Genomic DNA, 71,153 nt, shown 5'->3' with positions numbered 1-71,153 from the left:
TCGAGCGAGGGCGAAAATAAAACCTGAAATATTTGGGGGTCGCGGGGTCGCGGGGCCGCGGGGGTCAATGGCCAGGTACAGGGGAGATTTCTGATCCGCGTTCGCCAAGTACACGAGCTCCGAATTTTCGTTCAACAGATGGCTCACCAAGTCAACGTCACGTATAAGCACGGCCTCGTGCAAAGCGGTGTTTCCATGATTGTTCTTCATCCTCAGGATCCAGTTCTTGTCATCCACGTCGGGGAGGTCTCTTGCATGGCGAATCAGCATAGCGACGACTCCAAATGCCTTGGCCTTAATGGCGATGTGGAGAGGGGTATTCCCCCAATCATCTTGGGCGGCTATGAGGTAGGCATCGACACGCTCGAGCAGGAGCCTCAGGATGTTGCTCTTGCCGGTGGTTGCTGCAATGTGGAGTAGCGAACCCCTCGACAGCCTCCGGAAATTGAAAACGGCAGACGAATCAGCTTGACAGGCAAGTGTTTCGATCGCGGAAATGATATCTTCGACATTGGCGCCTTTGATGACATCGGCCAGATTTTTAGCAGCTGCATACACTTTTGCTGGATCTTGTTGCTCCTCTCCTATAGATACCTTTACGTCCATCGAGCCTAAGCTTTGCAAGTAATGTAGTTATTGCAAGGTGACAAGGGTTGTGTAAGGAGACAATATATTAATTTAAATATGAAGTAAAGCATTTAAACTTTATAAAAATTATTATGGTCCTACAAAATTTTATGTGGATCTGAACGTTAAATTTTTCTAGTTTAAAAATTGTTTCACAAGATCGCTTCGCATGAATAACTACAAATTATTTGTTATAATAATTTTAGTGCAAGAAATTAATAAGACGCCACGGGTTTGCTTGGTGGTTCGGCCCGAGGTACCTCCTCTTAAAAAAGAGATCGATAAAGGTGTTTCGCTTTAAACAAGCTAAAGACTATGAGTGCTCGCACAAAGAATCCTAAAAAAAAGTAATTCAAAGCATAAATTAGAGGTACGCCCTCAAAAAAGTCACTTCATGAAAGAGAGGAGCCACTCGGCCAATGCTGGTGGTACTGGTAACTGGTGTTTGCCACCACCACTAGACGCGTGTTTAGCAGGTCCTTCGTTTCATCCTGTTCCGTTGGGTCGGAGATTGACCTAGGAGTCAACTTTTCGGCCGGAGGATGTATGTATGTGTATCGCCGCACATACATCCTCCAGTGGTGAGGTGTGGAGGTGTGGAGGCAAAGTGCAAACTAAATTTGCGTATTTACCAAAACTTTGCACGATGTCGTGCAAAGTGCATACTAAATTTAGCACGGTCAACTTGTGGTGTGGTGTGGAGGCAAAAAGGAGTGACAAGAAAGGACACTTGAGCTAACTTGAGAAAGAATGGTAGTGCTCATGCAGTTAGGAAGCAAGAATATTTTATTGATATACTATTAACATCATTGAAAAGAATGAACCCAATTAAGAAATAAAATAAATGAAAAAGTGTGTGATCGAGCTTCAAGATTGAAGACAATTAGAATTAACAAAGGAAAAATTAGACAATTAACAAAAGAAAAATGAAAGGATATATTAATCATTTTGAAAAGGACATACCTCCCTATACCGAAACGTTCTTCTCCAAGATCTAGAGGTGATATTGAAGGCAGACAACTTGCACATCCCACGAAAGACAGACCAAAGCAACCATTTTATATTACATAAAGGGCTAAACTTGTTGTAGAATAAATCCACGTAAATAGTTTCTTTATTTGCTTTGAGTCCCTTTAATTGATCCTATTTTTTTGCTTTAACCTGTCCCTCAAAGGATCACGGTTGCCTACCATACAAGCAAAGAGGCTTAGAGAATCAGCTAGTCCTTTTAAAGCTAGATTTGGTAAATAGGAAGCTGCGAATTTGGTAACTTATCAGTTGCTCCACCGCCATCATACTGTTCAACTTTGATGGCCGCCGCTAAGATTTTACATATTCCATTGGCTTTTCAATTGTTACTAGGATCATCCTTCATACTGCTTATTACCACATATCAAGGTTCAGTAATCATTGATAAATCGGTTTGTAATTTACTTTACGTATCACCAGAATTCCACTTAGCAACCTCGAAAGCTTGATATCGTGTATCGAAAGACCAGTTTTTGCAAGTCTGTAGGTCCCAATCATGAGAAAATATGTCATGCCAACCACATAACCACGTGGCTAGCCAATTAATCACATTGCTTGCATAATACGAATTTCATAGCTCATGACTCACGTACACGAAGGCGACAGGCACCTTTGAGCTTATGAACTTTTTCAAATGGCTTGTGCTTTTTGGAACATTGAGAAGGAAATTTTGAATACTTCAGGAATAGTAAGAATAATCCATTGTGTAGATATCATCACTCTGTCATGAAAAACCTTATATTTCGAAAGAAGATTGTATCCATTTTGAAATCCGAGAGAGGGATTAACATCAAGAAGTATTTGAAGTTTTTTAAAGTTGAAGAATCTGTTTTTATTCAGGGAACAAATTTAGTTTCTTCATTGATGATTTGATAAATATTTGGAATCTATGTCGAATTCATAGATAATATCATTTCACTTAATTTCATTAGAAGAGAGTAGACTTTCTTTATTTTCTCCGATATAAGATCTCATTTAAAGGCGAAAATAATGACGATTCATGTTACTTACTTCCGCAGCGTATACTCCCTTCTGATGCGATATTGAGCAATGTCAAGAGCAGTCAAGCATTCATGCTTAAGAACGAAGAGGTTGATTCTTTTATCCAGCACAAGAGGAATCAAAGCCACGGGTTGTGAATGCATCATGGCCAAGTGCAAAGCTGTATTTCCAGCATAATATCTATCGTTTATCAGCATTCGCAGTTCCAGATGTCTCAGTATATATTTCACTGCCAAAGCTTGTCCATATTTTGCTGCGGCATGAAGAACAGTTCGTCCTCGTCTGTTTGGGAACTCTTATATAGGATATAGCTTCTCGATCTGTTCAACATAACCCATCTTGCTCGCAATATAAATGGAAGATCCCCATTCATATCCTGTGCCCAGGCCAAACAGTAAGTAAAAGGAAAAACAAAAATAAAAAAATAAAACTTCTCAAAAATATTTAAAAAATTATAAATTTTGTCAACATTAGTACCAATTGTGCCATGTAGGACCGCAAGCGTTCACATAAGCAATTTCAAGCTTAAATTGATTGGATAGACGCAATTAGTATCAATATGAAAATGTTTATAAATTGATCAAATTAAAATACTTATGACTAAATTGGTGCCGATATAGTATGTTTATGACTTTTTAGTTCTTTTCCCTAATTTTATGTCAACTTTCAACGCCTACATAGTTCATGAATCTTTGTACTTTCACACTGTTGTTCTTTTAAATTTGATATTATATGTGACAATCTCATTCTCAACAATCAAATACACATATAATGTTCATATTTACGTACAGGTACGTGCAATAAGTACAAATTCAATGGAAATAACGATTCACTATTAACATTTAAGATTTATTTACTTGGGAAGTAATAAGATTTTATGTGGGGATTTAGTGTGCATGAGGACCTTCTGTATTTTTGTTTGGGATTTCTAGTGCATTGAAAAACTATATAATATATCAATCTGAGTAATCTAAAAATGTATAACTATTATTTTTAGGTGAAATTATGTATGTACGCATATGTTCATTTGTGGATTAATTGATAATTCGAATGGACATAGGCATTGTCGCCCTGAGGTGCCTTGCCCCAAACCGAGCAAATTTACCAGGACCAGGCAAAAGATACAGAGCAGGGATACATGCAAGCCCGGTCTGCGAATTTTCCAAAACGTATATTAACTATAAGTAATGCATTAGAATGTAAATTATCATGAGATATAACTAAAGATATTTAAATTATTCAGTTAATCTACAAATTCATGATTAAAATTGAAACACGCATAAATTATCACATGGATGAATTTTCATTTAACATCACATTGATTCACTAGTACGCTGACATAATTATTGACATCTAAATTTTGACGTTCAATCATTCATTAATTACATAAATAATGAGGATTAATTTTTAACCTATAGAAAAAATAATTTCCATCAAATCGTATCACATATAGACATTAGGATTATTTGCACCACTAGTGTCAATTATTAAAATTTTTAAAAAACAAAAAGAAATTTTATATATATATATTGAATCGAATAGGGCCGGACCATGGCTGGGCCCGCCCGGCCCTCTTTTTGTCCTTATTTCCCCGGATCGGGCCGGCCAACTTTCTCTCTTCCCCAGCACGGCCCCCTTTTCTTTTTTTCCTCTCCTCTTTTATTTCCGCCTGGGCCCCAGGCCCGGCCTCTTTCTCTTTCTCCCTTACGAAGCCAGCCCATTTCCTCCCAGCTGGCCCGCGCACCAGCTCCCCTCTTCCTCCTTTCTCTCTGCGTGCTTGGCCTCTTCCTCCACGAAAAAACAGAGACGGGCGCGACGCTCGGCGAGAACGATCAGCAGGCTGGCAACACAGCTAGAGAGAGAGAGAGAGAGAGAGAGAGAGAGAGAGAGAGAGAGAGAGGAGGTAAAATCCAAGGAGAGAGAGAGCTAGAGGAGGGGGGCTCTATTTTATGTTCGGCCTAGAGAGGGTGAACAGAGAGAGAGAGCTCGTGAGAGTGAGAGGGTGAGCCAGCGAGAGGGAGTGAGATCGAAAGAGTGTTTCCCCGTTTCCTGAGGTCCGTCTGTTGCTCGCCATCCATCGTGGTGCCTTCGCCGAGCCAAGTAGGTCTTCCCCAAGTCCTAGTGCTCCGTTTTTGGGTGGTGTTGGGCCGGAGCTCGCGGCCGGGCAGTTTGCGTGAGCGTCGGTCCCGTTGGTCCTTCGTTGATGCCGTTGTGTGCTCTGGCATGCTTGGTTAGGAACCTAGGCCTATGTTTGAGTCTCAATCGAGCTAGAAAATAGTTTAGCGGTCGCCGGAGTAGGTGGCCGGCGCTTGTCGTTATGGACAGCCAGCGGGTGGTGAAGGTTTCGCGGCAGTGCAGGCACCGGCAGCAAAGGATAGCTACTTCGGTTGAGGGACGTTCAGCGAGTAGTAGTTTCGGGCGTGAGGCGGCAAGGTTTGGGGAAGAAGACGACCAAAGAAAATAAAATAAAATAAAATAAAAACAACTAAAAAATTAATAATAAAAGATGGATTTCAAAAATAGGTTTAGTTTGAATTAGGTTGGATTCGGGTTGTCGGATCGGGTTAGCGGGTTGGATGGGGGTTACCCCATTTTCGGAATATAATAATATTACAAAAATTAAAAAGTCTTAACAATTAAAAAGAAAATTAAAAAGAATATAAAAATTATAATTATAAAAATACTAAAAATCATAGAATAAGTTTAAATATGGCTTTATGGGACATGTCTAGAAAAACAGTTGTTTGAAATGAAAAAAAAAAAAAAACATGAATGCGAAGGAAGTCTATTATTATTTTACATCTATCATATATATTTACCGATCAATCAATTATATTGCATTCTATGATTTTGAATAAAATTGTTTTACATCTATCATATGGTGTGTCGCGACCCCTTTTTCTTGGCACCCACGATCAGGTACGAGCGTCTAAGGAGGCTAATGGCTCGGCTGAAATTATTAAGCCCGGACTCTCCCAAGTCCACCAATTCACGACTTAATGGTTCAAGTTTTTAACCCGTAAGTTAATTTTAAAATGGAGTCACCACTAATCGGTTTGGGGTGGGTCGATTAGAAACCCAAGCGAAGTATCGGGAGAAATATTTGCTCTGCGCAACCAAAGAAATTAGGATTGGGGACTTGATTACACTAGTTAATAACTAATGCCTTTTCGGTACCTAATATTGTTTAAACTTTGAGGTTTTTTGGATGTTCGAGGATTTTTCATGCATTTTGGGAGGAAAAACATTTTTGAGTCTTTTTCTAATTTTTAGGACATAAAAGGGATTTTTGGGTTTTTGGGTATTTTTGGAAAAATACAAGTCTTTTTGGCTTTTTCATGAATTTTTGGCATTTTTTGGATTTTTGGCTTTTTTGGAAAATGTGGAATATTTTTAATATTTTTGATTTTTTTGGAAAATAAATTATTTTTCAATATTTTTGGAAAATAAATTATTTTTGATTTTTCTCGATTTTTGGAAAATCAACATTTTTTAAATAATTTTTGAAAATAAAACATTTTTGATTTTTTTAAATGAATTATTTATTTATTATTTAATAGAATGTTATTTTATATTAAAATAATAAAACAAAATAAAACCGACCCGGGTCGATCCGGGTTGGGTCGACCTAGGCCAGCTGAAACGCAAACGGGCCCGCTTAGCGGCCCGACTGTTTTTTTTTTTTTTTTAATAAAACATCGCCGTGGTTAGGCATTTAGAGACGCTTGGCTCGGCCCGACAACCCGGCTCCGAGACCCGACTCCCTACGAAACCCTACCCGGGTTCGACCCGACCTCACGACCCGGCTTCCCATCGCCCCGAAATTACGGAAAACCTACCCAACCCAGCCCCGGATCCGGGTCCGCTTCGTGACCTGAAAAATCGCAAACCCTAGGGTTTGCGAATCCGCGGCGCCGAGGGGGGAGAAGCTGAGGCTTTACGGCGACGACGATGGCGATGATGAACGGCGAAGGCGACGGCGACGGCCCTTTTACCTTTCCTCAAACAGGGACGACAAACGGTGATGGCAGGGATTGATTGACAACGGCGACGGCAACAGCGAGCAACGACGAAGCTGGGGGCTTGATCTGCGACGATGGGGAAACGACGAGCAACGACGGCGACGGCGAGACCTGGGCTCGGTCAAATCTGGCCAGAACACTCTCTCTCTCCCTTGGGTTCGCTCGTCAAGCTCCTCGAAGTCTCTCGGGGACCCCTCCGAGCTCACCACACCACGGCTTGCCTTGCACTCGAACTCCCCGAAGTCTCTCAGGGGACCTCAAGCTTCGGCCGGCCTCCCTCTCTCTCTATGATCTCTCGGTTCTCTGCTTCCCTCTCTGTGGCCTCCCCCTCTCGTCGATGGTGGCCCCCCTCTATTTATAGGCGAGGGGGTGGCCGATCGGCGAGGCTCGACCCGCTGGTTGGACCGCCATCCCATCCACCATCATCTCCTCCCCTGGTCACGTCCCGTCGATGCCAACTGCTCCTCTGCTCCACGAGCGTTGCCGTCCGTCCATCCTTCTCCGGCGTCGCGCCTGCCCGTGCATGCGTTGCGGTGGCACAAGGAGGAAGAAGACTCGGCTGGGCTGGGCTGAGGCGAAGATGGGCCGAAGGCACATGCGGAGGTTTTTTTTTTTGTTTTTTCTGTTTTTCTTTTTTTTTTTTTTTTCTGTTTTTTCGTTCATTTTTGTTATTTGTTTATTTATTATCCGAAAAGATAAAAAATAAAGTGAAATAAAGTAAAACCTAATTAATTAAAAGTAAATTTTATGCGTCAACATGGTGTTATGAGAATAGTCAAGTATGACCTTTAAAGGATAAATATACTTAGACTAATGTAATAAAATATGTCTAGGTTACTATGAGACATCATTTCTTTATTTCTTTTTGGGGTTGTAACAATTATGTCATCTCTAACAAATGCATAATTTGAGCTCCCAAATATAGATGTACTCACTAGTCGCACGACTTTCTTGCCAATATGAATTGTTTTTAAAGTAGATGAGTATTGAATGCCTTATATTCTTGATAAAACACTATCGAACCCATTGTATCCGAGTGAGAAATGTTACATTTTGTTGATACGTCCATGATGAGGTATGATTAAGACGCGTCGGTTCATTTTGATGTGACACAATGGAAAGACACCTTTTGAAAAAGTGTGAGGGAAGTTATATAAATAACTTATGGAGATAATTGTCATGATGGTGGTATAAAGGAAGTTCTATAAAATCATTCTCTCTTCTTCTCCTCTCTCCATCAATGGACAAAGGCCATTCCATTTCTATCTTTCTCTCTTCTTCTCCTCTCTCCATCAATGAACAAAAGCAATTCCATTTCTATTTCGAGAAGACAATCGGCATTAACGTTGTGGAACGTGAATACTTTCCTCGTGATTGTATTCGGACCATCATAAAGTCCTCTCGTCCATCATTTGCTCATGATTCAACATACAATCCCGAGTAATTCGTTTATTGCGCATTGAAGAGGTTAGTTGTTTCCTCTTCCGACTTACTTTCTAAAATTTTCATTACCCATGACACTTGTTGAGTGAGCATCCAGGTTGTCATGACTTCGTGTGACATCTCGATTTTCCAATTCTGGTTTCAATTAAATAAGTCGGGCATTTCATCTTCGCGTCTATAGCTTTCTTCTCTGAGCTGATACTCATGAGATAAGTAGTCTATCAGGTGAAGCCATTAAGGAATCTAAACGCAATAGACTTGAGAATTCGACCAGGAAACGACTGCTTGACCGTACTAATCTGCAAGGGTCATTACGGCACGGATCGATTAGAGAGGAGATAGGTCGATTCAACGAGAACCATGTAATTCAGTATGGGTGATTCCACCTAATTGCACAATTCTTGTTGATCGACACTAGACCGATTTCTCTATCATTTTGGTACCCTGTGTCCGTATTTGAAATCTCGAGATTTCTATGACAATCAAGAGTCGCCAATGTGTCGAAGATGCACTTTGTGGCTTGAAAATAATCAACCACAGGTCAATTGCACAGAAAATTCCTAAAAGCTACCCGGTAGATTAGGACGTGCTAAAGTCGCGCCAGATTGAATTTAAAATTGAAATTGAACCCGATTACAGAAATTGAAAGTTTTGTCAAGTCACAATTCATTTTAGGAATGTCGACTCATCTCCAGAAGATTTTTCTACAAACCGAGATTTTTGGCGGAAAAGCAAAGTAATGCCGTTTTTGTTCGGGATTGTCAGAGGGCCTTTTTAATCGAATCTTCGAGATGCAAGTTGGATCATTTGACGGGGAAAAGTCATGAGACGGACGAGGATACCTTGATGGATTTAATTGGGCTTCAATTGGATGTGTTTGGTTGAGAATTGGATGAAATTGATTGAGATTGAAGAGGGAAATGTAACAAATTCGTATGCCATGGGGGAGAGCTATTTTGCACCTATTGGCAAGGTTGTGGAGGAAGCTTGAGGAGAGAGAGTGGCTAAGGTCATGTGATGTCATGGTGGGGCAAAGCCAATGAGAGAATGGCAAGTGTTGAGCTCTAAAGAGCCCAAGGAGACCCCCTTGCTCGTGAGCCTTCTTCTCCCTTAATTTGTGGCTTTCTCCATTGTTGTTGAAGGAGAGAAGCTCAGAAAAACCAGAGGAACCGAGCATCACCAGCCCCTCCATCGTCGCACACTCGGAAGGCCATCGTCGGCCGTTTTCCTCCCTGTTTTCTCCTCGTTCCGGTTACGCTCCGGTGACCTTTCGCCAAATATTCGAGTTAAAAGTCGACTTCCCGGATGAATCAGTGAACGCTCCACTCACTTCCGTGACGAGGACATCCAGCCCGTTTCGGAGTATCCCGCCGCTCGCCGGAACGATTCTCCGGTCGTCCCGAAATCCTGTGAGAAGCTGCCGTTCTCCATGTCAGTTCCGCCCTGCTCCACCTGTTTCGGTTTTTTCTTGCTGTTTCGCCCCTTTCCGACCCTTCCTTTGCCCATCCCAACCTCCTATAAGATCCCCAAGACCCCGGGAGCCACCGGTTTCCAACCACCCGCTTCCAGGAGCTCCAATCGGCCCGTTTTCGCCGTTGAAGTTCTTTGGTTTCTTCTCTGCAGTTCGGCCCGGATCGAAGCGAGAAGACAGCAAGAAGTTCCGACTTCGAGGCCCGTTTTCAGTGTCTTCCCGGCCTCCATTGGTGTCGCCACTTTGGGGTTTATCGACCGCCTTGGTGTCGGGGTCGCCGTAAACTCACCGACGCGCAAAACCGGTGAGTTTATCCTCTAATTCTTGCTTAGTGAGTTAATTACGCTTAAGGGGTGTTTAGATTAGTCTAATTAGGTTTAGATGGTTATATTAGATTATTTTAATGTAAATTAGATTAGTTGTATGATTAGCTTAATGGATGTTTAATTAGGGCTAATTGTATGATTAAATTAGTGTAATCTTGTTTAAGCCCTAATTAATCATTTTTAATTAATTAATTATTTCGAATTTTATAAATATTATTTTATTAAATTATATTATTATAATATAATATTTAATTATTTAATTTTCGGAATTAAATTTAATTATTTAATAATTTCGAAAATTATCGGGATGACCGGTCGTTAGAATTCGCGATCCGATCGGCGGTGATGCGGTCGGTTTGTATTAATTGTAAGCTTAAATTGAGAAATTGAGTGATTGATGGTTATGGTTAATTATTCCAAAAGTGTGGAATTGAGTGATATTGATGAAGTTTTGGTATTTAACTTGAAAATACCCGGTGTTGGCTTTTGGCACCGTGGTGGTTGGTAGGTTTAGTTTGTATCGATTGATTGAATGTATGTTTATGTGGGGATTTATCCCAAAGTTGATTAGTGTTGGTTTTTTATGGGAAAATGACTGTGAAAGGTTGTGAGTTGAACCTAGAAAGCCATCAAATCTAAATTATGCCGAGTGGGGCCGTAATGCCACTACATATAACATTGCCGAGTGGGGCTGTAATGCCACTACATATGTATTGCCGAGTAGGGCCGTAATGCCACTACATATAACATTGCCGAGTGGGGCCGTAATGCCACTACATATAACATTGTCAAGTGGGGCCGTAATGCCACTACATATAGACTTACTGTAAGCCGTGATTGAGAGTGAGAATGAATAGTCGAATGACCGTGTGATGATTTCGATGACATGTAATCGACTAAGTCGATTGATCGCTGAATCGATCCGAGTAATTGAATTGTTTGGATGATGTGGTTGTCAATATTTATTGATCAAACTAATGTGCAGGAAGGAACTGAGGCAAGGTAAGTCATCTATCCTATTTGTGTGGCTAAAGCGCCCTGAGGCATATTTTCTTCCTAATTGAGTTTTAGAGGGTAGGACTCGCTGAGACGTAGTCTCATCCTAGTTGTGGAATAATATTTCAGGTCCCTAGATGATGGTCGTGGAGGACCGGAAGTCCTGGAGTTCGGAAGGTGGAGGCTGAAGAATCGGCGAACGTGTCTGACAAGTTGGTCATAGGACAGTTCCCGTTTTGTTGAGCCGGTCTATTTTGTAGACAATCCAATGTTGTATATAAACCTATGTGTTTATAAGAAAGCTTGTTTGGTTGTGGTTGATTGCCTGCTTTTCTATTCCAAGTTAAATATTGTCAGGGGATTTGTTTCGCTTCCGCATGCGTAATAAAAATGAATGGGTTGGCAACGTGTCCTGGGAAGTCGCATTTGTATCGACCAGAGTGGGATGTTCGCGCGCTCGGAGGATCGGGGCGTGACACTTCGAGTTTGCTACAAGTTGGACCGATGCGAGATAAATCATCCTTGACCAGTCTAGACAAGCGATTTCATGAGAGGCGAGCTTCTACATGTTAATAACTAAAGATTTGATTTCGAAACGGATGAAATGACCCACTCATCCATTCAACTAAGATAGCATGACACATGTATCATTTTGATGTTTCATTAAATTCCAACACAGTTATTTTAAAAGCTTAAACTCTTTATAGCCCAAAAAATAATTTAGGTGAAATACTTCAATACTTGTCTTTGTGAGTAGGTTGGACTTTGCTTCAAGTCTAAAATATGAGAATATATAATTTAGGATGTTTGAAAATGTTTGAACTAAGAATCTCTGATTTTAATACAACGTGCAATGTTGTGGAACTACATCCAACTATTCTAATAATATCAGCTATTGAAGGAAGAGATGGTTTAACTTAAATACCTTAACAATCATCATTAATGTAATGCAATAGGAAAGCAACTATAGAATGAGCCAAATCCACCATGGCAAATACATATATTTATTTCTGCAAATCAATTTTCATCGCCACCATCCAAAAGCGGACTAGTAGAGGTCTTGCTCGCCGTTTTGTCTTCTTTTGACTTATCCGAAATGGGCGTCGTCTCAATTTGAAAAAATCTCAGGTAAGTGAGAAGAAGCCAGGATGTCAGAGGACGGATAGGACGAAGGTGGTTCCGAAAGAGGGGAAGGAAGATTAATGATATAGCAACGAACGGTGATAATAAAGCAGATGCCATAATGAGGGCGAGACTGGATCCCGAAATTAATATCGCGGTAACAAGCCAAGGGAGTTTTTGAACGGTCAAGGTGACGCCAATTAAGAAAGCGGCCGACATTGGCGGGAGTGAAATTGCTAGTAGCAGTCCTGCAAGCTGGCATCCATATATCGATATGTGGATTTCAGTCACGTACGCAAGCCAACGACCGAGGCCATTGAGCATAACATCGCGATGGTGTTGCAAATCACGAAGGCCTGGAACATTCTATTGTTCAGCATCGTAGCCATGCCCCGCTCATCTTTGGATGGCGTGTCTGAGCCGTTCAATCCTCCAGGAACTGCAAAACCAGCTGAGAAAGTCACAGTGGTCACAAGCGTTGCCACCACCAACAAGGTATTGATAAAGTCACCCATTTCTTTACGGTCTGGCAAACTTCCGTGAGCGTGCGATTTGTGTGGAGCTTCCGGCTCAATTATGAATCGATCCGGTCTCCTACGTGACACGCTTGATAACAGCAGGCTTGCCAATCCCTGAGATCGGAAACATATGAAAAAGGAAAGAAAGAACAAACTCTTAGCGAATCGCTAACGGCAATGAACTCTGGAGTCCTCAGTTAAAGGGAAACTTTTACTTCTACAGATGCAGTGTCCACACTTTTTAAGAATTAACACTAGAGTAACAAGTTCACTACAAATGAGAAAAGAGTCATGAATAAAATGTATGTGGTTCACCTTTGTCATAGGTTGACTTACTGATAATGTAATGAGATTGTGCCATGCGTAGAGTGGTCAAATTTGCCGCCTTGACCCCTGGCTTTCTAAGAAAAAAAGATTGCAATATTGACAACCCCTGATCTTATTTATAGGCTCAATTAATCGAGACATGTAACAATTTATCTCAGCATTTGTCAAAAATATTTACTTGCTTCTAACAGCGGACATATTCATGGGCAAAATTTAAGTACCTCCTATTAAGGCTAAATTAGAGGCTTGTGAAATATTAATCCTAGAGATGTCTCGACTATTCCAGAAAAATGATTAATACTTTCACATTCCTATTGTTGACTGCAACACGTAATGATTTGAATACAAGTTCTGCGCTTAACTAAGGTATTAATCTCTGAAAATTCCTAGTAAGTTGATGAATGAAATAGTGATGGTTCATGTTACCTGCCTTCCGTAATCCCCTTTGTGAGTGATTTCGAGCAATGTCGACAGCAGCCAAGCGTTTGTGGGAGGGTTTCATTCTTTCATCCAGCACAAGATGGATCAAAGTGGCGGGTTGTAAATGCTTCGCTGCCAAGTGAGAAGGTGTATTTCCATCATGATCTCTTTTTATCATCTTCCCCAGATCCGGATGTTTGAGTATATTTCTCACTGCTTTTTCTCTGCCATATTTTGCTGCCACATGAAGAACGGTTTGTCCTTGTCTATTTTTCGACTGTGATACTGGATGTAGCTTCTCGATTAGTGCAATATGATCCCTCTCGCTCGCAATATGAATGGGAAGATCCCCATTGAAGTCCCATTGTCGAGCCAAATATGCAGTTTCTGGTTGTAAGAATTTGAGTACTTGAGGCTTATTCAAGAAAGCTGCTAAATGGAACACATTACGGCCTCGAGATTCGACCATTGCAAATAGCTTCATGTTCCATTTAGATATCTTCTCGACTATATCTGGAATCAGAAGCTCCAAATTAGGGACCGCATCCCCATAAACGTTTTACACTGATTGGGGCTTGGTTGGTTTTGATGTATTTAACCAATTTTGGGATAAAGACATCTTGGACGTAACCTTATTCACTATTAGGATTCATAGTTGCTAATGTGGGATTAGATTGCAATGGTGAAACTAGCGGTGATCATTTTGATTGAATAAATCAAATGCACTCATTTTCGTTCAAAAAATTATAGCTCTTCGAGTTGTGAATCTCGAAGCATTGTGACTTTCATTCTCTAGCATAATGGAACATGACCTATGAGAATTTAGATAAATTTTGAAAGGATCCTGTTCATGTATTTTGGAGAGACTTCAGGCAAATTTCAGACCATTTTCATCCAAAGCAATGCAACATTGACATGTGCTGAGATTTTATAAAAATCTTACTAAATGACATGGAAAATTATATGACATTTCCATGTTATGAAGTATCCATAGAGTCCGCAAATATAATGCGTAGGAGCAAAAGTTAACGACATTTAAATAGCTAGGGCAAGATCACGAAAAGGAGAATGGTCTTTTCCTATTATATTCGTCAACTTCTGGCAAGTATAAACTTATTCCATTGTCAAGAACATTGCAATAGCCTCCACGGCACTGTACCGAAATCTTCATATAAACTCCACCCTCTTTAGACTGAACGTCATCTTCTTCGTAAAGATCTACGGCAATTATTAAACTCAATTAAGAAGTTATGTATTTATCAAAACTTCTGAGTAAAAAATAAGTAAAATATTTGACCAGAATCTTTTTTCTAAGGTTGGAAAAAAGTACATTATATATATATATATCAAATTACGGAAAGGAAAAGGCTCAACCAAAAGAAGAAATTTTAGCACCAAATGCAAAAATTTAGGGGTGCTAGTAAAGAAGAACGATTAATACGGTAGAGGTGTTTCAATTGTTTCACAATAGTATTATTTTCAAGGGATCTTTTCCTTCTTTCTTCTCAAATGCTATAAAAGATTTATCTTTGAAGTACATTGACGTGGACAAATGCGTAGATGGATAAATTTTTCCTAAAAAGGATGTCGTATTTCAACGTCTACTTTGTTCATTGAATCTTTGTACTATCGCCCTCTTGATCTTTTAAATTCCGTATGATATGTAAAAATCTCATTCTCAAAAATCAAAACACATATAATGTTCTTATTTGTGTACAGATACATGCAATAAGTATAAATTCTATGGAAATAATCTGCACCTAACGATTCACCATTAACATTTAAGGTTTATTTACTTTGAAGTAATAGGATTTTATGTGGGGATTTAGTCTGCATAAGGACCCTTTTTTTTTTTCGGGATTTCTAATGCTTGTCCAAAATGAAAATGCGATTCGACACAAAATTATGTGCAAAGAGCAAAAAAAACCGCAAGATTAGTTTCGACTTGCATTACTTGGGATGTGTTATCGACATGGCTTATTTATGGACTATGTGGCAAAATTAAGAATTTTTATACGAATTAATGTTTCTGACAATGTGGTTGAAGGAAATAGAAGCAGATAAGTATGCAGGCCCCGTCTACGATTGTTTCAAAAAGTCTATCAACACCAAGTAATGCATTAGTATGTAGATTATCTTGAGATAGACTAAAGATATAAAAATCATTCACTTAATCTTCAAACTCATGATTAAATTGAAACATGTATTATTTTATTACATGGATGAATTTTCACTTAACACCACTGGTTCATTATTACAATTAAATAACTATACAAAAACTAAAATGATATATCTTTATGAGGAAACTTTTAATAGACGTATCTACTTGATCAAATATATTGTGATTATAGTAAAGATAAACCAAGAAGTGTGGGCTCAATGGATGCTCCGCCCAACGCCGCCCTATGCCCAATTATCGGGGAAGTGCGACAGATTTAGGGTCAAATGCTTAAAATCCTATAGAGTCTAGAATGCATTTGAAGTTTATAGTTGTGGAATCAGATATGCAAACCTAATATCTATTAATTACAAAATTGCTCTAATTTTCTTTACATCTCTTAGGTTATCTAATCAATGAGTATGCATCCTCTAACTCTCCTAGGATTTAAGATGGTTTTGAGATTAGTGCAACAGGTAAATTCGAAACTAGAATATGATAAATCATTTACCAAATTAAATTCATTCTATTACAAAACTAAAGTTATAATTTAGTGGACCCTCAAACAAGACCTATTGTAATCTAACATTATCATATTTTCAAGCCTATCTTTCTACTTTTGTCATTATCAGGTACTAGAATTTTATGATTGTCGATCTTAAATATTTGCACTTTGTAGTTATTCTAATCGAAGATCAACAATACATAAGTTATTAGTAAAATGGTTGAGTTAATAAATTTAAGCTGATCTATAATCGCAGATAATTTGTTTATTAAGAGAATTGTATGGATAGTTGCGAGTGCTACGTTGGTATCCAACTACTTTATTAAGTGGGGTTTGCAATTTTATGTGAACACACGCAATAGATTTGGATAAGCACGCGTGGAGAGCTGCTGCATAAATTTGAAATAAATTTGGTCTACACATAAATAGATATTTCCCATGAGTAGATTTAGGTATGTACCATATCGACCACGTGCAACAGCACCATGAAGGGGCGGCAAGCCTCGTATCTTCGATGGGTCGAGTGACTTCGAAAATAAAACCTCAAGTATCTTGGAGTTGCCAGAGTCGAGGGCCAGGTACAAGGGAGATTTCTGGTCGACGTTCTCCCAGTACACGGGCTCCAAATCTTCCCTCAATAAATGGCGCACCAGGCAAACGTCACCTATAAGCACGGCCTCGTGCAAGGCGGTGTTTCCATCATTGTTCTTCATCCTCAGGATGTTCTCGTCGATGGGGAAGTCATTTGCCCGGCGAATCAACATATCGGCGACTTCAAATGCCTTGACCTTAGTGGCGATGTGGAGGGGGGTATTCCCCCAGTCATCTTTGGCGGCTATGAGGTGGGCATCGACATGACAAAGCAGGAGCCCTATAATGGTGCTCTTGCCGGTGGCTGCTGCAATGTGGAGCAGCGAACCACTCCAAAGCCTCCCGAAACTGAAAACGGCAGACGAATCAGCTTGACAGGAAAGTGTATCGACCGTGCAAGTGATATCTTCGACATTGGCGCCTTTGATGACATCGGCCAGTTCTCTAGCAGCTACATACACTTTCGCTGGATATTGTTGCTCCGCAGTCTCCGATGCATTATTCAGGGAAGCTCCTTCTTCATCCGTCTGGACCTCCACCCCGATCGTGCCAACCTCCTCCTCTCCTATAGATAGCTTTACTTCCTTCGGGCCTAAGCTTCGCAAGTAGTGTAGTCATTGCAAGGGAACAAGGGTTGTGTAAGGAGACAATATATTAAGACAGTATATTAATTTAAATACAAAGTAACGCATTTAAATTTTTATAATAATTATTACGGTCCTGCAAGGTTTTATATGGGTCCAAACATAAATTTCTCTAGTTTAAAAATTGTTTCACAAGATGACAAAGCGTGAAAAACTATAAATTTTTCGTTACAATAATTTTAGTGCAAGAAATTAATGACATGTCATGGATTTGCTTGGTGGTTCGCTCGAGTTACCTACTCTTAAAAAAAGAGATTGATAAGGTGTTTGACTTTAATAAGCTAAAGACTATGAGTGCTCGCACAAAAAATCCTCAAAAAAATAAATCAAAGCGTAAATTAGAAATTCACCCTCGAAAGGTCTCTTCATGAAAGAGGGGAGCTGCTCGGCCACTGGCAACTGGTGGTGCTGCCACCACTAGGCGCATGCTTAGCCGGTCCCCTTGTTTCGTCCTGCTCCGTTGGGCCAGAGATTGATTGCCCCAGGAATCCACTTTTTGGCCGGAGGATGTACGTATCACCACATGTACATCCTCCAGTGGTGTGGTGTGGAGGCAGAGTGCAAACTAAATTTGCGTATTTACTAAAACTTTGCACGATGCCGCGCAAAGTGCATACTAAACTTAGCACGGTCAACCAGTAATGTGGTGTGGAGGCAAAAAGGAGTGACAAGAAAGGACATTTGAGCTAACTTGAGAAAGAATGGTAGTCCTAATGTAGTTAGGAAGCAAGAATATTTTATTGATATACTAATAACATCATTGAATAGAATGGACCCAATTAAGAAATAATACATTAAAAAGCATGTGATCGAGCTTCAAGATCGAAGACAATTGAAAAATTAGACAATTAGCAAAAGAAAAAGGAAAGAAAATACTAATCGTTTTGAAAAAGACACACCTGGCGACATTGAAAGGTTCTTCTCCAAGATCTAGAGGCGATATTGAAGGCGGATAACTCATACATCCCACGAAAGACATACCAAAGCAACCATTTTATATTACATAAAGGGCTAAACTTGTTGTAGAATAAATCCACGTAAATAGTTTCTTTTTTGCTTTGAGTCCCTTTAACTGATCCTATTATTTGCTTTAACCTGTCCCCAAAGGATCACGGTTGCCTACCATACAAGCAAAGAGGCTTAGAGAATCAGTTAGTCCTTTTGGAGCTAGCTTTGGTAAATAGGAAGCTGCAAATTTGGAAACTTATTAGTTGCTCCACCGCCATCTTACTGTTCAACTTTGATGGCCGCCGGTAAGATTTTACATGTTCCATTGGCTTTTCAGTTGTTACTAGGATCATCCTTCATACCGCTTATTACCACATATCAAGGTTCACTAATCGTTGACAAATCGGTCTGTAATTTACTTTATGTATCACTAGAACTCCACTTAGCAACCTCAAAAGCTTGAAATCGTGTATCGAAAGACCAATTTTTGCAAGTCTGTAGGTCCCAATCATGAAAAAGTATGTCATGCCAACCACATAACCACGTGGCTAGCCAATTAATCACATTGCTTGCATAATACGAATTTCATAGCTCATGACTCACGTACACGAAGGCGACAGGCACCTTTGAGCTTATGAACTTTTTCAATTGGCTTCTGCTTTTTGGAACATTGAGAAGGAAATTTTCAATACTTCGGGATTAGTAAGAATAATCCATTATGTAGATACCATCACTCTGTCATAAAAAAACCTTATATTTCGAAAGAAGCTTGTATCCATTTTGAAATCCGAGAGAGGGATTAACATCAAGAAGTATTTGAAGTTTTTTGTTGAAGAATCCGTTTTTATTCGGGGAACAAATTTAGTTTCTTCATTGATGATTTGATAAATATTTGGAATCTATGTCGAATTCATAGATAATATCATTTCACTGAATTTCGTCAGAAGAGAGTAGACTTTCGTCATTTTCTCCGATATAAGATCTCAATTGATCATGTTAGAGACAAGAGGCATCGGGGTTTACTTATCCGGACACTTAGTCATGCTCTGCCAAGGCAGCTATATATGCTAATGGAGCACAAAAGTTTTCAGATATGGACCTGGAAAAGGAAAAGTTTGACTAGACCGTTTGGATTGCGATTAAGTAATCTACTATTACTTTTAAGACCATCATCACTATTAATTAACTCTAAGATGTTGCTTAATTAGTTGTCAGATACAAAATTCGACCACAAGCAGAATCCTTTGACATCCCTTCAAGCCAGATTAAAAAGTCGGTTTGCTGTTCGTATATATGCACAGAATTCTTGGTCTTCAAACCCTCACCAGGTTCATTCAAGTTTCGCTATGCGGAAATTCCTTTATGCTTGAGAGAAGTGGGGGAAATGAAAGGGCGCAACGAGTTGGTCTAGAATTCAATTTTTGCGACGGGTGAAGAGGAAGTTTCTAAATATTCTTCTGGTTTTCTTCGCCAAATGCTTGACTTAGAGAATAGGTGATGAGAATTATTCTCTTTACACATGGACACGTGAGTGAGTGTGCGCACGTATCACTATGACATTTTGTGAAACTATGTCCAACTATTTTAAAACTCAAAAATTTGGCATGGTTTAATAGAAAGAAAAAAATGGGACCTAAAAAAGTTTGAATTTACAATCTACTACTCTAATATCATGTAAAATTTTATAAGATTTTATCTAACTGTCCTAAAAAGTTAAATCATTAGCAGAAGACCGGGTTTAATTCAAATATCTTAACAGTCACCGCTAACCTAACGCAATAGGAAATCGGCCTAATAATGTAGCCAAATACGCCAAGGCAAATACGTATTAATTTCTGCAAAATCATAGATAAAATTGAATGATCAAATGGAAATAGTGATGGGAGGGTGCGGCAAAGCCCCCATGTTCATTGCCGCCAACTCATCGATCATTCGATTCACCGGCACCATCCGAAGGCAGACTTGCAGAGGTCCCGCTCGCCGTTCCGTCGTCTCCCAAGTCAACCAAAAGGTATGTCTCAACTTTCCATAGATAAAAGTAAGCGGGAACAAGCCAGTATATCAGACGACGGATAGGACGACTATGGCTCCGAAGGACTGGAGGGTACTCTTAACGATTTGGCACCTGAGATAATGAGGATGAAAACGAGTCCCAAATAAAAATATGGTGTTAGCAAGCCAAGAGAGTTGCCGACCGTCAAGGTGATGCCAGTTAAGAAAGCGGCGGACATCACCGGGATTGCAATTTTTAGCGACAGTATCGTGTGCTGGTATGCAGCTATTGCCATGTAGACGTTGTTTTGCTGTGCCCAGATGAGGTTGACTGCCGCAATCATTGAGCAGAACATCGCGATGGTGCTGCAAATCACAAAGGCCTGGAACATTTTCTTGTCCAGCATCGTAGCCATGCCCTGGTCATCTTTGGAGGCCATGTCCGAGCCGTTAAATCCTTCAGGAACTGCGAAACCAGCTGCGAAAGTCATGGTGGCCACAGGCGTTGCCACCAGCAGACGGGTATTGATCGCATCCTTCATATGGTCCATATTTGGCTTCTTTTCATGGGCATCGAATGGTGTAAGCGCTTCATCTCGAGCTTCCGCCCTTAGCGCGAATAAGTCTGCGTTTACAGCTGAACCTTTCCCAAATGACGTGGATTTCAACACCATGACTGTCAATTGCTGAGATAGGAAGCAAATGAAGAAAAACAGAACAAACTTTTACCATAACAATAGCGGGAATGAACCCTGGAGTACTCATTTAAAGGCGAAAATAATGACGATTCATGTTACTTACTTCCGCAGCGCATACTCCCTTCTGATACGATATTGAGCAATGTCAAGAGCAGTCAAGCATTCATGCTTAAGAACGAAGAGGTTGATTCTTTTATCCAGCACAAGAGGAATCAAAGCCACGGGTTGTGAATGCATCACGGCCAAGTGCAAAGCTGTATTTCCAGCATAATATCTATCGTTTATCAGCATTCGCAGTTCAGATGTCTCAGTATATATTTCACTGCCAAAGCTTGTCCATTGTCCTCGTCCGTTCAGGAACTCTGATATAGGATATAGCTTCTCAATCAATTCAACATAACCCATCTTGCTCGCAATATAAATGGGAAGATCCCCATTCATATCCTGTGCTCGGGCCAAGTATTCAGTTTTTGGTAGCAAGAGTTCGAATACTTCAGTCTGATTCGTGTAAGCAGCTAAATGGATTACATGACCACTTCTGGAGTCAGTCATTGCAAAAAGCTTGATGTTCTTTTTCAGTATCTTGGCCGCTAAATCTACGATCAGGAGCTCCAATATGGGGACCATAATCACAACTAGGATTGATAGTCGCTGATGCTGGATTAGATTGCAATGCTGGAATACGTTGTGATAATCTTGGTTGAATCAGTCAAATGCTTTTAGAAATTTATCTAACCCATTTTCGGGTTCAAACAATTGTGGCTCTTTGAGCTGTGAATCTCAAAGGCGTTGCAATTTTCCATCTCTAACACAATGGGACATGACATGACGACCTTAGATAAATTTCGAAAAGATCCAAATACTAAAACAAACACTAGCATGAATTACGTTCCTTCTCTATGGCTTTTTTCGTTATTAATTTTCATTGCACTATGCTTACTTAATCTATACTTAGTCATTATCATTTAGCAAGCCTTTTTAATAACCACATAACGTTACTCTTTCATATTATACTGGTACATACACGACTTGTGACATTACTTTGTATAATGAGAAGTGTCAAATCTCTCTCACCTTTATACTTCTAAGGTTATCCTTGCGTTACGGTATGGTGAAATAACATAAATTGCATAAAAGTTTTGTATGTCCAACTACTTCATATGAATCAACCAGATAGAAAATATGTATAATTTATCACAACTTATGACAAAGTTCCCCCTGCTTTAGCAGCCAAAATAAGAATGCGAGTTGCATGTGCAGACCCTTATTTGAAACCAAGTTATTTACTTCATTTTTCTTATTTGATACAAAGTTCATTCTCGAGCCCTCTTTCAAGAAAACGATCTTCTTTTATGTATTTACTTTAAATTTTTCCCAGTATCTATTGAGTAAATGGGACAGATTCGGGGTCAAATGCTAAAAACCCTAAAGAGTTTGGGGCGTATTTGAGGTTTGTAAATGCAATGTTCTAACTATATTGGGAGCAGGATGATCTAGAGATTAACTTGGCAGGTAAATCCGAAACCGGAATACGATAAATCATTCACCAAACTAAATTTTACTCTATGACAACACTACACAGTTTTTTGAAACCTTGTAGAAGATTTATTGGAATCTAACGTTATCATCAACAAGCATTATTTCAAACCTATCGATTCCAGATTTTTATGACTGTCGATCATGAGTATTTGCACTTCGTTGTTTTTCTAATCGAAGATCAACAACACATGAATTTTAGCAAAATGACTCGGGATGAGACCGGTCATGACGGATGCAAAAAGTTGTTGCCCATAAATAGATATTACCGATAAGCAAATTTAGGTGCATACCATAGTTCTTGCGCAGGATGGCTCCAGGAACAGGCGGCAAGCCTTGTATCCTCGACGGTTCGAGCAGGAGGGAAAATAAAACGTTGTGTATAGCGGAGTCACTGGTGTAGAGAGCCAGGTACAGGGGAGATTTCTTTTCCACGTTCATCCAGTACACAGGTTCTGAATCTTCGCTCAACAAACGACGGACCATGCCGACGTGATGACAAATTGCGGCCTCATGCAAAGCGGTGTTTCCATGTCTGTTTTTTATCCTCAGGATGAGGTTCTTGTCCTCAACATTGAGGAGGTTTCTTGCCCGGTGAATCAACATCGCAGTGGCTCTAGATCCTCCAGCCAGAAGCCTTACGATGTCTTCCTTGCCTGCGTGTGCTGCGACGTGGAGCAGTGAAGTGCCCGATGGCTCCGGAAATTGTAAATGGCAGACGGATCGGTTTCTCGGCAAGCCTTTCGACCACGGAAATGAACTCTTCGACAGCAGCGGTACGGTTGATGACATCCACCAGTCTTCGAACAGGTGCATGCACTTCTGCCGGATCTTGTTGCACCGCGGTACTCACAGCCGCCAATGCATTATTCATTCTCTCCCGTCGACTCCTCCAGATTTCTTCTTCCTTCAAAGTATCCATCTCATCCTTCTTGACCTCCTCCTCGATCGAGTTGCTCATGCCAACGTCCCCTACTTCTATAGATAGCTCCATCAAGCCGAAGCTATGTAAGTATCGTCAGTTGTTGCGAGGAAACAAGGGTTGTGTAAGGAGCCCTCACATCATTTAAATAGTACATAATGCATTCGTCTAATTATTTTAAAAAAATTTAATAATCAATAGTGATCTTACAAAATCTTATATGAAATCGGAACAAAAAATTTCGAGTTTCAAATTGTTGCGCAAGATCATGGAAACATGCCTTTTCCAGAATTTTCTGGCAAAAATTCATCAGTAAAGAAAAGCTGCGCCACTTCTAGACTTCTCCAAAGAAATCTAGTTGCCAAGCTGTAATAGGATGATATTTTTAGAATACTGTAGAAAGCCAGCAAATCGGTGAATGCACCGACCTTCCATCCTGTAAAATAGGAGCAACTTGCTCCTTATGTAGATGTGAGTAAGAAGTCCAACTAAGAGGGTGTGCGTGGGTGTGCGGAGAGAGGAAAAACGTTGCGTTGTAGTGGGTGGTGTGAGTTTAGAGCGTGGCATGAGCGGAGACTAAAATAGTGGTCCCCATCATGAGTGGGGTCTTTGAAGGTGGTCGTCTAGAGTGTGCCGTGGGTGTACATGAGTGAGTGACGTGAGAGTGGCGTATGTTAGTGTGAGTGTTCGTTGTATGCTTACGATACAATTAAGTGTTATTGTAATATTGAGAGAGTGTCTATTATAGTCACGCTTTCGCAATTCAACAGCAAATTTGTGTGATGACTTGGCTGAGCATACCTACTCTATCGAGAGAGATTGATGAGACGTTCCACTTGAAATGAGCAAAAGATTATAGGTGCTTAAGCCATTTATTCATCAAGTATTTCTAGAGCCCCAGTTACACCAAAAGATACTCAAAAAAAAAAAAAAAAAAAATCAAAGTATATATATATTAGAGTTTCTTAAAAGGTTTCTTTGAGAGAGAGGGTGCCTAGCAAATGGTGGCGGTGAGCACTGCAGGATCGAGCTCGGAGACGGCAGTGGACAACGATTGCGCCACGGGGACGTGGCAGTAATGCAGAGACACCTATGAGAGAGAGATACTGGATTTTTGGAGTTGAACAAAGACGAACACAGGCTACATCTCATGTACAAATCTCAGCCTCTTAACAAAATCAGGTCCTTGACAGAATGCTGCATTGCCTAATCAGTCGCCACACATTTTCCCCACGACGACTCTTAGAATCTTGCAAACTAAGTAGATCGAGGCACGTGTTTAGCAGGTCCTTTATTTAGTCCAGCTTGAACGGCGCTGGAATTTGATGGCCCCAGGAATCGACTAGAAAAGATGTATCGCTGCTCATGGGGCGATCGTGCGGACTAAAGTTAACGCTGTCCACCAGTGGGGGTGCAGAAGCAAGGAGGAGTTCAAAGAAAGGACGGTTTGACGTAACTTGAGAAAGACTGCTAATCCTAATACAGTAGGAAAAAGGCTGCTCTGTTGATATACATTAACACCATTGAATAAGAGTGAACTAACTAAGAGAGAATATAATCAAAAGCCTGTGATCCAGCATCAAGAGTGAAGACAATTAGAGTTAACAAAGGAAATTAGACAATTAGCAGGAGAAAAAGACAAGGGTGGTAAATCTTGATCATTTTCAAAAATACATGCCTTTGAATTCGAGAACTCGCTTCTACAACGATCTAAAGGAGATGTCGAGAGCGGTCGAGCATTTGCTAATCGCAACTCCCCGCCCAACTCATTTATTCGACAAAAGATTAACCAAAGCGGCAGGTCAGCATTGCCATTTTATTATGCATTATAGAGCTAAAGTTCGTGTTAATTGTATTCTCGTACGCTTCCTCTTTGCTATGAGTTGCTTTAGCTGATCCTATTCTTTGCTCACCACAGAAGCAAAGAGGCATAAAGGAGTCACGTGCCAGAGGATCAGTTAATCCTTTTGTAGCTAGCTTGGTTAATTATGCATAGGCTAATCTTTTTGTAATTTAATTTAATCAAAATTTTAAATAAGAGTACGAAGTGATGACATTCTCTTATAAGATGGCTCAAAATATGAATTATTTCAAATAAGATTCTGAAGTGGCTGACTTAATCTCAAATAAGACCTCAAGCTCACTAACCAGTCATATATTTGCTCGTGGCAAGCACGTGACTAATGTGGCAATTGATAGAATAATTAGAAGGCGAAAATGCTAACAATTTACTCAACTCATACTCTAATCACGAAAGAGAAGGAGACAAGTAGGAGAAACTCTCAAATGAAATTGAACTTCTATTCTACGCATTTTTCTTATTCTTTTCTCTTTTTTATCTTATAAAATGATGACAAGACTTACTTTTATATAGATTGTTTAAATAGCTCATAACTATATCTAGCATTTCAAGGAAATACATCCCTTGAATTTACAGAAACATTGAACTGGACATAAAAGCATGAATCTAAACATACATGAACATTCTACATGCGTGCAGCACAGTCATGAATTTGGTCTAATTACTAACAACGACAACAGGGGCATTTTTGTCCAAGCGAATTTTTGTCATTCTTTATCTTTGTTTTCTCTTTCTTCTCTTCTCTAATTTTCTTCTCTCCGTTTTGGCTTTCTTTTATTTTCCTTCTTCACACTCACAACTCCATCTTCTTCGTTCCGCATCCCTTCAGTCCGTGAGGCCTTTCAGCCTCCCCACCAGCGAGCTTGGGAGATTTGCGTCCTCCCGAAGGGGATGGGAAGACCGTGACGGCGACGGCAGCACCGCACAGCCACTGGCGAGGGTCCAACGTCCCCAGTGGGGCTTCAGCAAAGCCGCCGCCGCCGCCGCCAATTTATGGCGGAGACAAACGTACTCCCGCGAGGAAGCAATGCAGCTTGAGTAAGACTTCATGGTGCGGAAGAAGAAGGCCCCGATCCTGTGCGACCTCACGATATCTCACACCCTTCTCTCACTGTCCACCAGGCCCACCTCCTTCCTCAGCCATCCACCGACGGCGAGGCCAGTCCTCGCCCGACGGAGTCACCAATTTCCTTACGCACACGCCAATGTCCTCTTCCTTCCCAATCTGATAGATCTAATAACAAAACCACAAGAAAATTGTTGGTGCTTTTTTGTTCAAGATTTTCGTTGCTGTTGGTCTTACGTTGGTTGTTTAGTATAAGTTAATATTCAATAAAATGCCTAGTTCATAAATTCAAGGAATGTGATGTTTTGGGCCAAAATGAAATTTTTCAATTTTATGAAAATGCCCCTCTCACTTTCGCTGGCGGACAAAGACTTAGCCGGCTAACAAATTGGGGGCTTTATTAGAGATTAAAATGGTCACTTCATAACATTATTTAAGATACAATGCCATTATGGATCTTCCATGGAAAAAATGATCTCATTTCGATTCATTTTTTAAAATTTTTACTTTGATTTATCTATTCGCTAGAATTGTACTTGACTTTTTTGAAAGCTCAATATTATAAATTGAAAAATCATTTCTACCAAGTTAGTTAGCCTCAAGCACGAAAAAGTATGTTATGTATCAATCATACAATCGACGGGCTCTGCCGGATTGATTGCTCAAGACTTTTGGTCTCTACCGGGACTTGATGAAAAATGAGATCACTTCTTATGAATTCGTTGAGAATGATTTTGATCTAGTTCATAGCCTATTAAAAGTATAAGGCGCTTTGCTGGGATCATTGTGGACAAAAAAGATTACGGTCAGTTTGATAATGATCGAGTGACATTGCTTCTCCGGCCCAAACCAAGGAATCCCTTAACCAACCAATCACATTATTTGAATAATATGCAGTTCTTTATACAGTTTTTGCGTGTATACTGCTAAGTTCTTCCTCTTTATTGACTGGTTACAACACCGATTACTGTCACGTGACCTGAACTACCACCTCCCCGTCCACGTCACCCATGAGAATGGGGAACTTCTCCTTTCCATTCCATGTGGTCGGCGTAATGGCGTACGGCTAGCCACGTGGCATCATCCAATTAGCGAGCAGTCACTGCTTTGAACAAATTCCCCTGTGGGGTCTTGCATGAATATGGTGGTGGCTGGTGGGCCCTTTCCACCGCCCAAACCTCATTGCCTAACTCCAAGTTAAAATAAGCAAAAGAATTTCATAGCTGGAAAGAAGCTCGTACCCATTTTCTAATCTGGGGAGCAGGGATCAAGATCAAGAAGCTAATTGACATTTTTCATTTGAGATTTTGTTTTGTTTCAGAGAACAAATTCAGTTTTCTTCGTGATATGATTTGATCAAATATTTTGAATCTATGTTAAAAAGGAATATCAACCAAATGAATTTCATTAGAAGATAGTAGATTTCGTCTTCTTTTTTTTTTTGTTCATTTCCTTTTACATAAGATCTTCAATTGTTTATATAAGAGAATAAAGGTAAGGAGGGGTTACTTTTCCTAACACTGAGCCATCCTATTCCGATTTAGCTATGCTGGTGGAACACGAAATGTTGTCAGATGACATGGACCTGTGAAAAAGGCTTTCACGGAATTGATTGAAGTGCAATAGAGCTTCCATGACCACCTTCTCTGTTGAATGATACGGTACCTCCATCTACTCTACCACTAATTAACTTGTACGATTTTAGTCTCATTGAAAATAACTTTAGCCTTGACTACTATTATCGTGCACGGGGACGAAATGATTCACATACATTAGTAAAAGTTAATTGAGTAAAGTATCAGGACACCGCATATTATAATGTTAGAATTCTTCATTTACTTCTACTTATAATAATCATCATTGTTTTCCTAATGTTTAATCGATTGTCTGCGTTTTTTAAGGTCTTTTCAGATCTGCCAAACTATGGACTGATTGACGATGCACTTTTGGAAATTTGTAGACATATAAGTAGCGGTAGCTTTCACAACTTTTAGGTTGGTCGCAAGACTATTATAATACCCATCGAGGGTGGAATGGAATAATGTAAAAAAATGTGACGTACGTCGGGATGCAAGTGGAATGATAATGAAAGAAGATGATACGACTAAAGTATAATCGTGGCTGATGACTCACCATAGTCAATATCTGTCGCTATAGAACGACAATAATGCCAGCGTTTAGCCTGGGGCTTTCGATTAGGTTTTTGGGTAAGTGAGGATGATGAATTTCATGCGTTTGTCTCAAGTAATTTGTGCAGGATTCCCTATTTCCCACGCTGATGCACCTTGGACAAATCCTTGGGATGGACCATCTGTAACCCGAAATGAGAACAATTTAATAATTTTTTGTACCAACTCGAATCTCGAACTACATAGGAATGTGCTTTCACCATAAACAAATACTTATAAGCTGATTAAATTTGATTGAACCATTCTTCATCTTGCTAACTGGACACTAAAAACATATGAATTGCATAAACTGGGAGATAATAAATGTGAGATCTGGATTTTAGTCTAAGTTTAAAGATGCAATTGGGGAGAAAAATGGAGGCTGAAAAGATTCGAACTTAAAACCCTCCTACTTAAATATCATAAAATATTCTAACAATTTAAGTCATAAAATGAATGGGTTGTTTATAATTTAAATATTCTAACAATAAAGAGAACACAAATTTTACAAGAGAGATGTATACCTCACTAAAATCTAGATGCTGGTATGATTCATTGTTAATAATAATAATAATAATAATAATAATAATAATAATGAAATTTTGTTGTGATTTGGATGCACGATTGCTCAAACAGAACGATATATGATCTTTAGATTAAAATGGCTCGGAGATATGGTTCACTCAAAATAATAAATTTCACATGCACTTAATAAGTGGAAAGTATCAGTAACACCTAAACACACATATATGTAGGTCCTTCTAATTTGTCTAACCCAATTCAATTTCAACTCTTCTGGGTGTAGACCTTCTTTCGTCGAACTTCGAAAAATTTCAACGCCTGAACAAGAACTGTCGGGGCTAGACGACGGCACTCCTAAGATCAATATTGTTGAACAGTATGGTGGAATTGAAGGTGTCACAGTACAATTTCTTGACAGATCAGTAGAAAGAAATTAGTGATGGGATGAGAGAACGAACGTGGGGGAATGATAGTTAAGGTCGGCTTCAATGGGGGCTGCACGAAACACGGTGGCTCGAAGGCCGAAAGGGTGATCATGTCCATCATGATGATGACGACTGATATGACCTCCATTATTCTTTGGCTTTTTCGAATGAAGATTAGACCACAGAGGAAGAATACCATAAGAGAAATTATATCATTTGAGACTTTTCGAAAAATAATGCCAGAAAGACAGTTCATTTTCCATCTAGACATCAGCTGTTCCCATTTTTCAAAATATCTATTTTTAAGTCGGCCAATTATAACGACCAAAACAACATTTACTATCAAAAATCCCCAGCGACTCGTAGCCTCAAGCTACCCAAACTCCCAACCCCAAACCAGACGCCACCTCGCCTGCTGCCGCTCGCCATCTCCGTCATATCTAAGTGCCGTCCTCCGTCGATGCCAACCCCCCTCATCTCGGCTTCTCTCCCTCTCTCTGTCCTTTAGTCAAATTTACTCTCTCGACTCTAATTGTGCACTCGTGACTCCGTAATTGGTATCCAGGTGAAAAGTGAAAAACATGCATTTTGAAAAGTAGAGGCATGTAATTAGTATTTGGATGAAAAGTTAAAATATTTTGACATTATTCTAAACTTTTTTCTTGGTGTTATTATTACACCAACATGCTTAATTTTCTTGGAGCCAGTGAATGAGGAGTGTCAAATCCCAAGATTCTTCCAATCTTTCCCGTCTCTTTTTTCATTTTTTTCTCTACCTCTAATTCACCAATTCTCTCTCCTATAAATAGCTTGTCCCACTGGATCATCTTCATCTCACTCTCACAGTCCAACCCTCCACTAGCTCGTTTCTCCTTCCTCTTTCAATCTTCTTTGGCCTCATAGCTTCTGTTTATTTTCTTAGCAGCTTCTGCCAAAGTAACTCCGTTGGATCTCCTATGGCTACCGTCGAGGTAACTCTAATAACTACTCATTGAAGTTCTTAGAATAGAAACCTTGGTTCAACATGTTTAGCTCTTGTCGAAGAGATGATTTGGAAAACTGTTTTTGCCAACAGTTACATGATTTGTTCTTGAATAGTGAAGTAGGAATAATAACAATCAATTCGGGATTGTCATTTATAACGCTAGTGACTTGCCAAAAGACACCCAAAGATGAAGTATCATAGCATTATTAGATCACAGGTTTCGAATGAAAGGATCGACCTACTATACGATTTTATAACTGTATGTTCATTTTGCCGATCCATATATTTTGATGAAATGATTTATGTGGACGAAACAGGTTGTATCAGCACAAGCTGCGTTCGTGGAGGATAAGCCTGAAGAGCAAATCAAAACTGTCCATCAAGAGGAAGTAGCGGTGGTCGCACCAAAAGAAGACCCCAAGAAAGAAGAAGATCAAGAAAAGCCAGCTGAGACCGAGACCGAGACCAAGACCATAACGGAGAGTACCGAGACCAAACAAGAAGAAGGCGTCCTCGAAACAACTGAGGGAGAACAGACTGAATCAAAAGAAGAAAAAGAAGTCGAGGCACCAAAGGAGACTTCCAAGGTGGCACCAGAGCCAGAAGAGAACAAGGAGGAAGCAGAAGAAGCCAACACGAAATCAGTGGAACCCGAGGCAGTTGTGGCCGAAGAGAATGTCGTGGCCAAAGAGACTGTCGTGGCCAAACCAGATCCGGACTCCACCGTGGAGACTCCAAAAGAGGAGGGTGTCAAAGGAGAAGCAGAGGAGGTAGGGAAGGAAGAGAAGGGAGCTGCTGCAGAAGCTGATGAGAAGAAGACTACTGATGAGTGATGTGTCTATGGATGTCTTCTGATGAGTGATGTGTCAGTGCATGAGTGAGTGAGTGACTGAGGGAGGGAGTAAGCGAGTCGTGTCTGTGTGTTGGCATGCTGGGGGGTTTGTTTCAGTGACTTGGTCTAGAATCTAATAAAGCAATTTACTGGTTTATGATGTTCTAGTATTGTAAAAATTCTATGTAGTATCTCTTTGTGGTTTGGCCTGTCACGTGGCAGATCCCAGGAGGAGTTCTTGATTCCTGGTCTGGGATTTTGCTTTTTGGCCAACATAAGAATAAATCCTACTTCTATCTGGTCTATATACTCTTTCTTTTGTTCATGGTTATTGCAAATTTAATTGAAGACAAGTGTTTTCTTCTATTTCTTATTGTATGTCATGCTTATAGAGAACATAAAACATAAATAGGGCCTAGAACAGCTAAAAAATAGGAATAAATTAGAAGCAAAAATAGGAACAAATTTCCTACTTCATAAATGTATTGATCTACTTTCTAATTCTAAGGATTCAAAAATAAAAGGAAATAAAATAAATGGAAAAAAATAATTTCCTCTCTCGAGATTTTCTCCTAATTCTTGGACACCCCCCAAGTTGGTGCGTAAATATTTTATCATGCCCAACTTGCAAATGACAGAATCAAAATTAGGTCGAACGGTCCCTTTATAAAAATGCCAACTAATTATTGTGTTAGTACAAATGGCATCCACAGTAACCCCTGCATCAATCTTGTTCTTGATGAACAATGCTTGGTTCTGTCATGTCGCATTGGATTTTGTGCAATGTTGATTGTACCCTTACTATCACAATGCAATTTCATAGGCATTTTCACTTATACTCTAAGTCCTTTCGATATCCATGTCATCCACAACATCTCACACATCCCTTGAGTCGTTGCTTGGTATCTCGCTTCTACACTATATCATGCCACCACATTCTGCTTCTTACTTTGCCAATTAACCAAGTTCCCCCATATATACAATAACCTGAAGTCAAACCTTCTGTCAATTATTAACCCTACCCAATTTACATTCGTGTGTGCTTCAGTCTCTTGTTGATTAAGATTTTTTGAATAATAGACCTTTTCCAAGAGTGCTTTTAAGATATGTCAAGATCCTATACACAATCTCAAGATGTTTTTCATATGGAAAGTGCATAAATTGGCTTACCATACTCGCATAGAGTGCAATATCTAGGAGTATGCAACAAATAGATCAATTTCCCTACTGGTTATTGATACCTTGATGTATCAACGAGAGTCCCATCTTTGTCATCTCCAAGTTTCTAATTATAGTCTATCGGAGTTTTTACTGGTCAACAATCCCTCATTTAGATCTCTTTTAGAAGATCTAGGACATATTTTTTTTATGAGACTACAATTCCCTTTTTCGATCAAGCTTCCTCAATTCCAAGAAAATAGTTCAGGGTTCTCAAATCATTGATCTCAAACTAAGAAACAAGTCATTCTTTCAACTTACTCATCTCAGCAATATTATTCCCGGTGAGAATGATGTCGTCTGCATACATTATAGAATTGCAACCTTCCATCACAAGAATGCTTTACAAACATGGTATGATTAGCTTGTCCTTGAATATTGACTTGTTTCTATACAAACTAAGTGAACTTTCAAACTAGGCCCTCAGTCCATGTAGTGACTTCTTCAATCTACATTTCTTTGATCCAAACCTTTTATCAAAGCCCAAGGGGAAATTCATGTATACTTCTTCCTCCAAATCTCCATTCAAAAATGCGTTCTTCACATCTAGTTACTACATAGGCCAGTCAAGCTTGGCTGCAACTAACAAGAGCACTCTTATAGTGTTTAGTTTTGCAACTAGAGAAGGTCTCAAACCAATCAATCCCATAGGTCTAAGTTTCTCGCAATATTCACACCCTAGTTTCTTCCTTCCATCTTCTTTAGAATCAAGCCCCCAAGATACAAGTGCAGAATTTTCGAATATAGAGTCGATGCTTGTTTCGAATCATGTAGCGTGATTCACCTCCAGGATTCCTTCCTTCTAATTTCAAAGAAAACCTCATGGATGGATGGTAGAGGTTTTCTTCCAAGGATTCTGCCTCTCACCTCATTCAAGCTTTGATTAAGGCCTGCTAGAAACATGTATACACTTATCACTCTCTTCTCTCTTCATTTGTCTCTTGCAATCAGTCGGACTTTCCCACATTTCATCTCTTCATGGATGGATGGTGGAGGTTTTCGTTCAAGTAGTCTACCTCTCACCTCATTCAAGCTTTGATTTGGCCTACTAGAAATATGTATACGCTTATCACTCTCTTCTCTCCTCATCTGTCTCTTGCAATCAATTAGACTTTCCCAAGGATTCTGCCTCTCAGCTCATTTGAGCTTTGATTAAGGCCTGCTAGAAACATGTATACACTTATCACTCTCCTCTCTTCATTTGTCCTTGCAATCAATAGGACTTTCCCATGTTTTATCATAGCATTGATCTAATTCCTATCACAAGGTCACCATTTCATTATAGTAAATAGTGACCCCATAGTATCCTTGCCTTGATTGCCATAGCTTTGCCTTCAGTTCAAAATCAAGAAAGAATTTCCCAAATCATAATATGTTTTTCTCACAACGTCCCACAATACTTTAGTGGTTGAAAGAAATAGGTGCAATTTTCCAATTAATAGCTCCATAAAATTGATCAGCCAGGCAATGTGTAAAGAGTTTTTGGATTTTCAAGTCTTTCAATACGAATTGCTTTCTGTAGATTCCTTCACCTCGCCTGTCAAGTGGCCTAGCTTCCCTCTGACATTAATTGCTAGTTTCACCGATTGAACCCACTCCAAACGATTTTAGTCATTCAATTGGCGAACTATTAATAGTAGGTTGGAGTTTTAGGAGAATTGCTCTTCACCATTGCTCAATTGTGCAGAGAAATTAGTTAAGTTGTTTTCTAGCATGACATTTGAAGAAGAGGTGTCCCTACTAACTCCAGTCATCGCCGTCTCACCATAGTAGGAGCTAGATTCAAAACCTCAGCTCTGGTACTATGCGGATTTAACAAGAAAAAAAAGAAGATATTTTCTTATGTTTCTTACTGCATATCATACTAACAGAGAACATAACATTTAAATAAAGCCTGAGACAGCTTGAAAATAGCAAGAAAATAGGAGCGAAAATAAGTTCCTACTTTGTAATTCTAGTTATTTACTTCCTAATTCTGAAGATTCGAAAATAAAGAAAATAAAATAAATGATACTTCTTCGCCAGTACGTATGTTCTAGCATGTTTATTTGCTTATTACTTGGTTAATCTTATTGAATTCGCTTTGATCACTTTCCTGAACTAAAGTTCAATATCGATCACCTGTCTCCCTTTATCATAAAATTCCTTTTAGTCAATTGATGGCTAAAAATAAATATGTAAAAGCGCTTATATCATAATGCACTGATTATACATGGCACATGGTACATATACACTATTTTGAAAATACCAGCTCATTCCAATGACTATGATTATCGATAAAAAAAAAGATAATATAGTATTTTGAGTATAAAAAAAGTTATCTATTTAAGATGAATATTTTCTGTTAATTTTTTTTTTTCACACTGGGTTTATCCTTTGCGAATAGAAAATAGATGAACTTTTTCGGTTAAAAAGTTATTCTTTTTTTTTTTCACATTGGGCTTGTCCTTTGCGAATCGAGAGCCCATTTGTGCAGCTAAATGGCAACCGTCGGATTAATCTCCAATCCAGATCGACGGACGGACGAGGATTTATGAGCATTTTATCCGAACTGTCCCCTGTCTCTTTAACTACCACCAACCGTCCGGTCAATCGGCCAGAAATGGCGACGGCGCCGATGAAGTCGCCGGCGAGAATCGCCGGAAGAGACGAAGTGTACGTGGCGGCGGTGCCGCTCAGAGCAACGAAGGGACCCGCTCAGCTGCTGACTTCGGCCGCCTACTCACTCAAGCTCTGGGACTTCCAACATTTCATGGTCATCATCAGAGCCACTTCCCCTCCATCCGATTCTCAGGTTCTTGATCGATTGTGTTTTACGTGGATTTCGGGTTTCGGTTTCCATCTTGAACTGTTGATAAAGGGGCAAGCTTGTTGATAGGTGTAAGCTCTGGAAGTTAAATAAATTGTTGGGTTTTCTTTTGTGGGTGTGATGCCTCTGATCTTTTGTTTGAATTCGATTCATGTGTTGGCCACAATCTGTTAGCACCAAGGCCAGATGATTCTCCTTTTCTTCTTGTTTATGTTTTAGGCATTTGTGTTTGATTTTCAACCTGAAGACCCTGAAAATGTGTATGTGGCACTTGCAGCCTTGTCAGGTAGATCAATTCCAGGTTAGTCCATGAATTCTCCGACTACTACAGCTCTCATCATGCAATTACATGGAAAATTTTTAGCTTACTTCCTAAGTAAGAGTCAGTTTGATCCCGAAAGAGAGAGGTGCTGATCATGCGAAATCCCGGTGTTAAAAGTACGGTCAGACTTGGAGATTGAAATTCCTATTCATGTCGACTGTGTCCACTCTGTGTTTGCGTGACGAAATCTACATTCTTCTTTAGGAACTGTTCTCAAAAGAAAGTTGACAAAGCTACCGAAAGAAAGGTGCTGGTTTGTGGGATCATGTGGAGAGCATGCTCTGGATGTTGCATGTAAGTTCAGCAACCACTGGGAGACCCACTTGAAAATCGGGCATCACGATTGCCGCGATTATGCCAATGGTAATCAGTCTGATAGGAAAAAATTCAGCTCCTTCATATGTTTGTGCTTGTATGTACCCACGAATGATGCTTGAGTCTATTTCATTGGATGAGCTATATAAGTTGTCAAACAAATTATTTTTTCTCACACTTTACTTTTAGATGCTGTCACGATCCTTTTCTGATCTTATAGAACTTTTGTACACAGGGTTGGTTGAGCACCTTACTGGCGAAAAGGATGTCCTAGAGCACTTGAGAAGAAGCTTTGGTGATCTGGACTAGGGCATCAACTTACTGGTTTCATTGTTTTAGCTCTGTAAGTTCATCCATGTGCAAGAAGAACAAAGTTGAGTGAAAACTACCATTGAAATTGGTAGGCTTATGAGCATAGTCGATCTGAAAGTTCAATTTTATTTCTTATTCCTAAATTTAATTAATTACTTCTCCACTATATTTATCAATACGTTAATTGATCTTTCTGATTGCTTTTATGTTGATATCTTGGAAGATAACGTGATACACTTTATGCTATGGTTATCGCTAGTTTCCACTGCACATTATGTGACAGATTGAGCTCACAACCTGGGCTGGATGGCTTGGTGGAAATGAATTACAAGATAAGCATTTAATTGTTGTACAGTAAAATATACTGAAAGGAGTCTTTTGGACAATGGACATCAAAAGGAATAAAAGGAAGTGATTGGATACAGCTACTTTCTATTCCAAGTTGCGAGCCCATTTTTGCAGTGCATTGCCAACCGTTGGATTTTACACAACCGATGAGGATTTATCTGCAGATTATCCAAACTTTGCCTCTTCTTCGCTTCTTTTAACTTCCACCGTCTGATTAATTTGCGAAAATGGCTTGGACATCACTACAATCGACCATGAACATTAGTGGAAGAGACAAAGTATATGTAGCAGCACTGCCATTTACAGCAGCGATGGAACCATTTCAATCAGTGACATCAGCTCTTCACGGACTCCATCTCTGGGATTTGCAACATTTTGTAGTCATCATCAAAACCTCTTCACCACCATCCAATTCCGAGGTTGTGATGATTATGTTTCATGGTTTGTCTTTATCAATTCTCAAATTGCAGAGAGTTAGTTGGTTATAATGGGTTTGGAAATTAATTTTTTGGGTCATCTTAGGGTGATGAGTATCTCTAATTTTTGTTGGAATTGAATGATATTTTGCCTAGAACAAGTGGACTTTCTACAGTACGTTTGCATTAATTTTCTAGTAATATTTCTAAATGTCTTAGGCATCTGTTTTTGATTTTCAACCCGAAGACCCAAAAAATGTTTTTGCACTGCCACTTGCAGCCTTGCCAGGTGGATCGTCCCAGGTTAGTCTATGAATTCTTCTGCTCTCATGATCCACAAATGCTGAACCATAGTCAGTTTAGTCTGAGATGCTGATTGTGCAAAAAAAAAAAAAAAATTGAATATGGTCAGGCTTGAAGTTCGTTTTGTCTTTGTTCAGTCATGTTGCCTAATGAAGCTAAACCTTTTCGTTCAAGGAACTCTTCTCAGTAGAAAGTTGACAAGGCTACCCAAACGAAGATGCTGGTTTGTGGGATATAGTGAAGAGGATTCCCTGGACATTGCGCTTAAATTCAATGATACTTGGGAAACTGACTGGAGGATGGGTATTCATGATTGCCGCAATTACGCCAATGGTAGTTGTCATTCCAAGATAATATAAGTCCATTGTGGTTGATGTTTATGGTTTTGAACCCGTGATGGAGACTGATGTGTCTCTGCTTGATCAGATACACTCTATTATAACACATATGGTCTCTGACTCTGAACTGACTTTTATATACTGCGGTGATCCTTATTTGATCTCTCACACTGCTCAGGTCTGGTCGAGTGCCTTACCGGTGAAAAGCTTGTGTTAGAGCGCTTGAGAAGACGCACTGCTTGGCTGATTTAAGGAATCAAATTTCTGGCTGTACTCCTGTAAGTCCACGGACAAACTTAGTCTTGAGCAGAACAAAGTTAATGAAAAATCACCCCATCAAAGTGTAATGATCATGTGTATCGCAGATGCGAAATAAGTTGTTCACCAATTTCGTCGATTACTCTTCCACAATTGAAGGCCGCCCCACTAAGATTTATAGCACTCAATTTCTTTTGGTTTGTTTTCATATATTTGTTTGCAGGCATGCCAACCCAGACTTCGTATTGTCATTATTGCTGGTGTGATGTTCTACTAGTTCAGATGCTCAAGATGTTGACGTGCTCTACAGTTTAATCACTGAACATCATAGCCAAGAGTGGCGATGGAACCTGCTGATGAGACACCCGGTAATCATTGCAATGTGAACTCGTATCTCATAAAATCGTAAGCAAGTACACTAGGCAATATATGAAACTTGAGTGTTACGGTCTCCTTAAGCTTTTATCAAAGATACACTTTGTGAACCCGTATAATTTTCGTTTGGAGGAAATCAATTCGTTAGAAATTACGAGCATTGCTGTGAAGAAAGGGCATGTTTTTGTCATTGATTCTTGGATGACAGGGCAACGTTTTATGAAGATAACCCAAAATGCACAGCCCATCCAATCTCGAAACCTTCAACATTACGGAACCTCACTCTTGTGATTGGTTTATTCTCTGTGCCAGAGTCGAAGTCCATTGATCCACGGTAAAGCTCATTGGTGGTGCAATATTTCATTGTTCAGGGTCTCAGACTAAGTCGTGCGGTCAGGTGACTAATGGTTGATTAAGCTCAAATTGGTTGCATCTGACCTTACAGCTTTCTGCATTTTCACAGAGAGAGAGAGAGAGAGAGAGAGAGAGAGAGAGATCATCCATGTATCTTAGCATAGTTTCACCGTCACAAGATGGCAACACAACTGGATCCTAAGTCTTGGGTGATCAATGGTGATTTGTATACTACTCTTCATGGTCTTACATCATTTCACAACAACAAAAGCAGGACCATAAGGTTCTAGAGATCTCTTTCCCACAGGTCAACGGAACCCATCTTTTTTTAGTTATTTTGCTTTCGAGAAATTGGTATCCGGGCTAGAGATCTATGTCCTTACTCTATAGGAAAACCAATATGGAGACAAAAAGTCTAGGGGATGTCCCAGAAGTGTGATCCACCACTAATTTATAGGAGCCATGTGTGAATGATTCAATCTGGCCTGTCTTGCTTTCTACAAAAAAACATCAAATGTTTCATTTGAGAATTTTGAAATGAGTCCGAAGGTTCACACCAGAGCAAAATTCAGTTTATTTCGCTTTCAGTCCGCCTTAATCAACTTGTTTTTGTTGACTGTGGAATCTAAAAAGAAAATTGAAAGGTAACGTATTTCTGGATTGCATCTTACATCAATCATATGCAAAAGAAGCAATCGATAGACGATTATATTGCGCAGATTCTTGTGTAAAAGAAGTTTGTGGCTGCTAAATGAGTTTTACTTGGTCATTCGACAATTGATCTCTTGTATTTACCATGACTAGAAGAAAAGATCCCAAATATTTTCTTTTCCACTCCTGGGACCGGGTGTTGATTTTTTGTGCCAACTTTACTTGCATAAAGAAAATAAAAAGCTTGGAAACATAACCCTGATCTTCCTTTTGAACGCAAAATTTTTTTCCTTGCTTTTAAATGAGTGGTCATGATGCACGGTTTTGATTATCTGCACAGCTAAATGAATGTGGGAGATAACCCTGATAAAAAAGGACCCCCTTTTCATGCTCCAATGATTCACCTTTTGACCCTTGCGTTAGTCCATTCTTTGACATTGAGATGTTGTTCTACTCTGCATATATGCTATTGTTATATGGGGGAAAAATTCAATGGACAGGCACCTCATCTTTCTGCAACCTGAGCCATAAAGACAAAGTATGAACGATTTTTTTTAATCCGTGGCCATAAACATCTCGTCTCTCTCTCTCCCTCTCTCTCTCTCTCTCTCTCTCTCTCTCTCCCCCTTTATGGGGTAGGTATTCTTGCATTGAGGTGAGGGAAATACTGGAATTTTGGCATTTGCATCGAGCAACTCCACCTGGGGTAGGTTCTAAAGGGATCCCTATACTGCCAAACATTTTCAACCGCTCAACCTAACAATGTTGAAAGATTATGTGGCCATGACTTGATATAAACAAAGATGATTGTGAACATGAAAAAGATTTTATCGAACACACAAACAGTACGCGGAGCTTGTGCATACGACACGACGCCATGGCGGCCGTGAATGACTTAATTATTAAGCCAAGAAGATTAAGATGAGGGAAAGCACAATCCTGTTGAATTTCCCCCCTTCTTTTTTATTCTCTTTTTTCGTTTCGGTTGAAAAGTCTTTGCAAGAATTTGGAAAGTTTCAAGAGGGTTAGCTTAGATAATTCCTCCCGGTGGGCCCGAGGGCCAACTCAAAAGTTTTGATTTTTATCCCAACTGGCCTGTGACTCACACCCCATCCAGATTGGAAAGAAAGAGGCTCGCACCCCCATTTGAAAAAACAAATCCAATCTGATGTGAGCACATGATCTGAAATGAGCCGATGCCCATCACAGGCCATAAACAAAACAACCCAAAAGCAAGACTCCCAGCAGAGAGAGAGAGAGAGAGAGAGAGAGAGAGAACATGGACCCTAATGATAATCTCAAATAATAAAAATGTGAACTTAAACTTACAATACAAATGAAGCATCTTTCTTCCTGTTCTTCTCCTTTCTTTCTCTTTTTTTCTAGGTTTTTTCTTTAAAAAAAAATTATAAAGAAATGGTCATGTGTCTGGATGGGAATCAATCCAGCTGAGGCTTCCCACATGAACTAATGCATGGAAATAACTGGGCACACCCTGCAACGAAATGTCCCTGAACTTACCCCTTTTGGGGTCGTAGGCCACCAGCGCCCGGCTCTTACACTCCAGCAGTATCTCCCCGCTGTCCAGCCCGCACACGACCCTCGACGCCCTGCCGCCCCTGCTCTTGAACGGCATCGGGCTCGCGCTCTGCTTGAGCGCCTTGGGCATGTACGACCCGATGGCGTGCTCCTTCGCCCACGACTCCTTCACATTGTACGTCCTCATCACCCAGATCTCCAGCCTCCCGTAGTTGCAGTAGATTACGGCCGCGAGGCACCCCCTCAGGGCCATCAGCTGGTAGTTGGACCGCCCGATGGAGACCCCCTCGGGCCTCGGCACCTCCCGGAACTGCTCGTCCGCCAGGTCGAAGGACACCAGCTGCCGGGACGTCCGGTACCTCCGCGGCCCCGCGACCCAGTGCAGCTTCCCGTCGACCACCGTGTCCGACGACCTCTTGTCGATCTGGTACGGCGCCCGGCCCAGGCTCCGCCAGGCTGGGGTCTTCCCCCCGAGCGTCAGGACCTGGACCTCCGACTGCATGTGCGGGACCCGACGCGGCCGGCGGGCCCCCGCCCCCGCCCCCGCTCGAGATGGGTTCGGGTAGTATGCTATCTTGATCACCTTGTACTCCCGGGTCCCCGGGTGGAAGCCGAACCCGAAGACCACGGTCTGGTCCGCGTACTGCTGCGATCGCGGCAGCTCCCTGTGGTCCCCGGTGAAGGGATTGTACACGAACAGCGTCTCCCTGTAGAGCAAATCTGCAAGGCATAGCAAGCCGTTGCAGGAACCGACCACGTCGAATTCGGGCATCGAATTCGAGAAAGGCAGGTTGAATTTCCTGAGGAGGGCGCTCTTCTTGGATCTGCCGTGCCCGCAATCCTGGTCCTGAGCGGACAACTCCACGAAGCTGAGCTGGTTCCTGAGAGGGAAGTCGCTGTGGAACACCAGGAACGGATCTCTCACCGCCGTGCGGGCAATCTGCGCGTCGGGAAGGAGCAGGTCTCCGCCCAGCGCCCGCCAGGACCGGCAGACGAGCCGGAAGCGCACGAGCGACGTCACGGGCAGCCGCGACAGGATGTCCAGGACGATATCCCTCGGCAGGCCCTCCATGCCGGTGGCCTCGGCCTCGGCCTCATCGCCTAGCTCACGTCTCTGCTTCTTACACGGCGGCTCCTGAGCGAACTCCATGGATCATCACCAGGGGAAGAAAGAGAGAGGAGAGAGAGCACCAAACGGTTCAACAAGAGACGGAGCACGAAAGGAAAGCGAGAGACCAATGAGAGCCTGCGAACGAGGCCGACGACGACGATGACTTGCAGATAAAACCCTATAGTGACAATTAGAACAAGATGTGGGTGACCCCATCAAAACAATTAAAAGGAAGACGGAAACCACAAGGAAGAGGAATGCCCCTAAAATTTGTGGGATCCACCGTTGAATTATATGCTCTTAGCTAGGTAGGAGGCAGAGAAAAAAAAAAATAAAAGGCTGGAGATTGAATTTATATGATCATGAGATTTGGGGAGAAAAGAAAACGACGGTCCGAGTGATCCAGGCCGTCCGATCGAGGCGGGGCATGGCCACCGTGATCGTCATTTTAATCGAATAATCAAATCCAATTCCATGACAATGGGTCGGTGACGCTAGTGATGAGGACACTCTACCCCGAATTTCTTCCCAAATCCAAAAAAAAGAAATTGAAAAACTCCCCCCCCAAAAAAAAAACTGTATTGTCTAAAGCCCTCATTTCCCAAACCTTCGTTTATAATGCATAATAAATTATCTCTTTGTATCTTTCTCACAAGACGGGTGTGTCATTCATGTGCATTTATTGTATATTGATGATGCTTCTTCAAATGGATGATGAAGCAAGATTTCTTTTCTGCACCATCAATTATTTCAAGAATCCTATATTCAATGCCAATACCTAATCCAAAAAATTATATACATGTGTATGTATGTAAAATCTAACACCAGAGATTACGAAATCATGTCCCCTAGAGTTTCAAAATAGAGGGGAAAGAATTTTAAAGTCCAGAATACAAAACTCCCAAAGTTTAAAAATGATATATACTGACATCATATCGCAACCATATGAAAGTAAAGAAAAAAAAATGTTGCGACCTATCTAAAGCCGCCTAAGAAATTTGGGTTTTCCTTTTGATAATGTGCAAAAGGTAGAGAGGCATTAGATGGGGGTGCTTTAAAAGACAATTGGCCACCAAAAAGTCAAGATTTAAAAAAAGGCATATTCACATGGAACCTTTGAGCAGGAAAACAACTTTTAGCGACCACTATGTCTTATTTAAAGGCCCTCTACTCAATTGTCAGCCCTAGCTTAAAGGGTTAAAGTTATTTGTAAATAAAAATAAAAAATAAAAGAGGAATAGGATAATAAATAAAAAGCATGCAAAGAAAAAGAGGGTGAGAGAGAGGGGGGGGGGGTGGGGAAATTAAGTAATAAAGGGAACCCACCACTAACTTTACACCCCCAAATGGATTTTAAATGGAAGAAGGTTTATCATGAAAAAAATTGAAGTTTATCATTGTGGCATGATTGGAAAAAGCATCTACAATGGATCGAAAGATGTCGAATTGTTGCTACAACGATTTTTGGCTTTTGTCCATATATAATTCAAGCGAAAAATGAATGATTCTAAAAATATATATATTTTTCGTCTATAAAAATATTTAGATATAAATTATATTCGACGATAATTAGATTTCCTATCGACTGATTATTTCAAATAATACAAACAATTGTTTTTAGAAATATATTTTTCAAACATTTGTTTTTTTATAAAACGGAGGGAGCCTTATTGAATTTCATCTACTTTATATGGTGGTATGATTTGGTGTTGTGAAGAAGAAATCACACGTCCCAATGGCATTTCTAAATTATGATGACATAGTCGCTAATATTCATCTGAATTACATGTATTAAATTCATAATTCTTTTTGTTTTGAGGGAACTTGGGGATTGAAATTGATCAAGATAGACACGAACATCAAATAATACTTTTTGGGGGGTTTTGTCTATCTAACAAGAGATCTGACCAAATGGTAACCTCAGCTTTATTCAAAAGTTGGAATTGCGTTTTAGTTCTCCAGACTCGTACGCAAAGCCAAAACCATACCTTTTAATATTCCATTTGAGCAACCGGGTGACCTGATTGAGTTGTTATTTTAATTTTTACTGTTGACTCTTCATACCATCGATCTGTAATTTCACATGTACTAGAATGCATTCTTTTTCTTATCATTTTCATTAATTGTACAATGTCTCCGAATTTTTGAGCAACCGATTAATCATTAGTTAGCATGAGAGCATCAATTCCTCATATATGGGCGAACGAGGGAGCACACAATTCCATGCGAACTTGAAGATATATCCTGCAAAATGTGAAAACGGGGCGATTTGGAACTTATTTTTGAGAAATGAAAGTTAAAAACTTTTCTTGTTTTTTTTTTAGATTGAGAAAGTCTGGTTGTTGATTATGGTACTACGAGGTCACTCGTTACTTTCATGTCATGTTTGTCTTGTTCCTTTCAAGCCCACGTTCGAACACCACCATGGGCTGCGAGTTAGCTGTGGACGGGATGTGTGTTTTGGGTTCTTGGATTTTAATCCTTCAACTTATGTTCTTTTCGCAATTGGGTCGTCGATCTTCCGTTTTTTTTTCCGGCGCAACTGAGTCCCCTAACTTGTAGTATTAAGAAATAAAGAAAACGGGAGAGAGGGAGAGAAAGAGAGAGAGACAGAGACAGAGACAGAGTCAGAGAGAGCCCCGCTGCCATCATCACCCTCCAGCACTGCTGCCGATGCCGCTGCCGCCGCTGCCACCGCCACCGCCGCTGCCGCCGCCTTTGCTAACCCCGAAACCTGCGGCCACCACCAACCCCCTAAAAGAAGCTCAGGCCATATGAACTGACGAGACCAAGGTATAACTAGGCCCACTATCTAGAAAGGGCCACCAAGTTAGTGGGCCTTTGATCATGTCAGATTCTGCACATTTCGCATTACACAGATCTCAGGAATCTCCTTAACAAGACTCTCTAATTATAACATTTAAGCGTTGACTGGCTTCTGGTCAACCACCACTTCCTGATAAAATTAAATAAAAAACATCGTTAGCTTAATCAAATCATGCACTGTGATAGATCCACCAATAATGATATAGTGGATCTATATCTAGCCTAAGTTTAACTTTTAAATGATGTAATAACTACTAAGACGCCCAAATACTAAGACGCCCATTTTGCACATGGTATTTGCAAAAGAACACATAGCACATAGTAAGAGTTTTTTGTCCTCTCTTCCATTTCTCCATTATTTTCTTTTTAAAATTCATCTGGTATTTGTACTTTTCTTTTTTGGGGTAAGCATATCTTTACTTGCATTTCTTTTTCTTTAAAGAAAAGAGATGTAGCTTTCAGGAATGACCAGCATGCAACACATTTTGTGTGACTTGATAAAAGCATAATGCAGAGTCCCGATTCTCTCACACATGGATGGACCACTCAATTTCCTAAGTGCACTGAGCCATCAACAAAGTAAGATATTCCTTTTCTCTGTAAATACATATTATATTTCTTTTCACATCTAAAAATCTATGTATCTTTAATTTATTCCTTATTATGTTCGAAAAAAGAAAAGAGAAAAACAAATCAAATCAAGTTCATCAATGGCTATAACTCTCAATCAGATTGGAATTGAGCCAACTTATTTTGACAAGATCCGCTCATGAAACTTTTTGATTCATCTTTTGTAAATTTTCTAGTCTATCAATTCACATTCATATGAACTGGAAAGATGCCACCAAAAATCAAAAGCTAAAAAAGGGAGAAATAAAATTCTTCTTTTTGATGTACTAAGATTAGCGATTCTTCAAAATTATCCTAGAAAATCTCCATCAAAATCTATGTATGTGCTTAATTATACATCTTTTTTGTCGGCATTTTTGGCGTTTCGTAGACCCCACCAACATAATTGTGCATTAAGTTTCCTTTACAATAAAGGGTCTCTATTTCTTTTAGGGTGTGACAATTACAAGCACTAGCAACACCACCACCAACTCACCCATTATCAAAACCCCCAATACACACGCCAAAGGCCCTTGGTTCTCTCTCATTCGATCGCATACTCTCATATCCTCCACCTGAAATCGGAGCCTGAAGTCCCCTCCCTCTCTCCGCCGGCATGCGGCAGATGTTCGGCGTGATGGCAAGGAGGAAGAGCTCAAGAGTCGCGGACGAGGCCATGCTGGGCGGCGGGAACCGAGCCGACCTGCCAATCTTTGTGCGGGATGCTGATGGGCGGGCAGAGCGTGGCTGGAGCGGGCTCCCGGTGTTGTTCCACGGTGTCTTTCGCGCCATGGTTTCGGTCGTCTCTTGCTTCTCTCCTCCCCATGTGAATGGGACTGATGGGATGTGGGTGTCTGGCCATGAATTTGGTCACCAAGCATCAGAGATGAATCATCTCATAGTGAGTGACAGCATGCGGTATGCAATCTTGATGTAGTGCCTGAGTTCGAGTGGGTCGATGTAAAGAGAGCCTTCCAGGACAGATATGTTGTTGTTTAGTTACCTCTTTTCTTTTCCAAAAGAGGAAAAAAAGAAAAAAAACTCCTTTATCTATACACTGAGGTAGATTCGCTTGTGCATAATCAATTTGAGTGTAGTGATTGTTCCGAAATATATTTATGATGTCTATGCTGGTTTTTCTTTTGTTTTTTACACTGGTTGTTGATTACAAATTTGGAAAATAGAAAAGCTTCTGGAATGTTCAAAATTTATGCACTTGGGTAAGAAAGAAAAGCTATGTGGAGGATGGTGGTTGTCTCATCTTCTTATGACTGTCAACAAAAGATGTTTCGTTACATTGCCCAACAAAAAGAAAAAGAAGATGAACTCACATACAGCTCCCAAAAAAGAAGAGGAACCGTTGTTGTACTGTCTAAACTCGTAAGAGAGCTTAGGCGAAAAAGATGCATTCTCTGGTAGCACCATCCAAAAGGAATAGATAGAGGAAGGGGTTTGTCTGATCTTTCGCACCGAAAGGACATGGGAAAGGGGGAGATCAGGTGGTCGATTGTCGAGAGGAGGTAGAGGCCGTCGTCCTTCCTGTTTGTCGTTTGCTCGGGAAGTAACTGAGGATGAAGGGTCACGCTCCCCTGCTTCATCAAGGAAGCACTTCCACGGTTGCTGCTTCATTTGCTGTAAATGGGCACTTGTTCAACACTTCCTCAAGTAAGTAAACCCAACCCTGCTGATGTGCTGGTCAACTCTGGATCGTGGTATCCTAATTCTACGGTTGCGATTGATGTAGAACATCCCACTAAAATCACAACCTAATTCAGGTAATTTTATCGGGCTTAACCATTTGAAAGACGGTGCTTTCGATGGAAGGCTTTTCCATTGTTAAGTTATAGCAATATTGAGCAACATCTAATTGTTCGAGCCCTTTTAATTTGCACTAAATAAAGTGCCTTTAGTAGCCTGTGAGGAATCCGTTTGTTCTCTCCGTCTATGCCATCACAAATATATCGACCATGGGCATTTGACCATGTTCGGATTCGTGAGTGAGCTTTCATCTGATCGGACAGTAATGTATAAGTACATTATACATGTACATGATGAACAATGTGAACCAACCTTTAATTGGTCAATATTGAATGTAAACCTACACCTACATGGACATGATCACAACGATTGGCATCTAACAAATTTTGCCACCATCTGCCAAGCCACCGTTGCCACCGAGTCACGGCCGGCCACCTCAACTTTGACCTCGGGCCTGAGACCATGGTGTTCGTCGACAACCACTGAAGGACTCGGTTCTGAGGTTGCTAGTGGCCGTTGATTGTAGCGACTGTTGTCGATCGATGGATGGCGGCGAGCGATGGGGTCCTAGCTCGACGAGGTGACGGGCCACGATGGCCGGCCATGGTGGAGGGCATTTGATTGATGTGGGAGGGTAGAACTGTATATATCATACGGCGTGGCCAGATTCGCATGTTTCCAACAGATACAACCTATCGATGATTGTCACCTATCCGGGCAGCAGCAACCGCATAAGCCAATGGGAAAAGCGATGCCTTTGTGAATTGATTCAAAGCATGTTCACCCTTTAAATGGCAGAATCTTTTTCATGGCTATGGAGGAATTTGTGGGAATGTGTGGCTAATTAGAATTTGGACGTCGAACCCACTTTAACTCACGTCCTTCCAATTATTTTATTGAGGATATCAGCGCATTATCCCAAGATTTGCACCCAAAATCAAGAACAGCAAAACTATTTCATCAATGCTCCTAGGCCTACCGCACTAGTCTGCCTTTAATATGATGGGACTCATTTTTTTTTATTAATCTAACAGAGTTAGCGGACACGATTGATGACCCAAAATTACAAGAAAAATTAGCTTAATTATGGTGCTTCCTCATATCACACCATCTGATTATCGTTCTAAAACTACACAAGTACTACGATTGCATTATGCGCTCAATTTGTCATAATTTTATGATAATAAATCAATCGAACACATGAGATTTTTCAAATCTTTTTATGTACCATAACGTGAAATTTAAATTTCACAATGTGTTTAAGTGAAACTTAAATTTGGAGTCGGTGAAAATTTATGGAGGCAAATTTTATTTTTTCACAAACCAAATATAAATTAATAACTGATTGGGTGTACGAGCGAGAATTTCCATGAAAAGGAATCCGACGTGGTATCAAATTACCAAGCGATTAGACAACTTCCTATTATTAATATGTTTATATTTCATGGGGTCCGCAGAAGAGTACAAAAACCAAACAATTTCACTCAACACTCATCGTCTTCAGAGCTATAGACCTTTCACATCCTTTATAAAGAAACGTGCGCCGTTGATTCATCTTCTCTGAGAAAAAGCGAACTCTTTAGCTCACGACCTTGGCACAAGCCGCAGGGTTTAGCTTGCCAGAGAGCACAGGCTTGACGTTGGCACACTCAGATGTGGCGGGGCCTTCGGGGCCATTATACACGAGGTCGATGTCCGCAATCTCGACTTCTTCGCACGGCACGCTTCGGCTGCACAAGACCTTCACCGCGACCTGGGATGCTGAGGTTCCCCTGATTTTCTTGAAGCTGACTTTGCTTATCTTGATAAGGGAAGGAACCTGAACAAATCGAATGACATACAGATTAGGGCCGACATGTAAATGGTTTAACGATTGTGCGATTCGTTTTGTTTCCTAACCGACTTTAGAATTGTGAGCAAAACCAGCGTTCCAGTTCGTTCGAAATTAAATTGATTTCGTTTAGCGGACGGGTCAATATGCATTTCGTTTCTAATGTGCATGACCTATGCTAATTCTCCTGTTCATGTGCTTACCCCTGCTTTGCACTGGTTAAATGGGCAGTATCCCTGGTCTAGGATCACAGGGTTGAGGACATTGTCCATCTGGATATCCTCGAAATGCATGTCAGAAGCCGTGCCGGGTTTCGACGCAGGCCAAGTCTTGATCCTCACACCGTTATCCGCACCAATGATGGTGCAGTTCGTGACGAAGACACCCTCCACGGGCTCTTCGTTTTCATACTTCCCGAGGCTGCCGACGCTGATGCCGTGGCCCGGACCGCAGGTCACCCCTTGACAGTGATCTGCCGGCTCCCGTCACCAAGGGAGACGCAGTCGTCCCTGTCTTGATGTCGCTGTCGAGGATGTTGACCCCGTCCGACCGTCCAATGTGGATCCCGTCCGTGTTGATGCTGTCGGCCGGCGCATTCACGTGGAAATTCTGGAACGTCATGTTCTTGGCGCCCAAGACGTTTACCTGGAAATTCTTGCTGTCGAGCGTCGTTACGTCATGGATTAAGGCATTGGTGACGAAGTTGAACCTCAAATTCTGTCGAAATTCAATGGGTGTGTTAGCAATTCCCCTGGTGCTCAAAACTCGGTTAATCGCGTTGTCTTAGTTTGGATATACCCCCATCAGCGTATCCGTTATTCTAATGACCGTGCGGTTCGAAATCGACATAGAAACGAATAATACCGACGGGTGCTTACGGTGGGGAGAGTACGGCAGTTCGTGTTCTTGGCGCAGTCGTTCTGCCCCCAGGCTGTCTTGCCCTGGCCGTCAAAGGTCCCGCCGCCCGACATGGTGAGGCCGTCAATGTGTTGGAACACGACCCAACCGTCGGTCTTGAAGAGGCTCGGGTCCGCTGGGGCCTTCAATGTGCCTTGGAGCTCGAACTCCACGGGGGCCTTGCAGGGGCCGTCCAGGGCAACCTCCGTCAGCGCGAACGTTCCCCCCGGGATCAGCACTTTAGCAGGAGTGGTGGATGCGCACGCCTCTTTCCATGCACTCAGCAAGGCCTTCGAAATAATTTGTGACGAAAACCCTCGTTAGCCGCAGAGATTTAGGAAAGAATGCCGTAAAGCTATTCATTAAAGAATACGCGCACCTGGCTAATGTCTGAACTGCCATCGCCCTTTGCACCGTAACTCGCGACGTTAAAGACCTGGGCGTTGATGGAAGAAGAAAAAGACAACAGCAGCAGCAGTGCACCAACGTACGATTTCATTGCCATCGTTTCCCTTCTGCTACTAGGATTCCTGGTCTCTCTCTTTCTCCCGGGCGCTTGCTGGACCTTCCAAGAAGAAAGAAAGAGGACGCTGTTGGGTTGATCTTTCCCCTTGGCGCTGGAGCCATTTATACTGCATCCGTGGGGGGAACCTTATAACGCCATTAACAGCTTTTAGCCAATTTTAAGGTAAATCCGTCGGGAATTGAGCGCACGCGAGAAAGTCTCCACGTTTCCCCTCCTGGTTCCTCGCTCTCCCCCGTCTGCCATTATTAGCTTTCCCACCGTTGCCTGCTGATTGCCAACTTCCATATTTTGGGTCCCTGAATTTTCTCTATCATGCCAGATCTCGAAACCGGGGTCCTGGTTGCGGAGAATCGATCCATCTTCCTGTTATTGCCGTCCGGTGTCGTTGTAAGCTAGCTTTTAAAAGTTATACTACAAAAATGCTTCACTTACTATCAAACTCCGAGCATATCTCGTCCTCAAACTTCAATCCATCATTTTGCTTCTATCGATTCATTGAAGGCTTCGAGTACCGATCGAACCAACGCCCTTCGAGACGCATTCTGATTCTAGGTTTGCCTACTACTGGATTTGAACCCACGACTCTCTTGTTGAAGAAGGCCTTCTGGACGGCATTTATTAGCTGACCAAACAAGGAAATACCGAAATAGCTTGATATGCACGCCTCTCATTTTCATTCTTATTTTTAAATGATAAATGATAACGAAAACCCAATTTGTCCATAAACCCAAATCTGTCTTTAAGTTAAAATAAGAAAAGGAAAACTACTTTCATTCTCCATAACTGAAAAATTAAAAATAGAAAAACGAGTAGTTTCTAAAAGGAAAATTATCCAAAAAGTCTTAAAATTATTGCACATTTGCCACTTTAGGTCTAGACTTTTCAATTTTGTTAGTTGAATACTAAACATTTTCACAATTTGCCAATTAAGCCAATGTCTGGCTAATTTTAACTAAAAATCATTGATGTGGAAGCCATCTATCGTACGTGGGCAACCAACGTTGACAATTTTATTAATTTTGATATGTTTCTTTTCTTTTCTTTCTTTTTCTTTTTATTCTTTTTTGGTTTAAAAGATCAACAAGGCCACTGGCCACTAGTTGCGTCCCAATGACCTACACCAACTACCAACTGAGGGTCGACAACCCCCAGCAGCCTCTAGGCAAGGGCCACAAAGCCCTCACCAAAAATAGGCACAAGTTCATGGACATCTACTAAGGTCAACAAGGGCGTCATGGCCCTCGCCCGCCCTCACTTTGCCGGTGAGGGCCACCATGCCCTTGTTTCGCAAAATTTGGCGAGGGCTCACTAGCCCTTGCTGAAGCTAGCGAAGGCATCACAAGCCCTCGCCCAAACCCTTAGCCACAACAAGGGCTCACCAGCCTTTGCCAGCAGCCCTCACCCTTGACTAGTGCGAGCTTGGTCACCTTCATCCCCACCTGGCAAGGGCTTTATGGCCCTTGCCCAAGGGTTAGCAAGGGTTGCCAGCCCATTAAACCGAAGAAAAAGACGAACAAATGTTGCGACCTCTTTTTTCCCGGCACCCGATCGGGGTGAGCGCCTTCGGAGGCTAATGGTTCGGCTATGTCTATTTTAGCCCGGACTCTCCCAAGTACACCAATTCGCGACTTTAATAGTCCAAGTTTTTAACCTGTAAGTCAATTTTAAAACGGAGTTGCCACTAATCGGTTTGGGGTGAGTCGTTTAGAAACCCAAGTGAAGTATCAGGAGAAATATTTACTCCTGTGCAACCAAAGATATTAGGATTGGGGACTTGATTACACTAGTCACTAATGCCCTTTCGGTACCTAATCTTGCTTAAACCCTCGGGCTTTTGGATTTTGAGAGATTTTCCATGCATTTGTGGAGGAAAAACATTTTTCGGTCTTTTTTTCTCATTTTTGGACATAAAAGCATTTTTTGGATTTTTGATCTTTTTCTAAATAAAAAAATCATTTTTTTGGCTTTTTCTGACTTTTTTGGCTTTTTTTGGGAAAATATGGATATTTTTTTTTTGGAAAATAATTTGTTTATTTTTAAAATATTATATTATAATATAATATAATATTAAAATGCGACCACTGGTTGGATCCGCGGGTTGGGTCCGACCCGAGCCATGAGCCCTAGACGTTGTGAGCCCGACTCGGATATTTTTAAGACAACCCAAACCGAATTTGGCCCACTTTTGTTAAAAGAATTTCGGCCCAAAAACTATTCGGCCCACTCGAACAAAACCAACCCAGGCGGAAACCCTATCCGGTTCAAACCCACGCTCGACCCGCCTTTTGACCCGGTTCGCAACTACGACTTGGTTCAAGGAACCTTACCTTTGCATCGTCTGGCGGAGACAGCAGTGATGAGCGACGGCGGCCTAGCACGGAGATGGTGATGTCGGCACGGGCTAGGGGTGGTGAATCGACGGTGGAGGCAACGTGAATAGGCGGTGATGAGGGATCGAGGAGATAGCCCGGTCCGGTGCTCACGCGAACCCGTTGGTCGTGAGCTCCGGCACAGGCCGTCGGTGCAAGGCGAGGCAACGTGTTCTTACCAAGAAACAATGAAGCAAATGGTGGCAACAACGACGGTGAAGTCCAGCGGACTCGTCGGAGCAGTGGTGACCACGGCATAGCAGGGCTCGGGGGACAATTTCTTTCAGATCTGGACCAGAGCGACCTCCTTCTCCGGCCGACCTCCAATCAGATTTGGGCTCGCTCACTCTCAGACCTCCCTCGAAGTCTCTCGGTGGGAAGCTATCAAAGCATGCGTGCCTTCGACCTTCCTCAGTGTCGGCCCCCCTTCCGACGGCTTCGGGCATCTATTTATACGCGAGGGAGATCCGGTCGACGGAGAACCTCAATTGCCGGCATTAGGCACGTCGACCGGTCCCCCTCGGTTGAACCGGCGTCCCATCCGAGCTCCCTTGTGCTCGGCATTGATGGCGCCCAAGACCCGTCACTTCAGGCCGACATCAACCTACACTCTCTTCAATTGTAGGTGTTGTAGGTTTGTAGAGGAAGAAGACAAAGGGAAAAAGGAGAAAGGGCTGGGGGTCGCACAGGCCGGGCCTGCGGGGCCTGCGCGAGAGAGAAAGAAGGCTGGGCTTGGGGCCCGGCCCTTCTTTGGCTGCTTCTCCTCTTTCTTTTTGGTTTTTCTTGTTTGTTTATTTATTTTTTTGTTCGTTTTCCTTGTTTGGTTTTTACTATTTAAAAGAAGGAAAAATATAGAGGCTAAAGCCTAATTAAAAACCTAATCGAAATTTAAGTGTAAACAGCTTCCTCTCTTTGAAGGTGAGCTCGCAGAGATTGCATTCAAAGACAAATTGATACCTAAATTTTGTCTATGTAGGGTTATCTGTTATTCAAGACCTATTGTCCCATGCAGGAAAGAGCAATATAGTATTATATGTAGTAAGATAGATAAGAAGATACCTGTAGTTACTTACCGGGCACAAGCGAGATAGGGTGCGAATCTCGAGCTTGGTAAGTATCAGGGCATCATTTTACCTAGTGATGTGAGGAGGTTGCTCCTCCAAGACTCGAACCTTTCTTTGGTCGTCTTGATGAGAAATTACTTTTGCAAGACTCGAACCATTCTTCGGTCACCTGTTAGAGTGGTTTGTTTAGGACCCGAACATTTCTTCGGTCGCTTGTTAGAGCAATAAGTGGTTTACTCGACCTTTCTCGAGAGATGCGTCGACCTTTCTCAGGGCATCTGTTTGTTGGGAGATACCTAGACATTTACAAGTATCGAAGGGGTACTTGGATGATCACAAGTACAAACTCTTAGAGGATACCTGGACATTCGTAGGTATTAAAGGGGTACTTGGGTGATTATAAGTACAAACTCTTGAAAGATACCTGGACGTTCATAGGTATCGAAATGGTACTTGGATGATCATAAGTACAAACTCTTGGAGGATACCTAGACGTTCGCAGGTATCGAAGGGGTACTTGGATCATCACATGCACAAAACTCTAAAGGATACCTGGACTTTCGTAGGTATCGAAGGGGTACTTGGATGATCACAAGCACAAACTCTTGGAGGATACTTGGACGTTTGCAAGTATCGAAGGGGTATCTGGATGATCACAAGTACAAAACTCTGAAGGATACCTAGACTTTCGCAGGTATCAAAGGGGTACTTGGATGATCACTAGTACAAAATCTTGGAGGATACCTAAACGTTTGCAGGTATCAAAGAGGTACCTGGATGATCACAAGTACAAAACTCTAAAGGATACTTGGACTTTCGCAAGTATCAAAAGGGTACCTGGATGATCACAAGTACAAACTCTTGGAGGATACCTAGACGTTCGCAGGTATCAAAGGGGTATCTGGATGATCACAAGTACAAACTCTTGAAGGATACCTAGACGTTCGCAGGTATCGAAGGGGTACCTGGATAATCACAAGTACAAAACTCTGAAGGATACCTGGATTTTCGCAGGTATCGAAGGGGTACCTGGATAATCACAAGCACAAACTCTTGGAGGATACCTGGACGTTCGCAGGTATCAAAGGGGTACCTGGATGATCACAAGTACAAAACTTTGAAGGATATCTAGGACTTTCGCAAGTATCAAATGGGTACCTGGATGATCACAAGTACAAACTCTTGGAGGATACCTGGACATTCGCAGGTATCGAAGGGATACCTGGATGATCACAAGCACAAAATTCTGAAGGATGCTTGGACTTTTGTAGGTATCGAGGGGGTACCTGGATGATCACAAGTACAAACTCTTGGAGGATAGTTGGACGTTCACAAGTATCAAAATGGTACTTGGATGATCACAAGTACAAAACTGAAGGATACTTGGACTTTCGCAGGTATCGAAGGGGTACCTAGATAATCACAAGCATAAAACTCTGAAGGTTACCTGGACTTTCGCAAGTATCGATGGGGTACTTGGATGATCACAAGTACAAACTCTTGGAGGATACCTGGACGTTCGCAGGTATCGAAGGGGTACCTGGATGATCACAAGTACAAAACTCTAAAGGATACCTAGACTTTCGCAGGTATCGAAGGGGTACCTAGATGATCACAAGCACAAAAATCTGAAGGATACTTGGACTTTTGCAGGTGTCGAAGGGGTACTTGGATGATCATAAGTACAAACTCTTTGAGGATACTTAATCATCTTCAAAAGTCTCCTAGTAGATGGAATATTGAGGACGTACCTGAGATATTCGTAAATGTATCTCACCTCTTGGTAAGGGGGGATATCGAGGACATGCCCCACATATTCATGAAGGTCTCCCACCTCCTAGCAATTGGGAATCGAGGATATACCTTGGATATTCATGAAGATCTCTCACCTCCTAGTAATTAAGAATTTAAATGTAGCACGAGCCTTACCTAGATCGCCGCAGGCACTCAGGTGTACAAAGTGCCGGAATACTTGGATGAACACAAGTATTTAATGATACGATATGGGACCACTCAGGTTTCTCCAAGTGTAAGAAAGCATACCTGTCAATATCTCTGATCTCTGAGAGTATGTCTGCTATTTGCACAATAAGCACACATGATTGTATATGCTGTAAATTCATAAGTTTAAATGGGATTCATGCATGACAACTTTGTTAGTTTTGCATCATTTGAATTCCACTGGGGAAGATTTTGAAAGACAACCCTCATTTAGAATGTAGATGTCTTGAGTATGCCAGATGAGGGACTTTCAGTCTGAAAGGACTTTTCACTAACTCTCATGGAAAAGGCTATCCTGACCATTGATGCAGAATTTATAAGGACCACACTTCTCACTATCATCATGTCAATAGGGGTCCGAGTATTCTCGCAAGTGGTACGACTTTACCAATGTGAGAGGTCTTTGTTGAAATTGTGATGAAGACTTGGTCTGGCTCATCAAATGGGACCGTCGAGGTCAAGGCTCATGAACGAAGTGCCGCACGATCATCTCCGGGTTTCCAAGTCAAGAACCCTGCGAAAAAAGATAGAGTAATCTTGCTCGTATTTCTTCGAGCGATGTTTATGTACATATGAAATCCTAAATTAATTGAAGTGCCCCTAGTTTAAAGAGACTTTTACAATGGGACGCAATGTAGACTTGACTCGTGTGTAAAAGGGTGAGAGTTGGTGATTATCTTGGCATTTGTCATCAGTCTTTTTTTCTCACTATTAGATGGAGGTTCTTTGGACCACTACAACAACTTTTTCTTAGTTATATTTTTGATTGGGGGGCATTGGCCTTATTTTTATCAGGCACACTGCTTTTCTTTATGCCCTGCTTTTCATTCTAGCTCTTCATTTATGGGCATTAACCTTGCTCTTACCAGGTACACTGCCTTTTTTATGCCCCTACCTTTTTCATTAGAGGAATTGGCCTAGGCAGGTCCCGGCATGACACTGTTGTTAGACTCTTGAGTCTTCATCTTCAGCTAGTGCTTCAGGTTATACTGCTTGAATGGTAGTAACTTTTGTCTTGCCTCCATGTGAGGGTAAAATTACAGACTTAATTGGGTTGTACAATGAATACAAGTGCATAAAAAAAGAATTGCTCTTTTGTCATTCTAGGGCACTTAAATTAACGCGAGTGTTCATATGCAATAAAGACACCCGAAGATTGATGCAAATGCGAGCAAGAAAATTCCTATCTCTCTTCTTACCTTGTGATGCTGCTTCGCCTCCGATCTACCCCAGTTTGGGGTGGTTCTTGACGAGGGTAGGACAGAAATTTCACTAGTGTATGGGGCTCAATGAGGTGAGCGATGGAATGCCTCTCACTATTGGTTATTGTACCATTTGCAAGAGACTCCTTACCCTGCAGTCATGGAATCTTCTGCACTCATCTCACAAGTGTATAAATGGGGGGTTGTGTGTATGATATGGCTTGCCTTTCATCATTCTGACGCACCTCATCCGGCATGCTCAATTAATCTTGTATTTTTCACTTAGCTGTCTATTCTAATAATCCTTGTAGAATTAGTAATTTAGACAGACAAAATCATCAAGGAAAAATCCTTTTGGAAAAAGCATGCAGCATCTTAAATGTGATGGAGTTTGTACTCTCAAAACAAAATGAATGGTTTTTGTTCAAAAAGACTTTATTGACAGCATGGTATCTTCAAATGTGTTGAATTTTAAACATCAGAAGAGTCATTCACAAAGGGGTGTTGATGGGTTGTCCCTATTCAATAGGGGGACGACGCAAAAACGCTCAGCCGTGGTCGGGAATCTGATCGAGTATCTCTGCTTTTTACCCCTACAGAGGAGAAGATATAAAAAAAATAGATCGATTAGTAAGGCCAAAATCAAACATGGGTTGAGCTTTAAAGGATTTGCTCTTGCGATACTTGGGATGAGAGTTTATTTGACACGTCTCTTTTGATTCGTTATCCATATCTTTAATGGCTGGGTGATCTTCGGATGCCTCTGGATCACTTCAATTCCCATTCCACCAGGCCGAGGGGCCGGTGGTGCTTGTAGGGGGCTTTTGGTTCCTGGGTGACATCTTTTACACCAAGCTAGGCGAATTCGACATGGGTCATTCCTATACGTTTGCTTGGACAGTATTGATTTACTCAAATCATTCCATTGAGTTTGATGCCCAAATTCCGACACTCCCTTAAATGCTAGCGATCGTTGTTCATTCTTCTTCGTTGAACCAAACGTATTTTTATGACGGTGTAAAATGTCACTCATATATAAGAGGTGCATAGGCATTTTCATTCTAATAGAGAAATGCTTGGCAAAGCCAGACAATGAACATCTTTCAAGTGTAGTATTTTTTTATAGCATCAGAATTGACTGGTTTGGAGAATTCTCGTCCATCCATTTCAGTCAGGATCAGATCTCCTCCAGGGAGTATCTTTTTTATCACATAAGGACCCTTGTAATTTGGGGCGAATTTGCCTCCGGGCTCTAGAAAGATTGGTAGTATCTTTCTCAAGACTAGCTTGTTTACCTTGAAGTGCTTGGGTCGTACCTTTTGGTTGAACGACTGGGCCACCCTTTGATGGTAACATTGACCATGACAAAGGGCTTTTAGTCATTTTTGTCGATCATATTCAGTTGCTTGAGCCTCTGTTGCATCCATTCTTCCTCGGACAATCCTGCTTGGGATAGAATTCGTAAGGAAGTGATTTCTACTTCCACAGGCAAGAGTGCTTTCATGCCGTAGACTAGGGAAAAGAGGCGTTGCCCCAGTGGAAGTTCGAATCGAAGTTCGATATGCTGTTAGTGCGAAGGGCAACATCTCATGCCAATCACAATATTTTTTAGCCGTCTTGGCTAGGATTCTCTTGATATTCTTGTTGGCGGCCTCTACAGCTCCATTCATTTGTGGATGGCAAGAGGACGAGTTTAGATGTTGGATTTTGAACTCAGAAAATAATTGATCGATCAATTTGTTATTCAAGTTTGACCCATTGTCGGTGATGATAATTTCTGCACGCCATAACGGGCGATTATATCACGTTTGATGAACTTCATAACATTTTGTGCAGTTACGCTTGCATAGGATGTGGCCTCGATCCATTTTGAGAAGTAATCGATTGCGACCAAGATGAACGGTGTCTGTTTGATGCCTTCAGATTGATTGGGCCGATTACGTCGATGCCCCACATTGAAAAGGACCATGGTTTAGATAACTGATGTAGTTCGGTTGGAGGGATATTTATCTTGTCTCCGTGAATCTAACAATGATGACAACTTCGCACATGCTGGGCATAGTCGCTCTCCAAGGGGAGCCAATAATAACCCAGTCTCATTATTTTCTTGGCCAACATGTGCCCGTTCATGTAAGGGCCACATACTCCCTCGTGCATTTCTTGCATTATTCGTATGGCTTCGGTCATATCCACACATCTCAACAAGACTGAGTCATCGAATCTCTTGTACAAATTTTCACCACTGACAAAAAACTTCGAAGCCATTTTCATTAGGTATTTTCGATCAGTGGGAGTGCTTTCTTTAGGGAACTCTTGCTTCTAGACGTACTTCATGATATCGTGATACCAGGGCTTCCCGTCGGGTTCTTCAGTTACAGCCATGCAGTGAGCCTTTCTCACCAGGATTTCAATCTTCAAAGGCTCCACTTCTAACCCCTTCGTTACTCGCAACATAGATGATAACGTTGCTAGCGCATCAGCAAACTGATTACGTGCTCTAGGTAGGTATTCAAACGAGACATCTTGGAACTCCTCTACCAATTCTTCGAAGTAATCATGATAAGGCATGAGTTTGGCGTCTCTCATCTTCCATTTGCCTAAAGTCTGGAGTATAATTAATGCGGAGTCGCCGAACACTTTTAGTTTTGTCACTTTCATTTCAATAGCTGCCTATAGACCGAGGATGCAAGCTTCGTATTCGGCTATGTTGTTGGTGCATGGGAACATCAATTTTGCGGCCACAGGGTAATGTTGCCTGCTTGGGGATATCAGAACTGTCCCAATACTGGATCCTGACAGGTTTACGGCTCCATCGAAAAATATGGTCCAAGTGTCCTCATTTACTACTGAAATTCGGTCATCTGAGGGATTATCCTCATGTATCTCCCCAAGGCAATCGGCTAACATATCAGCAATCACCTGTCCTTTAACTGATTTTTGTGACATTGCCTGAATGTTGAATTCTGATATTATGATTTGCCATTTGGCTAATTTCCCCACTAAGGCTGAGCGACCGAGTAAGTATTTGATCGGGTCATTCTCAGTGACAAGAAATGTTTGGTGATGCAAGGTGTACTGCCGGAGCCTATGCAGCACCCATACCAATGCAGCGCATGTTTTTTCCAATTTAGAGTAGCTTTATTCTGACGTGGTGAACTTTTTACTCAAATAGTAAATGGCTCGCTCCTTGCCATCATGGGTTCCCTTCTGTGCTGGTATTACGCCTAAAGATTCATTATTGACGGTAAGGTAGAGGATCAAAGGGTGCCTCGGAGTCGGGGGTACTAGAATCGGGGGTTTCATTAAGTACTGCTTTAGATTTTCGAATGCCAATTGGTAGTTGTCATCCCATCTAATTTGTGCGTCCTTTCTAAGAAATTTAAAGAAAGGTTTCGCAGATTCGGAGAGTTGGGATATGAACCGTGCAATGTAATTCAATCTTCCTAGAAGGCTTCAGACTTCTTTTACGGTTGAGGGAGGAGGCATCTCAAATATCGCTTTAGTTTTCGATGGGTCCACTTTTATCTCTTCACAGCTTACGATGAACCCAAGCAATTTGTCAGAAGTTGCCCCGAACACACACTTTGCTAGGTTCAAGCGTAACTTGAACTGGCGAAGCCGATTGAATTACTTTTCCAATGTCTTCACATGGTCTTCTCCAAGTCTGGTTTTGGCAATCATATCATCAATGTATACTTCAATTTCTTTATGCATCATGTCATGGAAGAGGGTGACCATGGCACGTTGGTAAGTTGCTCCAGCGTTCTTCAGGCCAAAAGGCATAACCTTGTAGTGAAAGGTTCCCCATGGAGTGTTGAATGCCATTTTTTCTTTGTCTTCCTTTTTCATTTTTATTTGGTTGTATCCTGAGAATCCATCTATGAAAGAGAATAGTTTGAAACCAGTAGTGCTATCCATGAGAACGTCTATGTGTGATAACGGGAAATCATCCTTTGGGCTTGCCATGTTTAGATCGCGATAGTCAACACAAACCTGAATTCGACCATCCTTCTTCTTCACTGGTACAATGTTTGCTACCCAATTGGGGTAACGTGAGACTTCGAGGAAACCCACTTCTAGGAGCTTCATTACCTCTTCTTCAATCTTCTTTGCCAACTCTGGCTTGGTTCTTCTTAGCCGTTGCTTCTTGGGGGCTACATTAGGATCAGTTGGTAAACTATGCTCCACGATCATTGGATCGAGGCCCGGCATATCGGCATATGACCATGCGAATACGTCTTGATACATCTTTAGGAGGGCAATTAAGCTTGCGGCTTCTTCTTTAGGAAGGCTTGTGCCAATCCTTATTTCCCTTGGACCCTCTACAATGCCCAAATTGACAGTGATGGTGTCTTTGGTAGTAGAGGGCCTTATTTCTTTGTGTCGCTCCCAATTCCGCTAAATTTTGTTGGAATCATAGGAATCCTCGTCTGAGTTATCAGAATTGCTATCATGGCTACTTACGGTGTTGGTTTGGACCGTCCCCGTTCCTTTGCCTGCCGCTAGATTACACCTGTATCATAAAGTAGATTGGTCAATGAAACGAATAATGTTAATAATATGTATGCTTCTTTTTCTTTTGAAAATGTGATGAATCTCTTTGGAAGGCCTAAGACGAGGAAACATGAGGAAACCCAGGCCTCAGATTTCTTCTTTCATTTCATGGCTGGATGTCATCAATTGGCCGGTTTGGTGTGTCTCCTCATGCCCTCAAAATGTTTTCAACTTTATTTAATAGTAGGTGGATTTACATTTTGGAAGAGTAATTTCAAAAGTTAGCTCCTCAAGCGGAACCAATGTTGGAAACAAAACAAGCTAGACTTAAGAAATATATACAAGCTTCCACATAGAGGAATACGCAAGGGAATTGAAAAGGGTTCTACTCGAGTGGGTCTGCACCCATTCCCCCTGACGGTCCTTCGTTGATGGCGCCCACGAAGAAATCTTCATACCAGTCACTAGTCGCGCCTTCCTGTGCTCCCAGCTTTGTGAATTTTTGATCATCCATGCCTCCCCATCCATCAGGGATAATGCTCCGGTGATTGTCATAGAAGCTTTGGGGAACTAAGTAGTTAACATAGTAATCGAATTTACCACTTGGTTGACCCAATGTGTCCATGATTACCTTTTCTTCAGGCATCTCCTTAGTACACTTGGGGAACACGGTGCGGGTGCTAGGTACCATGAGAAGGTCATCTTTACCATAACACAGCCATGAGGAGCGGAACGTGACCACCCCCGCATCCAGTAGATCCTAAACCTTGTCTTTCAGGATGGTGCAATCATCTAGTGAGTGTCCCCACTCTCCTGAATGATAATCACGGTACTTAGATGGATCATAATCAGAGGAGTATTTGGGAGTAGGGCGTCTCAGTTCCTTAGAGATTATTCCCTGTTCTAGGAGGATAGGGAAAATAGTGGCCATTGATTTAGTTAGCGATGAATATGACCGCATGTTGTTTACGGACTGAGGGAGTCGAGCCCCTAGCTAGGTTGTGTCTGTAAGGTCCTCTTCATCTATTTCGGCTGCCGACTCCTTATTATGACAATAGAGGAATGCACGGGTAGCTTGAGCGAAGCTTTCTATCAAGTGGTGTATGGTCTCGCTTAGTTCGTTGACTTGACGTTGAAGCTGGCCGAATGAGAAGTTATCACATGTTCCCTCCAGTTGCTCTTCCTCAATGGCACTTATGAAGATGTCTTCTAACATAGTGGATATGTCATATGGCGCTTCTTTCTTCGTAAGCGCCGGTTGAATTATGCTATCTCGGCTCATGCCCAAGTAAATGGGCGACTTTAGGCTTTCATGGCTAAATTTCTTCAGAGTACCGAATATTTCCTCTTCCTCGTGCATCATCCTTGCAGGGCCCGGGAAAGTTTCCTCAAGGAGGGGGTATACAAGGCCCGTCTTCTTTTTTGTTTTCTCCTCTCGGTGCTGCTCTTTTCCTTTGTGATACGCTAAGCCGATGGTACGAGGTCTCCTTGAGGTCTTGATAGGCTCACGGATGCCTTGGCTTCCCTTGCCGAGCCCCAGGGCTGGGGTAAAGCCATATCCAACCATGATTTTTCCTACCATAATTACAGCGCTTGACATTTTAGGGATAAAGGGTGGAGTCCCCTTAGTCCTATGTATGGTAGACACTAGCTCGAATGATTTATAACTAGATTCATTTTTGCTAACGGATTCCACATAAGGGATGACCGTCTTGTGATAGATGCAATGGTCTTCTTCTCTGCGGACTGTGATCAATTTTCCCTCAACCACAAACTTCACATTTTGGTGGAGGCTTGAGGGCACTGCTCCAACAACATGGATCCATGGGCGGCCCAAGAGGAAATTGAATGCAGTGGAGATATCCAATACTTGGAACAAGATTTTGAATATGGATGGGCCTATTTTCATGTCAAGCTCAATTTCACCCATCGTATTCTTTTTGTCCCATCAAATGCTCGAATGGAAGTCTTGGTTGCCTGGATCTGAGACGCCTCTATTTTAAGATGGCATAGTGTCGCTAGTGGACATATGTTGAGAGCGAATCCATTGTCAATTCGTATTCGGGCGACATGGGAGGCGTTGCACTTAACCGACATGTAGAGAGCCCTATTGTGTCCTCTACCCTCCTCGGGAATCTCCTCGTCAGAAAATGTCATTTAATCTTTTAGAAGGATGGCACCGACAAACTCCTCGAGTTTGTCGTGCTCAATGGTTTCGAGGACATGTACTTCACTCAATACCTTCATCAAGGATTTTTGGTGCTTGACAGATGTCTAAAGTAATTCCAGTAGAGAGATTTATGCTGGTAACCTCCGCAATTGTTCCACCACATTGTATTCACTAGCTTTAACTACAGCCAAAAAGTCCTTAGCTTCTTCATCAATGACGGGCTTGGCAGGCTGCGTATTAGCTTGAGCATAGATTCGCCCAAACCTCGTGACTAAGCCAACATCGAGGTCATAAGACCATGGTACTGCATCGTTGCTTTCATATTTATAGGGCTGGGGGACCTCAACAACTATAGCCGCTCCTGCTATCGATGCTTGAGCTATGGCTCATTTTCCTTCGAAGACACCTTCAGGTGGGGTGGAATCCTTCCTCTCCCCTTTTGCGTTTAGCGTGTCAACTTCTTCATCCCAGTTGATGATAGTAAAGACCATGCTGGTGCAGCTAGCGTACACAATTATTCTAGCCTCTATCATTCTTGATACCCTTCCTTCCATTGCTGCTAAGGGTGGTATTTCATCGCCTGAATAATACCCGGCTTCTACCAGCCCTCGATAGATGTCAATTGTATGTGCATTGACACTTCTGTTTTGACTGGTCTCAGAACTATATACCGCGTTTACTTTGTCAACGTGATCGAGAAGTGGATTGCTTTGGACATTCGGTTTGGTAGTTTGGAATGAGAAGGCCTTAGTATCTAGCAAGTTCTGGATTCGATGCTTAAGGATGAAACATTCATCAGTTGAGTGGCCTACTTCTCCCATGTGATAGTCACATTTTTTTTATGGGTCATAGTTGGAGAAGCTTTCAGTATTGGGTTGCTTTGGCTCAACTGAGAGGAGGCTCTTATTTTAGAGGATGGCCAAAACTTGTGATACAGATCCAGGAAGCGGAGTGAATTGTCTTCTGCCGTTGTAGTGCTAGGGCGGCTGATGACTGGTGGTCTGTGGTTGACCCGCGCTTGTATGAATGGTCGAGAGGTGATCGGTGCTTGCGGTGTAGGCCACAATGACATCTGCCGGGGGCTCTATGTCTTTCTTCATATTGAGCCTTCTGTTGATGGGTGCAGGCTCAGTAAACCAGCCATCCCTTAACCCTACCTCAATTTGCTCCCCTACTAGAATGAGTTGATTGAATGATTCGGCAATCATAGTCACCATTCAATTGCGGTATTCGTAGGGAAGGATTTTGATGAACATTTTTCTTAGTTCGAAATCAGTTGGTTCAAGACTGATTTGGGCGACTAGATTTCTCCATCTAATGGCATATTCTTTGAAAGATTCATGCTTTTTCTTTTTTTTGTGCTCGAGATCCTCATGAGAGGGGGTAATGTCCATTATGAACTTGTACTGCTTAAGGAATGCTTCACTTACTTCACTCCATGCTTCGAGGAGGTTTATGTTCTTCGTGATGTACCACCTCAGGGCAGGGCCTACTAAACTTCACTGAAAAAGTTGGATCATTAAAGGTTCATTATTAACGTACTGAGTCATTCAAACCAGGTACATTTGCAAATGAGCCCTTGGGCAAGTCATGCCATTGTACTTTTCAAACTCAGGCATTTTGAATTTTTTCGGCATTTTGACTTTGGAATAAACCAAGAGGTTTGTTGGAGTAGGATCTTGAAGGCCTTGCAGTTGTTTCAACCTCTCTTCAAGCTTCACGAGGCATTTGTCATGTTCAGTTTTAGACAAACCGTTGGGCTTTGCTCTCTCGACTATGATTTGGTGCGGGTCATTCTCCAACTTGGGCATGCTGTCATTAGTATCTCTTCCTCGCTCGCCTTGGATGGATGATTGAGGTAGTGTTGACACCTAAATTTTACAATTTTATTATGTACACGATTAAGAATTAGTCTACCTTTTACAAAAACAAAAAAATTGGGAATTAGTCACTAAAACAAAAACAAAAACAAAAACAAAAAGAAACAAGAAAAAACAACAAAACAAACAAGCGAGAAAAAGAAAAAAAGAAGAACTCCACAAAGGGAGGAAGGAAGAGAACGGAGAGAGAGCTTGGGCGAGAGAAGTCTGGAGAGTGAGAGCTGGAGCAAGAGAAGTGCTCGAGATCCCGCTTCTTGACCCCCTTCTTCTGGAACCGTGAGAAACCGAGAGAGCGGAGGAGGAGCCAAGGGGAGCACGGAGAGACAGAGAGAAACCAAAAAAGAAAAACCGAAAGAGAGAAAGAGAGAAAGGCCGAGGGTGAGAAGCTTGAATCGAGCGGAGAGAGCCAGCGAACTGAGAGAGCGGTACGAGCAACCGTGAGCGGTTTAGTCACGCACGGGCTTGTCCGAAGACCTTCCCGACGACATCCTCGAGCTGACCAGGTAGGTTCGGCTCCTCCTTGTTCCATTTTAGGCGCACCGGGCTGGAGCTCGCGGCCTTCCGGCTCGCGCAAGCTCGGCCCTCGTCGCCCTTGCGTTTGTTCCCATGTTCCTTGTATGTTGTGTTCGAGACCCCCAAGGCACGTTCAAGGCTCGATTGAGCCAAAAACCTTGAAATTTGGTACTGCACTCCAACCGTTCGACAAAATACCTCGAGATGTTCGAAAAGTCAGTTCTTGTTTTAGCTTAGAATCGATCCTTGCTTACATATGTAGCTGCTGAATCATGTTTCTTGTTCGTATGGTTATTGTGTTTTGGCGTGGCCTTCGTAAAATAATCATGCGTAGTCGGGAGAGTGAGGGTTTTCTTTGTTCCGGTGAACGGGTTATCGGTTGTCGGAAAAGGTGGCCGCGGCGGTCGCCGCCGGTCGAGCGGTATGACCAACGGGCCATAATGGTCCAAACGCCGGTGAACCTTCGCAAGAGATGACGTTCGTTGGCTTTGGTTTGGTGGGGGAAATTGTCGGATGGAAAGGGGTTCATGAAGACGTCGGGGAAGAAGAAGATGCACGAAGAAGAAAGCACGCGGAGGAGAAGACCAAAGGAAAAAAAAATAAAACAATTAAAAAAAAGAAAAAGCAAGAGAAGTAAAAGTGCAGCAAAAAGTAAAAAAAAAAAAGAGAAAAGGAAAGCAAATGTTGGCTTGTGCAGAGGAGTCGTCGAAAGGGGGAGGGCAGTAGAAAAGACAAAATAGGGGAAAAAAAAAAAAAAAATTAAAAATTTTAATTAAAAAATATTATTAATTTTTTTAAAAAGGCAAAAAAAGTTTTTTTTTTTTAAATAGGTTTTGTCTTTTTTAGAGTAAGTTCGGGTCATCGGATTGGGCTAGTAGGTCGGATCGGGTTTATCCTGTCTAAACTTGTTTTCCCGAATATAATAATATTAAATATTAAAAATATATCAAAAAAATTTCAAAAAAGAAAAAAACCGAAAATTTCTAAAAATTATAAAAATTCAAAAAGATTCCGAAAATTAAAAAACCCAGAAAATATTTAAAAAAATTCGACTTTTTCTTAACAAAATTAAAATTAAAATTAAAAAAAATTGCAAAAATCCAGTTTTTTGGAGAATCCGAAAATTCCTTTTTTTTAAAAGAAAAGAAAAATCTAAAAAAAAAAAAAGTTTCCTTGAAAATGTTGAAATTAATCTTTGGAGTAATTTTCTCCTAAAAATAAGAAGCCTTTCAATTCGGAATTATATCTAAGTTTGATTAAGCCTTTAGGGCTTTACCTTAAAGTTTCAATTGTCCATTAGGGACAAATGCTTTTGAATGCATAATATTGATGTGCTGATTTTGGCTTCTCTTTATTTTAGTTAGGATTGGTATATATCTTTTCCTTGGTGTTGATTTTTTGCTCTTTCATGCAATTTATTTAATTGCTTTCCTTAGTTGCTAATTGTTATTTTAATGATTGTGCACCTGCATGATCACCTCACATGTTAATGGATAAGTATAAAATCAATTCAAACTGCTTGCCAAAAATCATTTTGTTAAAATGAACAAGATTAGGTACCGAAAGGGCACTAATTGGTTAATCAGTGTAATCAAGTCCCCAAACTTAGATTCTCTGGTTGCGTAGGAAGTGAGGTACACTCCCATGCCTCGCTTGGTTTCTAGCCGACCCCAATAGGCTAGTGGCGACTCCTTTTGTGCAAAATTTCTTAAGAATATCCCAACGTCACGCGGGGTATGGGCTTGGGAGAGCCCGCGTCTAATCATGGGCTTTAGGCCCGTCCTTTAGGCAATACCCCTAAACCTGTTCCCTCCCCCCGAGGGTAGGTCGCGACAGGTAGCAACACTTCGATTGAGGTCGGGGCGGGAGCCGGTTTGCTTTGGATGGAATCCATCTGCTTTGAGAGTTGTTGAAGCATGTTGAAAACTTGCTTCATTTCACTTTCGATAATCTCGACATGGCTTGGTACATCCTCTTCAACCATTCTTGCTTTTGGATTTGGCGAATGTGACTATGTCGTAATTACCTACATTGCACAAAATGGAGAGATAGTAAGTGAAGGAAATATGGGGAATGCTGGCCCATGGCAAGGGTCGACTCATTTTTATTTATACATAGGAGATTTATACAACGCTAGAAAGGGCTTTTCAAGTGGGGTAGAACAACCCTAAATATTCACATTAGAAATATTCACATAAAAAAAGCCAAGTCGCCCGCTTCTTATATGCGATGGAAAGTTTCAGCCCTGCGAAGCTGCTTGTTCTTTCGAACTAGCTTTGATATGCGCTTTTTGCTTATCTCCAAATTTTCTTCAAGAGACTCAATCCGTCCTTGCTGAGTGAGTTTATCACCAACATCGGAGATTACCGGCTATAGCTCCTCGGGAATTCTATGGTTGAGGATGTAGAATGTGGACACATGATGGGTTTTTTCCTGTCCGCTCAACTTTCTAGGTATGAGGATCTTTTCGGTGTGGCATCTACTCCATGCATTCTGAATTATACGGATCTCCTCCGAGTAGTCATAGACTGTATGGGTGAAAGAGATTCGAAACAGTCCTGGTTTGAGTGGTGGTGGGATTTCTTGGAGGGCCCTGTATTGACGAGCCACCCTATATGGATAATATGAGGTGGCTCCAGAGAGGCCTAGCAACGGGATGGGGTTGTAATAATCAAGCGCGAAGCGCGCCTCTCCTGCAACGAACCATTTAGTTCGCCATAGAGAGTATTCCTCGTTGGGAGAATATTTTTCCAAGTTTTGAAACTTTTGCAAAGGACGTTTGAAGTCGTTGATTTAAAATATTTGCATGAGATGTCCAAATCCTTTAATATGGGAAAAGAACCACATTTGTAAAATTTCTAGGGCAACCCTCATGCTTTTTTCTTTTTCGTCTTTGAAACAATTAAGGGATAAAAATGTTTAAGCTAAAACCATGTTCACATATCCCGCTCCAAAAGTGACTTGATTTACCACCCATGCGACTGAAGGATTTATGACATTCTTTCGGTGGGGGAAGATAATGAATCTGAAAAACGCTAAGAGGAAGATCTTGGTTTTTTGGGTCATCGATTGCTTTTCAAAACATTCGGTTAAAGATGATAGCGGGAAAGCATTGTTGTTAGCTTTAACAATTTCTCTTACCGAATGATTTTTAAAAACGCGATAGAATAACCACGGGGTTGACGCCAATCGGTGGCTTGGCAAGTTCCTTTCCGGGGATATTCCTATGGCGAGACTATATTCTTCCAAAGTCGGAGTCAGTTCAAATTTGCCGAACATGAAGGTGGATGTTTTAGGGTACCAGAAGTGCAATAGTGCTTGCATAACCCCAGAGTGGATATTGATTTGGAGCAACGGAAGGAGATGACCAATACTTGCTTTGACACATTCTTGGCCAAGCTAATCCAACTGACTCCACCAACTGAGGAGCTCTTTTTTTGGGGTAGGAATGAACTGGATATCGACTCTTCCCATCGCATATAAAAAGGGAGTTACATGAACGACCTATTTTGCCATGCGCCATAAAAAAAACTGAGTAATAAAGAAGTCACTTTAAAGAAAAGTGGCAAGCACAAGAACATGCACATGGAAAGTGCAGCTCGATTTCTAACTGAGAAGGTTTGTTGAAATTAAAAGAGTGTCCACCCATCGCAGTCTTGCGTTGGCAACGCACCCCCTTAACCTTGGCTAAAGAAATTCGGGGAAAAGAAAGGCAACCTCTACAACGCAATCTCGCGTTCGAAGCCGTATCTTTCTTAACACCATCCTAAATCCTATGGCTGCCCAGGTTCGGCGGCCGTGTTGTGTGTGTCATGTGTAGTGTTAAAACAATAAAGCATGCTCAACAATTTATAATCACAAGACATTTTATTTTAACGGAGTAAAAAAAAGCTACTATCCTGCACAGAAAGAAAACCAAGTCAGCAAAACATTTAAACAAGATAAAAAAAAAGGCCTAAGTCTTCAAGTCCCCAGCGGAGTCGCCAAGCTGTCGCGACCTCTTTTTTCCTAGCGCCTGATCGGGGCGAGCGCCTTCGGAGGCTAATGGTTCGGCTATGTCTATTTTAGCCCAAACTCTCCCAAGTCCACCAATTCGCGACTTTAATAGTCCAAGTTTTTAACCTGTAAGTCAATTTTAAAACGGAGTCGCCACTAATCGGTTTGGGGTGGGTCGATTAGAAACCCAAGCGAAGTATCAAGAGAAATACTTGCTCCTACGCAACCAGAAAAATTAAGATCGAGAACTTGATTACACTAGTTAATCACTAATGCCCTTTCGGTACTTAATCTTGCTTAAACCCTAAGGCTTTTGGATTTTGAGAGATTTTCCATGTATTTGTGGAGAAAAAACATTTTTGGTCTTTTTTCTCATTTTTTGACATAAAAGCATTTTTTGGATTTTTGATCTTTTTTCTGGAAAAAAAAAAAAATTCATTTTTGGCCTTTTCTGACTTTTTTTGTTGCTTTTTTGGGAAAATATGGATATTTTCTATTTTTTATTTTTTGGAAAAATAAATTATTTTTTATATTTTTATTTTAAAAATATTATATTATAATATAATATAATATTAAAATGCGACCAGGTCGGATCCGTGGGTTGGGTCCGACCCAGGCCGCGAGCCCCAGACCCAGACGAGCTAGCAACACGAGCCCAACTCGGATTTTTTTTAAGACAACCCAAACCGAATTTGGCCCACTTTTATTAAAAGAATTTCGGCACAAAAACTATTCGGCCCATGCGAACAAAACCAACCCAGGCGGAAACCCTACCCGGTTCAAACCCACGCCCGACCCGCCTTTTGACCTGGTTCGCAGCCGCAACCTGGTTCGTGGAACCCTACCTCTACATCGTCCGGCGGAGACGGCAGTGATGAACGATGGTGGCCTGGCACGAAGACGGTGATGTTGGAACGGGCTAGGGGTGGTGAATTGACGGAGGAGGCGACATGAACAGGCGGTGATGAGGGATTGAGGAGATAGCCCAGTCCGATGCTCACGCGAACCCATCGATCGTGAGCTCCGGAACAGGTCGTCAGTGCAGGGCGAGGCAACGCCTTCTTACCAAGAAGCGATGAAGCAAATGGTGGTAGCAGCGACAGTGAAGTCCAGCGGGCTCGTCGAAGCAGTGGTGACCATGGCACGGTAGGGCTCGGGGGACAATTTCTTTCAAATCTGGACCAGGGCAACC

At 41.5% G+C, this 71,153-nt stretch overlaps 8 protein-coding genes across 13 annotated transcripts in view; 3 read left to right on the top strand and 5 right to left on the bottom strand.

The window, feature by feature from the left end:
• The window catches only part of LOC120289363 (protein ACCELERATED CELL DEATH 6-like), a 4,453-nt gene extending 4,442 nt beyond the window's left edge, over window positions 1-11 (bottom strand). The window contains exon 1 of the mRNA XM_039304167.1: window positions 1-11. This exon is cut by the window's left edge and continues 59 nt beyond it. The gene's annotated coding sequence lies outside the window, so the exon portion shown is untranslated.
• A 16,296-nt stretch (window positions 12-16,307) lies between these two features.
• Window positions 16,308-18,162, bottom strand: LOC120289701 (NF-kappa-B inhibitor alpha-like). Its single transcript, XM_039305022.1, has 2 exons — window positions 18,101-18,162; window positions 16,308-17,149 (listed from the first exon to the last, which is right to left on the bottom strand). The coding sequence occupies exons 1-2, from the start codon at window positions 18,108-18,110 to the stop codon at window positions 16,308-16,310; spliced, it is 852 nt and encodes a 283-aa protein (XP_039160956.1). The 5' UTR covers window positions 18,111-18,162.
• Window positions 18,163-20,938: 2,776 nt separating this feature from the next.
• LOC104429932 (ankyrin repeat-containing protein At2g01680-like) lies at window positions 20,939-22,981 on the bottom strand. Its single transcript, XM_018866920.2, has 2 exons — window positions 22,669-22,981; window positions 20,939-21,435 (listed from the first exon to the last, which is right to left on the bottom strand). Exons 1-2 carry the CDS (start codon window positions 22,979-22,981, stop codon window positions 20,939-20,941), a joined length of 810 nt encoding a protein of 269 aa, XP_018722465.2.
• A 7,164-nt stretch (window positions 22,982-30,145) lies between these two features.
• Window positions 30,146-31,465, top strand: LOC104424671 (neurofilament medium polypeptide). Its single transcript, XM_010037162.3, has 2 exons — window positions 30,146-30,310; window positions 30,642-31,465. The coding sequence occupies exons 1-2, from the start codon at window positions 30,296-30,298 to the stop codon at window positions 31,155-31,157; spliced, it is 531 nt and encodes a 176-aa protein (XP_010035464.1). The 5' UTR covers window positions 30,146-30,295; the 3' UTR covers window positions 31,158-31,465.
• Window positions 31,466-34,927: 3,462 nt separating this feature from the next.
• LOC104424668 lies at window positions 34,928-38,830 on the top strand. 6 transcript variants are annotated; one of them, XM_039304732.1, is made up of 7 exons: window positions 34,928-35,168; window positions 35,403-35,484; window positions 35,710-35,868; window positions 36,056-36,899; window positions 37,144-37,532; window positions 37,716-37,815; window positions 38,019-38,344. In XM_039304732.1, the coding sequence occupies exons 1-4, from the start codon at window positions 34,977-34,979 to the stop codon at window positions 36,127-36,129; spliced, it is 507 nt and encodes a 168-aa protein (XP_039160666.1). In that variant the 5' UTR covers window positions 34,928-34,976; the 3' UTR covers window positions 36,130-36,899; window positions 37,144-37,532; window positions 37,716-37,815; window positions 38,019-38,344. The 6 variants fall into 6 exon arrangements, with proteins under 6 accessions (XP_039160666.1, XP_018721336.2, XP_010035456.2 ...); XM_018865791.2 differs by having other exon boundaries at window positions 37,116-37,532; XM_010037154.3 differs by having other exon boundaries at window positions 36,056-37,199; window positions 37,387-37,532.
• A 1,620-nt stretch (window positions 38,831-40,450) lies between these two features.
• LOC104424667 (F-box protein At3g07870) lies at window positions 40,451-42,116 on the bottom strand. Its single transcript, XM_010037150.3, has one exon. It carries the CDS (start codon window positions 41,862-41,864, stop codon window positions 40,596-40,598), a length of 1,269 nt encoding a protein of 422 aa, XP_010035452.1. The 5' UTR covers window positions 41,865-42,116; the 3' UTR covers window positions 40,451-40,595.
• A 3,760-nt stretch (window positions 42,117-45,876) lies between these two features.
• Window positions 45,877-46,197, top strand: LOC104424666. The gene has a single exon (XM_010037149.3). It carries the CDS (start codon window positions 45,877-45,879, stop codon window positions 46,195-46,197), a length of 321 nt encoding a protein of 106 aa, XP_010035451.2.
• A 2,400-nt stretch (window positions 46,198-48,597) lies between these two features.
• LOC104427123 (exopolygalacturonase) lies at window positions 48,598-50,251 on the bottom strand. Its single transcript, XM_010040263.3, is given in 6 exon segments — window positions 48,598-48,837; window positions 49,053-49,312; window positions 49,315-49,359; window positions 49,362-49,566; window positions 49,728-50,036; window positions 50,126-50,251. Coding segments are annotated over 6 exon segments (1,185 nt in total).
• Between the last annotated feature and the right edge of the window lie 20,902 nt (window positions 50,252-71,153).

This window comes from Eucalyptus grandis, chromosome 11 (genome assembly GCF_016545825.1).
Source record: "Eucalyptus grandis isolate ANBG69807.140 chromosome 11, ASM1654582v1, whole genome shotgun sequence".
Taxonomy (NCBI): Eukaryota; Viridiplantae; Streptophyta; class Magnoliopsida; order Myrtales; family Myrtaceae; genus Eucalyptus; species Eucalyptus grandis.
This window is presented reverse-complemented; position numbering and strand designations above follow the sequence as displayed.

What these genes read in the sequence shown, in the direction of transcription:
- LOC104424668 (XM_039304732.1), top strand. Translation starts at nt 34,977, where the DNA reads ATGGCGACGGCGCCGATGAAGTCGCCGGCGAGAATCGCCGGAAGAGAC. An exon ending in GTCAGGTAGATCAATTCCAG is followed by an intron (nt 35,485 to 35,709) that starts GTTAGTCCATGA and finishes ATTCTTCTTTAG; the next exon opens with GAACTGTTCTCAAAAGAAAG. An exon ending in TTGCCGCGATTATGCCAATG is followed by an intron (nt 35,869 to 36,055) that starts GTAATCAGTCTG and finishes TTTTGTACACAG; the next exon opens with GGTTGGTTGAGCACCTTACT.
- LOC104424666 (XM_010037149.3), top strand. Translation starts at nt 45,877, where the DNA reads ATGCGGCAGATGTTCGGCGTGATGGCAAGGAGGAAGAGCTCAAGAGTC.
- LOC104424667 (XM_010037150.3), bottom strand. Translation starts at nt 41,864, where the DNA reads ATGGAGTTCGCTCAGGAGCCGCCGTGTAAGAAGCAGAGACGTGAGCTA.
- LOC104429932 (XM_018866920.2), bottom strand. Translation starts at nt 22,981, where the DNA reads ATGTTGATTCACCGGGCAAGAAACCTCCTCAATGTTGAGGACAAGAAC. An exon ending in CATCCTGCGCAAGAACTATG is followed by an intron (nt 21,436 to 22,668) that starts GTATGCACCTAA and finishes TCCTGATCGTAG; the next exon opens with ATTTAGCGGCCAAGATACTG.